Here is a 70804-nt window from a genome sequence, read left to right on the forward strand (position 1 = left end):
TGGGATGTGTAAATAAAACTTGATTTTTGAAAAATACAACTTGTGGTTTTAATGGCTTCCAAATTGCGATACAGTCTTGCTGGAGCTGATTGTATGTTTTTCTTGAAAATTGTTTCAAGTGGCTTGTGGTCTGATTCCACTGTCAGTTCTTTGCCATAAACATATTCATGAAACTTCTTACAACCAAAAAGTATAGCGAGTGCCTCTTTCTCAATTTGTGCGTAATTCTGCTCAGATTTAGTCAAAGCTCTTGCTCCGTAGGCTATTGGTTGACCTTCTTGAAGTAGTGCAGCTCCAAGATTTTTGGAACTTGCATCCACAGTTAAAGTTACGGGTTTGTTTACATCATACAGTCTAAGTACTGGGGGACTCTGAAGTACTTTTTTAATTTTATTAAGTGCTTGTTCATGGTGAATGTCCCATGTGAAACTTGCATCTTTGTGTAACAGATCTCGTAGTGGACTAGTAAGGTCTGACCATGTTGGGAATAAATTTGTTTAGATATGTGATCATCCCCAATAATCTTTGTAATTCTGTTTTATTTTTGGGTGTTTTCATTGCTTGTATGGCCTCGACTTTTTCTGGGTCAGCTTCAAGTCCATTGGCTGACACTATATGTCCCAAAAATTTTATTCTTTGTGCCTCCATAATGCACTTATTTTTGTTAAGTTTGAAACCTGATTTATTCAAAACATCGATGACTTCTCTGACAGTTTTGTGTAATTCATCCTTACTTTTGTCATAAATGAAGATATCGTCGATTGCTACTCTCACATTTTGAAACTTACAGAGCAAATTACTGAGTATTTCTTGGAAAATTTCAGGTGCTGATGAGACCCCGAAGGGAAGTCTTTTGAAAGAGTATCTTCCCCAAGGTGTAGCAAATGTAAGTATCTTTTGTGTCCTCTCTGTTAATCTAATCTGCCAGAACCCTTTGGTACAGTCAAGTAATGCAAAATACTTTGAGCCTTTTATGTCTGCTGATATTTCTTCTATCGTTGTGAGTGGGTAATGACGTCGGAGAATATTTTTATTCACATCAGAAGGGTCAATACATATTCTAATTTTGTCCTTCTGCCTTACCACTACCATTGGGCTCACTGCAGGAGTTGGCTCAGTCTCTGGTTTTATTACATCCATCTTTACCATTCTATCTAGTTCGTGCTTCACCTCTTTTCTTATTGCATGTGGTATTCTTCTAGATGGTTTTATTTCAAACTTTGGATTTTCGATTAAGTCTATATCATATTCGTAGTTCTTATAGCATCCTAGGCCGTTAAATATGTCTTTGGTGCTCTCTTTCAGTGACTTTACTCGAGCAATGAGTCTTAATTTCTTGCAGGTTTCGAGTCCCAGAATCGGTGTAACCCTCTCCTCAACTACTTTGAATGTTATATTGGTTTCTTCATTTTTTATTTTGCATAGTAGCTCTGCTTCACCTAAAACAGCCATTTTGTCATTTGTATAACTTATCAAATTTTTTGTCTTACTTGCTTTTAAACTTGCTTCAGTTTTTTCCATTAGGTGCTTGGGCAATAGGTACATTGCATTCTGCTCCGGTGTCTAATTTTGCAGTGAATTTTACATTACCAACTTGTATACTTTCAGACCAGTCTTTTTTTTCTCCGCTACATAACACTGATATGAATACTTCGTCTTCTGAATTTGAGCTTTCTTCTGTTGCTGCTGTATTCACTCTGTTTTTATTCTTTTTATCATCATATTTCTTTTTTGATTTGCACATATTTGCGAAGTGACCATTTTTCTTGCACTTATTAGGGGAGAGGGGGGCAGCTTTGGACAGGGGCAGCTTAGAACAAATGAATTTAAAAATCACTGGTTTAGGCTACAATGGTATAAATCATAATTTATATTGCCAGCACTGATGCGCATAGCCGTCACATCTAATTTTTAATATCTAACTGTAGGTTAACCGGCAAAAGTGTTTTTTTGTTTTTGACTGCCAATTTCGCACTTTTTTATTTTGGTTCTAAGGTTTTTGTGGACGTAGTTTTATAAAATAGTGAGTGGTTTGTTTACTATATGGAAGTTTAAATAGTTTCAATGAAGATTTGATAAGAAATTGCGATATAAAAGTATGTTCCGTTATTAAATTTATGTTTTTTTCTGGAAATATACCCATGGGGCAGCTTTGAACGAAATGGTTGGGGCACCTTTGAACTTTATAAATTTTCTTTTTTAAGTGGTATTATGAAACCTTAAGTTTTCTAATACTTCGTAGAAGGTTTTTACATAAAAAATAAGCAGATTGCTTTACTGTGACAGATAAAATTTCAAGCTGGGTGAAGTCCGGGCAAAAGCTAGTTTTAGTAGTTGATTAATATTTTTTAAATTATGCAGTTTTGTCTTTGATGTGTCATTAAACAGAAAGTTTATTATTATTTAGTTAATTGATATATCTTATATTTACTTTTTTTTAATAATATCCCTAAGTTTTGTGTTACTTTGTACAGAGTGATGTAAAATAAAATAAACATGTTAAATTGATCCCAAATGACACTGATCATTTAAAATTTTGTTTATTAATTATTTTAAAAATACACATTCATAAATATTCAGTTTTATTTCATTGAAAAAAATACTAATTCAAAACTGCCCCAGGCGTGTTCAAGGCTGCCCCGACTACGGGGCAGTTTTGAACGTTTACAGGTCTGTGAAAAAATCTAAATATCTTAATAAGCGTTCGTGAATAAGTAAGAAGAACATCATTATTTTGTTGTGTGATAACCATGACCTCTATCTAGGAAGAAAAAATTAATGAAATCGTTCAAGTTTGGAAGATATTTAATAAAGTATGAAAATTGTTCAAAGCTGCCCCCCTCTCCCCTACATGGTTTGTTAAAAGCTGGACATTCTCTGCGTTTATGGTTTGTACCACATCTTTTACAGTCAAAATTATTGTTTTGTTCTCTTTTGTAGTGTGTCTTATTTTTCACCACGGATACTTTATCTATTTTGTTTTTATTTTCGAACTCGTCCAATTGTTTTGAAGCTTGTTCACTGGTTTTGCAGATAGTTATCGCCTTTGTCAAGTCTAATTTGTCTTCTGTCAACAATTTCTCTCTTACTTGATTAGATCTGATTCCAAATACTATCTTGTCTTTCAACATTTCGTCGAGCAAATTGTCGAATTCACATTTTCTTGCTTGGGTCTTTATTCTGGTCAAAAACTCATTGAAATGTTCATCTTCGTTTTGTTCGATCTTGAAAAATATGTATCTCTCGAAAGATATGTTGCTTTTTGGCGCAAAATACTCAACAAACTTATTTATGATGGTTTGCAGGTTATTTTTGTCTGCGTCGCTGAGATTGAAACTGTTGTAAATTTCGATCGCGTCTGGACCTATTACAGCCATAAATGTTGCAGCTTGGACCTTGGCTGGCTTTTTCTCCAATTGAATAGCTGTGGAATACCATTCAAATTGCTGTAACCAGTTTTTCCAACATGTTGGTTTGTCCGAGTCAATTTGCAGGTTAGGTTAGGTTAGGTGGCTTTATTCCAGATACTGCGTCGTTCGTGGCCATTTTTCAACTTTATCACTTTATGTTGTTTAACTTGAATACTTTAGTTTTACTTCTGACACCATCGCAATTCGGAAGCCATTAAAACCACAAGTTGTATTTTTCAAAAATCAAGTTTTATTTACACATCCCAATGTGCCAGTTTGTATTGTCGGCCGTTTGGTGTAGTGGCGTCTTTCCGTTCTATACATAGCCAGAACGCAAGGGTGTGAAACTAATCGAGTATAGTTTGGAGATGACTTTTTTTACTAAGCTCCTCCAAACTATACACGACCAGTACGCATATGCTGCGTACTGCTCGCGTATACTTTGCAGTGACTTAGGTCAATTATCTTACTCCAAAATATACATCGCCAGTACGCATACGGACTAATCATGTATGCATTGTAATAAGTGCGTGATTACAATTTATACGCGAGTAGTTGCATGCTAGTCATTTTGTCTTATTGACCTCTTTTTCTATTACATATTATTAATTCATATCTGCGTGTCTACTTTAAACATTGAATCATCTTTCGACACGTAGTCTGCCATAGAAAAGATATTTGTTTTGGGACTGATATTTAATTTTCACCAATTCTCGAATAACTCTTAAATTAAGAATTATGTAGGTATGGAAATATGTCAAAATTATTTTGTTCTTGAGATAAAAGTTAATAAATAAAATAAATAATAAATAAATATCCTTAGACATTTTACACTGCGCTTCTAGTCCCAAACTAAGCAAAGCTTGTACATAATACTAAGTATTAAACATACATACTTAAATACTTTTTTTTTTTATAAATACCTACTTACTATACATAGAAAACACCCAGTCCAATACAAACAAATATGTTCATGCACACAAATGTTCAAGTACTGTGCGGGAATCGAACCCGCTACCTCCGGAATAGTAGTCCGTTTCGAACCACTACACCGCGTCTTTCCGTTCTATACATGGCCAGGCCAGATGAATGGCAAAAAAGATGGAATACGTCAGTCAAAGGGCGTCACTTAAATAAATTCTTCCCGAATGCCTTAACGCGATTTCTAACCATCGCCTAGATGGTTAGAAATCGACCATTGCTCGTCGCAGTTCCACACGGGGCATGGCAGCTTTAAACATAAACTTCACTAATTCAAACTAGTTCCGTCTCCTTTTTGCGAGTGTTCCACTAATGATGTCAGTCATGAGCAGTCTGCCCATCATATTATCTTGTGGGAGTGTGATCTTTGGAAATATGAACGTTATTTAATGCTTAATTCAATACAACATACATCTGTTTCCGCAATTTATTACACCGATCTTGTCGCGACAAGGAAAAATTTCCGTGCTTTTAAGCGATTTTGTAAAAATATTATTGGCAGGTAGTTGCTAATTGCTCATAAGATAGACCCCCATAATTGATATTTATTGTCCGTGGTGCGTAATCTTTTCTTATAGGTTTTAAACATTTGTTTGTCACCTGTCATCCGCTTTGCAATGGAGGGAAGTCGAACCTTAATTTCGAACTCCTATGTTCTTCTGAATAATTTCGTTGCGGGTCCAATTACAGTTTAACTTTCCCCCGGGACAAACTTGACCTTCATTGGTTGGGTTTTTGTGGCGGTCAAGCTGTAGATCCTGGCTACACAGGAGTTGCAGTGGTGGGAACGAGAGGTGGGAATAGTCCCGATTTTAGTTAAAACTGCTCGGCCCCATTGTATAATAAAGTGTAACCCATTGTTGTTTTTCCCGAAATTTTATCATGGAGCGTAATCCTACCTAGGTACTCCGAAACGTTTAGCAGCAACTGCAATCTTATCGGCATTTTAACAGCTTCTACAGCTTTTTCTAACTGCTCGGGAGAATAATTTTTTGTTGAACCAATCATCGACATTTATTATTCCCCAATAATCGACACTTGTCGATTACTGGTAGCTCGACTATGATTAGTTTACTTCAAATATCTTCTAAATGCGCAAAGTAATAAGAATTATATTCGGTTGTCAAATGAAAAATGTTTCAAAAAATTACTATCGACACGTGTCGATTTTTGGAAAAGTCAGTTTGTGAAAACCAGTGATCGACACCAACATTTTACTAATATCAAATTAACATTTAAAATTCGTTATAACAAAAATGGATTCTATAGTTCTTAAAGTAACCCGTGAAAAAGATAAAATTCAAATAAGTTTCAATACAGTAGTGTAATTAACAAAAAATGTACTCACTTCCTTAAGGATTTTACTAAGAAATGTTGTTATTTTCACCGGTACTCCAGCCGCAATCAGTTGTTATACCGCCATTTTCAAAATAAATTGGCGAATTTTGCTTAAGGCCGGGTATAAGGTGTACCAGAATCTCATGGCAAACAAAAATATTGGAAAAGTGTGTTTTTCATATGGCAATTGTCTATGGTTTAATTGTCACCTGTCAAAGAAAATTATGAAATCTGTCAGCCGCTGCAAAATTTTAGTAATCTCTTCTTGACTATTTGTTATTTTTGTGAAAAAGTCGAAAAAGTTCAAGCAAGGCATATTGTTTTCAATGTGAATTGTAAAATAAGGCATAATTCAAAGTCGATCTTTGATTCTAAAGCGCGTCGTCGAGTTGACAGTAAGTTGGACTGAAATGTTTTGATACATTTAGTTTATTACCCAACTGTGTCAGAAGGAGGGTTGTGTTTTTTTATATTATTCTTACTTAATAGCTGCTTTATCGGGGTTTTCAGGTATATCTCACAAATTGGTGCAGATGTTATGACCATGTAAAGAAAATTGAAAAAGATTTCATAAAGCAAGATTGAATAATGGAGAAGTTTCCAATTTTTTTCTTTGAAATAAACTTGAAATAAATATAAGTAGAACTAATAATAATTGTGAAATAATCATGAAAATATCTCTACAAATAAATAAGTTACAGGGCCCTAAAGTTGCGCATAACTATTCACGCCATTTTGATCGGTGTATTCACACAGTCATTCGGAGTACAAACAGTAAATCACCCCTGATCCAGCCAGTTCATTTTTTTTTAAATCTAGCAGTTTTTAATTTTTCAGCTAGGGTCACTCAAGATTATTTCTTAATAAAATGTAACCTTTTTTTTAAATAACCCAGACCTGGCCATATACAAAAAGAACGGCACCGCCTATGTTTCAGTTCCACGCGAAAATATGTAGGTAATTTAAATAATTAATTTCTCAGACATTTCTTTTCTCACAGACGATTTATTTAATTTCCAAGACATTTTCCTATGTTAAAAACCTGATGTATAACAACATTCTTCCACCACACATACCTACCTAAAATGTATATTCGTACTTCATGTTCATTAATATTAGTCATAAAAGTAAAAAATTAAACAGTATCAAGATCGTTTATTCCAATTTCCCCAGTATTGCTCTCAACAAAGTTTATTTTCCCTATTTGCCATGAGATTCTGGTACACCTATAGCAGAGAAAATGGCGAAAATGAGGTTTTCATTTTTCATTTTTGAGGTAGGTACTAAACAGTAAAATTAAAGGCTAAGATTTTTATTGGGCATAGTTGAGGATATTTTCTAGGGCTATTAACGGATGGAAACACGATTTGATGAAGTTGACTCGATAGAATATATTCCCAAAGTTACCTCTATTCGTTTTCTATTTATGGTTTTATTTTTAAAATAAGCGATTTGAGATTCTAAATCTTTTACTAAACTAAAGTTCAGAAATAACTTGAGGGCTTTTAACGGATGAAATTTTTATATTGCGTCTTGTTTAGTTACTATGTTAAAAAATGTGGAAAAAATCGTCCATGACGGCTTGGACAATCACAATCTCAATCAGTCGCGCGGTCGCGGTGGCGCTTACGGAGGACGGACGCGTGTCAGTTTTTTGGCCGGGACAGTTCGCGATTTGTCAATATTTTTGACAATGATGACTTTGATGAGTCACAGTATAATAATATCAGTGTTACTGGAGAAAGCTTAAATTTTTGATAATTAAGAATTATCAATTTTGTCTACCTACCTATTGAAATTTAAATCGTTCGCATCCTTTTAATCGAAGACTCTACTCATGATACATAGTACATTCCTCAAATATGAGACAAAACCAATGAGTTAAAATTACATTTTAATAGTACCTACATACAATCGTCTTACACTCTTTAGAAGAGCACACTGACACAAATAAATAATAAAAAATACTGTCTAAGGTCTGTAGCTAAAGGTCTAAGCTGTAAGATAGAAGAATCTTCTAGCCAAAAAGATGGCAGATTTTTTTTTTTTTTTTTTTTTTTTTTTATGCATAACAAGGCAGGTATTTGACCACAATCGCACCTGATGTTAAGTGGGACTGATGTTAGATGCAGCAGATGTTAACGGATTTAAAACTGGAGTTCATATGACTCCTTGTAGACTTGAGTCTCTAGAGCGTCCCTTCCTCCACCATGCGTAAGAATGTTTCAAAAATACTGTCTAAGGTCTGTAGCTAAAGGTCTAAGCTGCAAGATGGAAGAATCTTCTACCCAAAAAGATGGCAGATGCAGGAGATGTCAACGGATTTAAAACTGGAGTTCATATGACTCCTTGTAGACTTGAGTGTCTAGAGCGTCCCTTCCTCCACCATGCGTAAGAATTTTCAAAAAAATACTGTCTAAGGTCTGTAGCTAAAGGTCTACGCTGCAAGATGGAAGAATCTTCTACCCGAAAAGATGGCAGATGTAGCAGATGTCAACGGATTTAAAACTGGAGTTGATGTGTATCCTTGTAGTTTTGAGTCTCTAGAGCAGAGGTTCTTAACCTTTAAGTCATGAGGGACCATTTTAACAAATTTCTGTCTTGTCAGGGACCACCTCAAAATCGGTCAAAACTGAAGTATACGAGAGAAAGGAAACACGTCTATTGTGTGCACGGTTTATTTTAGACTGGCGTTACATTTCGGGTCTTACACTTTTTAACTGACAACTAGTTATCTTAAACTACCTACATACACTACAATCCTTCACCCTTATTTATCGTTAATTAACATTTTTTTTTTACGAACTAAATTTATAACTACATTTCTATGTACGTACGTACGCATAAGTTACCTTAATAATAATGATAAGTATACAAACAATAAAAACTACAATTTATATTTTGGAGGGTTGAGCCTACACTGTCGTATCGGTCGGGACTGGGGCGGCTCGGGCGCAGGCGGGCTGGGCGCGGACGCGGCGCCGCCGGCGCTCGGCTCGCGCTCGTTGCTGGGCGGTTGGGTGGTGCTGGTGGTTCCCGCTGGTTCTTGGCTTGGCGGGCGCGTCTCCTCTGGACCGGCTTCATTCATAGTGGTACTGGGGATAGATAGCCTGTTCTCATCCTGTTTATCTGACAGGGGTGAGTTAGGACAAATGAGTGAACTCCTTGACCTACGTTTGAGCTGATCAATATGTCTATGGTTCTCTCTCCCTAACCCATCTAGTACCTTATAGTCGGTACCTCCTATTTTCTGCGATACCTCCCCTGGTAACCATCGCGTCGTTCCTTGATAGTTCCTATACCATACTTCCTCCCCCGCGTGCAATTCTCGATTATCTCCTGGCTGTCCCCTACTCTCTGCCTGACGCGCCTGCACTATACTGACTCTGTTCTCGACGTTAGGTCTTAGGATATCTAATTTGGTCCGGAGTCGCCTACCTAACATGAGCGCCGCAGGACTTTCTCCTGTGGTGCAGTGTTCCGTGTTACGGTAGTGTAATAAGAAAGTATTCAAAAATAAGTGAACGTCGAGATTTAGTCTTATCGCCTTCTTAATAACTTTTTTAATCGTGCGAACCGCATTCTCGGCCGCACCGTTCGAAGCCGGGTGATAGGGGGCAGTAAAAAAATGAGCGATACCACAACCTCGCAAAAATTCTGAAAATTCTTTGCTTGTAAAAGGGGGCCCATTGTCCGAAACTAACTGCTTGGGAAGTCCCCATCGCGCGAATAACTCCGAAAGTTTATGAATAGTACTCGTAGCCGCAGTGCTCGGTACCTGGAACACTTCTAGCCATTTGGTTTTAGCATCTATAATTACTAGGTAGGTTTTATTAAAAATAGGTCCCAAAAAGTCTACGTGCAACCGCGACCACGGAGCGGCGGGCCAGGGCCAGGGGCTGGGCGCGTGGCGCGGCGGCGCGTCCGCCTCCGCCGCGCACGCCGGGCACGCACGGCACAGCGCCTCCACCGCCTCGTCGATCCCCGGCCACCAGACGTAACTTCGAGCTGTCGCTTTTGTTTTTACTATTCCCATGTGGGATTCGTGTAATTGTAATAATACTTTACTCCTACAATTTTCAGGTATGACTACCCTGTGACCCCACATTATACAACCTAATTCCTCATAAATCTCATTTCTGCGATTAAAATATGGTTGTAAGTTTTTAATCTCGGAATTACTAGGCCAGCCGTCTCTTATGTAACTGAGTACCCGACCTAACATAGCATCGCGCTGCGTTTGTTTTTTCAACTCATTATAATCTAGTAACATCTCATTTTGCGCAAAATGTAAATAAGTTTGTTCAGGTAATTCCAAGCAATCGCTCGTATTGGGTAATTTTAATGAAACGGGGAGCCGAGACAGGCCATCTGCTCCATTGTCTTTAGAGCTAACAAATTCTATGTCGTATGTATAAGCCGCTAATTTAATCGCCCAACGCTGTAACCGGCTTGCCGCCATTTGCGGTATGCCATTTTTAGGGCCGAATATACTGACCAAGGGTTTGTGATCGGTTCGTAAAACAAATCGTCTACCGTATAAATACTGATGCAACTTTCCTAAACAAAACACAATCGCAAGCGCCTCGCGATCTATTTGCGAATAATTTTTCTCTGCGTCAGTGAGCGCGCGGGACACATAGATAACGGGCCGCTCCCGCCCCGCGCCCGCGCCCCCCGCCCCGCCATCAGCTGTGCTCGCAGACCGCTGCGTCAGCACGCCGCCTATGCCGCGGGCGCTTGCATCGCATGTTAAATATAAAGGCTGTTCCGGGTCATAATGAGTTAAAACTTCAGCACTGCTTAAAATTGACTTAATATGTAAAAATGATATTTCTTGTTCTTTGTTCCATCTCCATGGCACATTTTTTTTTAGTAGTGTGTACAGAGGTGCTAGAATAAAGCTAAGATTTTTAACGAACTTCGCATAAAAATTAACTAAACCTAAAAAGGATCGTAATTCTGAAACATCTCGGGGACGAGGGATTTTTTTAATAGCTTCTACTTTTTCAGGATCTACTTTTATTCCCTCTTTTGAAATTAAGTATCCCAAGTATTTAACCTCATCTACCATGAATGAGCATTTACTTCTTTTTAACCTCATTCCATGACTATGTAACCTTTGAAGTACTTTACTCAGAGTAGCCAAATGTTCCCTGTCCCCTCCCCCTGTCGCAATTATTACGTCATCTAAAAATATTTCTACGTTCGGAATATCTCCTAGAAGGTTATACATAATGCGCTGAAAAATTCCCGGGCTTGAAGATAAGCCATAGACTAGCCTATTGTATTTGAATAGCCCCCTGTGTGTGTTGATTACAGTGAGTTCATTCGAGCTATCTAACTCAACCTGATTGTAGGCTTGGGAGAGGTCAATTTTGGAAAACATTTTCGCCCCTTTGAGACCAACCAGGAGGTCCTCGATACGCGGTAAGGGGAACCTATCAACCAACAAAACTGGATTTAATGTTATTTTGTAATCAGCACAAATTCGGAGTCCACCATCCGCCTTCCTCACCGGTACTAAAGGCGTCGCCCAGTCCGAGTGGTCCACGGGCTCGATGACGCCCGCCGCCAGCATCTGGTCCAGCTCGGCGTCCACGCGCGCCCGCAGCGCGTAGGGCAGCGCGCGCGGCCGGCAGAACACCGGCGCCGCGCCCGAGCGCACGCGCAGCGTCGCCTTGCACCCGGTGAACCGACCCAGTCCCTCCTCGAATAACTCCTTATACCTATCGAGTAACGATGACAAACTATTATTATTACTGTCTTTAATACAATTGTTATTCGAAACCTGATATTTATGAAACGGTGGAATGGAGATATTTAATTCGCTAAGCCAATATCGCCCTAATAGGGACGTCGTCCCTCCTTTTATTACAAATAATTCTAATCTTTTACAAACATTATTATATTTAACTTGCGGTTTGATAGTACCTAACGGTTTAATCTTACTGCCATCGTAGAACTTGAGTATGGTTTTACATGGTTCTATAGGATTAATCTTGAAATATTTATGGTATGTAATTTCACTTATACACGATATGGCTGATCCCGTATCGACTTCCATCACTATATTGTGTCCATCAATAAGTAAAGACAGGCTCACCGGTTTATATCCGTTCAAGTTCAGCTGGAATAATTCCTCTTCTGCTTGCGTCAGCCGCTCATCCGCGGCGTCCTCACCGGCAGAGTCCTCGGTGAATTCCGTTACGTGATGCATCCCTCGCTTGAAGTCGCCCTGGCTACCCCGCTCCGGGCACACCCGCCGCAAATGCCCGCGACGCCGACATCTACTGCAGATGAATTCCTTGTAACGGCAATTTTCGTGGCGATGGTCTTGTCCGCCGCATGCGCCGCACGCCGCATCCGACGGGCCTCCGCGTGCCGCCGGCCCCGGTGGTTGCGCGCGCCACCCCGCTCCGCGCCACGTGTCCGACGGGCCCCCGTGCGCCGGCGCTGCCGGTGGCGGTGCGCGCCACCCCGCTTTCCCGCCGCGCCCACGCGAGAATGACCTCATCGCGTGCACCTCGGCCGCCGTTGACATCCCTGCCGCCTTATTCCCAAATTCCACCACGGCTGCGTCTCTCTCCGCCGCTTCTAATGCCGATGCCAATTTTACCGCTCCTTGGTATTTTAAATCGTCCTCCGCGAACAGGCGTTGTCGAATAATGTCACTGCGTAATCCACATACGAACTGATCTCGTAAATTGTCCTCTAGGCTGGCCGAAAAATCGCAAAATCTTGATAACTTCTTCAGTTCTGATACGTACTGCGCAACGGATTCTTCATCTTTTTGCCTCCTTTGTCTAAAGCGATATCTTTCCGCCATGACAGATGGTTTCGGTTGTAAATGTTCACGCAATAATTTCACTATTTCTTCATATGTTTTCTGAGCCGGTTTTTCTGGGCTGGTTAGATTACTCAGGAGCTCATAGGTTTCGTCCCCCATGACCGCAATTAACGTTGGCCTCCACATGGTTTTGTCGACCTTGTTGACCTCTAAATACATCTCTAACCGCTCCACGTACAAAGTCCAATTACCACCGTCGACTTTAAATTCGCCGATTTTGCCGATTGACGCCATTCCGACAGAACAAAATCTTGCACCGACACCGATAATAATTATTAATATTTAAAATCCTCGTTCGCCACTGAAGTATACGAGAGAAAGGAAACACGTCTATTGTGTGCACGGTTTATTTTAGACTGGCGTTACATTTCGGGTCTTACACTTTTTAACTGACAACTAGTTATCTTAAACTACCTACATACACTACAAAAACCAGTTTGACTGCAAAAATCAGTTAAAAGTGGTTTTGACCAAGGTGTGCAAGTGCACATCGTGGACCACTTGGAATGCCTCCAGGGACCACCAGTGGTCCGCGTACACCGGTTAAGAACCACTGCTCTAGAGCGTCCCTTCCTCCACCATGCGTAAGAATGTTTCAAAAATACTGTCTAAGGTCTGTAGCTAAAGGTCTAAGCTGCAAGATAAAAGAATCTTCTAGCCAATAACTTTAAAACTATAATTTGAACGAATTTTGCTATTAGTGGACAAATTTCTGCTCACGATGGACTAATTATCCAAGCTCTAAATAATCGCTACTACGAGTAACTGATCATAAAATGTTTTTCCAATCGCTCAAGCTCCCGAGGATCTACCGATAGGTCGGGTGACGTAATCTTGAAATTCTTTTAGCCGGCGCGGAACTTCCGGAAGGTCGGGTGACGCCACGCCTCTTTGAACCGTGTTTACTTTGGCAGTTATATTCTATATTTATTCGATTCTAAAATATATTGCCAAAAATTATGAAAGTGGTTTTAATTTGTATCACTTGGATATGATTTGTATTAGAAAGTGCTGTGAGTGTGACGCTTGAACGGAAGGAAGTCAACCTAACCTAACCAACTGCGTATTTCTATACTGTGTAGCCGCGAGAGCTCTTTGGCGCGCTGTCTTCGGCGCGTCTTTCCGTTCTATACATGGCCAGAACGCACCCATAGGAAACTGCTCGTGTATATTTTGTAGTGCCTGTTTGTAAATCTGTGACTCCAAACTATACACGATTTTTGCGTACTGATCGTGTATAGTTTGGAGGAGCTTAGTAAAAAAAGTCATCTCCAAACTATACTCGATTAGTTTCTACTACACCACTTACACTTGACTAGAGTGTGTTTAGTTGATATTGATTTAGTAAAATTCAGTAAAATATGGAACTATATTTAAAATTACATTTATTCGATATTATTACATAAAATATTATCTAGAATAATATCTAGAAAACTGGACCGAAATTGAAAAATTTTACTCGACTTGGCGGTTGCACTACCGTGCCCCCAAATCTCATTTCTTTTTGTATTTTGTAGACAGCAGTTATGTATCTAGAAAACTGGACCGAAATTGAAAAATTTTACTCGACTTGGCGGTTGCACTACCGTGCCCCCAAATATTTTAGTTTTTCCTTGATTCATACACCAAACACTACTTATATTCCAAATTTGAAGCTTCTAGGTCTGCTAGAAGTGCCTTAGAATTTTGATGATCGGTTAGTGAGTCAGTGAGTGACAAAATTAAGTAACTTTGACCCGTTATAATTCTTAAACTACTGGTTCAAATTGAATGAAATTTTAAATATACCGTGTCTTTACAATGCCTGCATAGCTAATGAAAATTCAGCCTTCTAGTTTTATCCACAACGAAGTTACAGGCGGTCGAAAATGGCCTGAATTGCTTCGAGAAAAGGATGGTACGGCCGTGCCGCTTTATTGCTCGACTTGGTGGACAGATAAAATAAGATGAACCAAAAATATTAGGCATAAATTAATACATAATTATTTATAAAAGTATATAATTTATTTGCTTCATAATTAAATTAAAAACAATTCAGGCAGGATTTAAGGTTTTTTTGTCAACATCTTCATCTCCTTGTGGTATAAGTGCAAACATATAAACAGGATATATTCCACTAGGGAAATTAGTTTGTTTACATTGTTTGATTCTTTTAAGATTTGCACATTTAAATATTTTTAAATACTGCTTAAGTGAGCGTGTTATAGATGAATCTGCATCATCTTTTTCTACTTTTCCTGATGATGTGACATTTTCCTTTATTATTATAACACCATTATGTGCAAGAGAGTCTCTGTAATAATAAAAAAGTCAATATAAAAATATCAATTTAAAAAAGTACAGACCTACTTACATACCTACTACACAGAGTGACTGGAACTAGACCCGCCATAGCAAATTCCCATGTAGAGGAAGTCGTTTGTCATTGGACCTTCCTTTACCCAGCTAACGTTATAGTTTAAGAAATAGATAGAGAACTAAAATAGAGTGGAATAAATAATTATAAAAAATACATATTCACAACTGAACTAAAACTGAAAAAAAAAGAATAAACAACCTCCTCTACATGGGAATTGCTATGGAGGGTCTTTTTCCAGTCACTGTACCTATGTTATGGATAGTTTATCTGACATAACTCAGTTTTCACAATTTTAAATGAGAACAAGTATGCAAATAACATATTCATCTTATTAACTCTACATACATACAGTTACTGAACTTGAGCTTATTGTTTAAAAATTAAATATTAACCTGCATCGTATAAGATAAGTTGTTAAATCTTCATCAGTCAGATATCCTAGGACCCATTGGTTCCAAATGATATCATATTTCCGTTCTGGCCTGAATTCTTGTAATCCAACTCTATAGATAGTACCAATTTTGGATTTTTTATCGATACCTACAAATTCTTCAATATAATTTATAAACTTTTCATCAGGTTCGACAATATCAACTGACTGAAAATTAGGTATCAGTAAATGTTTTGTTATTCTGCCAATGCCCGCACCACAATCTACAGCCACATTTGTACCTGGTGCATTCTCAAATGACAACAATGAATTCAGAAACAATTGTGATCCATTTATATCCACGTCTGATATAAAACCAAAACCACCAAGCACACCATCCACGGTAGGGGGAATGTCAGCCCAATATTCCAAAGCTTTGTCGTAATTAATATCATATTTATTGCTACTCATTACTCAAAAATATTTGTTGATTTGATAATGTTACTCTTTTATTTATCTTCGTTTAATTTTGTAGGTAGTTTAATTTATGTTTAAGATGGTTTCGCAGAATGACGTCTCCGCGCCGCGGTCACAGATGAGACAGCCGCGGTCAAGCATGTTGTGACAGAAGTAGCTGTCAACTATACGTCAAAGTCCAGTCCAGTCACTTTTTTTTCAATCGTAGATTCATGGCTTGAATATCGTACATTAGCCCATAATTTAATTTGGGTATAGGTGTACCAGAATCTCATGGCAAACAAAAATATTGGAAAAGTGTGTTTTTCATATGGCCATTGTCTATGGCTTTATTGTTCACCTGTCAAAGTAAATCAAGAGATCTGTCAGCCGCTGCAGAAATTTTGTAATCTCTTCATGCCTATTTGTTATTTTTGTGAAAAAGACGAAAAAACTCAAGCAAGTCATATTGTTTTCAAAGTGTATTGTAAAATAAGGCATAATTCAAAGTCAATCTTTGATTTTAAAGCGCGACGTTGAGTTGACAGTAAGTTGGAGTGAAATGTTTTGATACTTACCTACATTTAGTTTATTACCTAACTGCGTCAGAAGGAGGGTTATGTTTATTTTTATATTATTCTTACCTAATAGCTGCTTTATCGGGGTTTTCAGGTGTATTTCATGCATTGGTGCAGAGGAATGGTGAAAATGATATGACCATGTAAAGAACATTGAAAAATATTTCATCAAGCAAGTTTGAGTAATTGAAATGCTGAAAAAGCGATTTATATTATATTAATACCTCTTTTAACTTGATCATCTATTTGAAGAACAAGAAATGCAAGTGGAGTTCTTAGAATCGTTTTCTAGTTCTGAATAAAGTGATAAGTTATAAGTATGATACTTAATAAAATTATTTACAGTAATATACGGTTTACTTATTTTTCAAGACATGTTCCTATGTTAAAAACCCGATGTATAACAACATTCTTCATACACATACCTAAAATGTATAGGTAGGCATTCGTACTTCATGTTCATTAATATTAGTCATAAATAAAAATTAAACAGTATCAAGACCGTTTAATCCAATTTCCCCAGTATTGCACTCAACAAAGTTTATTTTCCCCATTTGCCATGAGATTCTGGTACACCTATAGTATTTAAACGAGTGACTGTAAATTTATGTTGTAAGTGTCAAAAATAATTAATGTGGGCTAAAGAATTACTAAGTGAGCGACTGAGTGCGAGTGACGTAAAATCAAAAGAATAGCAACTTACAAAAAAAAATGAGTTCCTTAAAATACAAAATGAGAAGCTTCATAATATTTGAGCGACCTAATATTTGATTGAGTGTCAACGTTAGGTCCTGCATTTTTTTCAATATTTGGCAAATGCTTTTTTTATCTCTTTTTATCTTTTTTTATACTGAGCGGTATTTTTAACTTTAATGAAGTGTTTCGAATGCAAAAACTACTTTGAAAAATATATGAGCAGCGTATTATGAGCCCACATTTAAATAAAAAATGATCTTATGAAATAAATATTTGACGGAACACTATTCTAGTAGCGAAAAAAAATTAATAATTAAAATTTAAGGGTAGGTATAGCCTGACCAGGAACATAAAAACCCTGGCATAGAGGCGCGTCATTTGCATTTGATAGTGCAACACTGAGTACAGTCGTACCTGTGTTAAATTAATAGGCTAACTTTATGTATCAGGATTCAGGATTACGGGCTAATTTGATATTTTCATAAATTAACGAAAAAATATTATTATAGGTAACCTGGTTTAAATAAATTAAATGAAACCATCAATCGAGTTAGTAGGATTTATTTTATTATTCATCAATAATCAAATTCAGAACTTGAATATTTAACTGCAATGTCTGCTCATGAACGCTTCAAACTCGGTACTTCTTTCCCAATTCCATATAATTCAACACTTAGAAAGTGACAAAAAACTTTAAAATAGGTATTTGAAACAAACCACAGCTAATTTTCATAATGGACTGTACTATACGATAAACATGTCAGTCAATTTGACAACCTTGTCGGAAATATTATTCAATGAAAATATTGTCCGAACCCTTAGTATTTCTCTTCGATAAATACTTTAACACATTGTGAACCACTTTTCTTTCACGACTATAAAAAGATTTTAGCAATTTAATTTACAAAATCAATTGCGCACATTTAAAATAAAGTTTGTTTACACTTTGACAGCAATAGACTGACATGCAAAGTGACATGTCAATGAAGTTTTCAGTTACTGTTGCCATTAAAAGAAATTAGTACCATTAGTTTTCCGCAACATGGCGAGGGTTTTTATGTTCCTGGTCAGGCTATAATCAAATGAAACAATGTATTACGAAAAACGAAATAAATTTGTATTTTCTTAAATCGAATCAACAAAAAAAAAAAATAAGTCGGTTCTTTCAACCCAAAAAAAAGTAATCTTATTAATAAGGTTCATTGATTGGTACCTATACTCTGATTTTTAATTCGACGGAATTTTGACATTTCAGAAGTATTACCAACATTGAAACATTCCCACTAAGAATGGAGAGCATTTTCACAAATTAAAAAATAATCCTTTCTTAAATTTAAGGTTTCACTTGAAAAACTAAGGCTTAAAAATGTACTGATCATTTCAAAATGGTTATTTGAATTTTTATTATCATATTTTTGAAGTTACAAAAAAAATTGGGAAATTATTTTTCTATTACTGGACTCCCTGGGCAATAATTCATGGGTTACAAACCTTTTTTAAGAAAATCAAATTGTTAATAAAATATTAGCTTCATAAAATAACCAATTTAACAAGATGCCAATTTTATAATCTAAGTTGATTATGATGACGATAATGATGATTGATGTTCAATACATATTTTCGTTCATGATAATTATGTTGTTTTACTGTATTAAAAACACGTTTTTTTCTATTTAATCTCTAAAATGTACATAATAATTAGTGTACATTGAATTCACAAAACAAACAATAGTTTTCACCCGATTGGGTTAAAACTGGGTGATTTGGGTAAAAACCCGGTTTTTACCCATTACCACCCATTCTGGTGGGTGAAAACAAAAATAGCGTTTTTTTAAAGTGAGAAGTGGTATTTGTTGCTAAGGGGGCGTTCTAGTGTTACGTAATGCAATCTGGGGGGAGAGGAGGTCTTGAAAAACGTTACAATGCGTTACAGTGGCGGAAGGGCGGTTCCATTTCAAGTTTTTAAGCAGAAGTACTTTGTAGTTGCTGTTGTTATTTGTAACTTTTTACCGTAATGTCATCAAAGAGAGAGTTTGGCATCTTTGGCACCCCCCCCCCCCTCCATGTCCTTGCCATGATCACAAATTATTGTGTTCCTACTAAATTTCTTCTAAATCGGTTCAACGATTCTTGAAATAACACCATTTTATAAAATAATTGGTCACATCATCATAACGTGATCAATTTTACGATTTGGCCACGATATAAATGCATATTAGTGTTAAATTTGACTTATTACTTACTAGCTTTCCGCCCGCGGCTTCGCCCGCGTGGAATTTTGTCTGTCACAGAAAAACTTTATCGCGCGCGTCCCTTTTTCAAAAACCGGGATAAAAACTATCCTATGTTCTTTCCCGGGACTCAAACTATCTCTATGCCAAATTTCATCAAAATCGGTTGCGAGGTTTAAGCGGGAAAGCGTAACAGACAGACAGACAGACAGAGTTACTTTCGCATTTATAATATTATTAGTTGGGATTAATCAATAAACTTAAATGAGAAAAATTCAATAAAAATAAAGAAAAGATACCAATGAGGATCATTTCGATTTTTAGCTGTAAATGCAGATTTATAGGGCTAAGAAATCCTTAATACACAGTCCAAAAATTTTTGTTCTACGACAAAAATTGACGAAGTTATGGCCAAATTACTAAAAAAGTTCACTGACCGCCCGGCGCGGGGACGATGACGTCATTATATCCGATCCGAACGCTGCCGGCGTACTGCGTGGATAGAAAATATTTTTTTCTAGCCAAACTATCAGTTTTAGAGAAAAACTTGTAATGACATTTATTCATCAGAATAAAGTAAGCTATCGATAGGTAATTTTTAAAAATAGAAATTGTGAAAAATAACGCAAAAAATCCATACGCTCATACGATTCAATGGAACGCAGAGACGCGATTGGGATCTCCGCGGTGGTATATTTGGCGATTTATTCAAATAAAGTGTTCATAAGTGTTGTTAGAGTCATATCTTCTTCCAAGTAAAATATAAAAATATAAAATGTATAAGTATTAATTACTGCCTAGGCTACAAGACATTGCTATGAAGATCATTTCGATTAGACCTGTTATTTAGTTTTTCTGAGTTAAACCTACCTATCTATTCGCCGTTCCCATGGGCGGGCCAGCTGCTGCAGGAAAGGACTCTTATCTATTTAATCTTAGCCTAGAAGCTGGGTATGACTCCCCCGCCCCCCTCCTCTCCCCAGGTCATAAGCTGGGCATGACTTCCCCCTCGGCCAGAAGTTGGGTATGATTTACCACCCCCCCCCAGGCCCGAAACTGGGTATGACTTGACCCCCTCCCCCTCCCCCCAGGCCAGGCCAGAAGCTGGGTAAGGCTAGCCCCTCCCCCCAGCCCATAAGCATAAGCTGGGTATGACTCCCCCTCGGCCAGAAGCTGGGTATTACATACCCCCGCCAGGCCAGAAACTGGGTATGACTTGACCCCCCCCCCCTCCCCCCTCCCCCAGGCCAGAAGCTGGGTAAGGCTAGCCCCTCCCCCCAGCCCATAGAAACTGGTTATGACTTGACCCCCCTCCCCCAGGCCAGAAGCTGGGTAAGGCTAGCCCCTTCCCCCAGTCCATAAGCATAAGCTAAGTATGACTACCCCTCGGCCAGAAACTGGGTATGACTTGCCTCTCCCCCCCTCCCACCAAGGCCAGAAGCTGGGTAAGGCTTGCCCCTCCCCCCAGGCTATAAGCTGGGTATGACTTATCCCCCCCCCCCCCCCCAGGCCAGAAACTGGGTATTAGCATCATATTATGTATTATTATGTTCAATACAAACAATCATTAAGTTACACTCACCCCAACCGCGTCTCTGCATTGCATCGAATCCTATGAAAATGTGGTTTTTGGACATAGCGATACTTATTTTTCACAATTTTTATTTTAAAAAATTACTGGTCGATAGGTTACTTTATTTTGATGAATAAATGTTATTAAAAGTTTTTTTCTAAAACTGATAGTTTAGCTGGAAAAAAATATTTTCCATCCCAATAGTACGCCGGCTGCGCTCGATTCGGATATAGTGACGTCACGCGGCCCTGCGTACGTTGACTTTTAGCGGCAAAAACGGCCTATGTTTATTACTTAATATCTTCGTAAGTAATGGTCCGATTTGGATAATTCAAAAAGATATATCTTTCTTATGTCTTAAAGATTAACGTAGATACCAGTTTTATTGAATTTTCTACAACAGTACTGATCCTCATTGTAATAATTATAAAATTATTTGTTTTCACCCGGTGTAAACACCCACGGGTGGAATGAAACGGGTTTTTATTGGGTTTTTACCCTCATGTGGGTTTTTACCCGGGTGGAAACCCATCTCTAGCCACAGTGCGCCGCCAAGTTTGCTTGGGGCGACCACGCTTGCGTTTTCCTTGGGGGTTCCAATCCAGAGCCTGCTTGGGGATGTGATCGGGATCCCTTCGGAGAGTGTGGCCAATCCAGTTCCACTTGCGGCGCTTGATCTGCTAGTCGATCGGTTCGCACATAAGCTCAGCGAGAAATACTCGGTGCGCGTAATACACGACTACGGATTACGCAATAATAACCTCTATTACTTTGATGGTAGGGTCGGAAATCGTGTAATTTATAAAATACTAGGTGGATCAAGTATTTAAAAAATTGGAATAGGTGCCGCTTAGTACTGTAAAATACCTAGTGTGTGGATCTGTTCTAGTAAATACGTCTCATCTCTAGAATGTTTCAATGTTGGCAACACTTCTGAAATGTCAAAATTCCGTCGAATTAAAATCAGAGTATAGTTCCAAAATACTGAACTGTCCTATTCATGACAGTGACAGTGGGGCGCCACCGTCAATACCGAATCGCTGGTTCCGATTTTTGCCATGTTGGAAACCATATAGTTGAACGATGGTAGCGCCCTCCTGTCATTGAGTTTGGTGGGACAGTTCAGCGTGGGTCATCTATTTAGGTGTTGTTATTCAGGGGAAAAAATACATTTGTCCAACCTAACCAAGTGGGAATATGTTTCCCCGTATTTGATTTAGGGTTATAAATGCACAAAATTCACCCAAGATTCCAAGAACCTAACTCAATTTTTAATCATTAGTTAAGGGTTAAAGAGCACAGACAATTGGCGAAACTGTTCAATCTTGTGGCCGAAACGTATTGGTGTTTTTTTAAATCTGTCTCTATCTGTCAAGTGATGTCACAATCTGTATTTCTTTCTTTACGTCAAAGTTGTGGTGTCAAAAGATTGTTTTCACAATGGTACGAAATAATTTTATTAAAATCTCATAATATTTCTTGAATCTAATTACTAAATGTGTCGAGGAGAATGTGAATTAATCAAAAGTGTTAAACGTTCTGTTAAATGGCAATATTTTTAAGTTTTATTCTGATATTACAAAACACACAAATGTGTTGTTTGCGGTTAAAATTTTTCTATTCATAATTATTTGATAAATTAAAACATGACTGTAGGGCCTTCCCTCCTTCTTGAACATGATTTCTTTCATGTAATTTTAAGTATGGATTTGGATAAAAAGTATTTTTTTACTATGATTTCAGGGTAAGGTTAAGTGTTCAGAACTGCGGACGAAAGATAAGAAGGAGCTCTTCAAACAATTAGAAGAGCTCAAAACTGAGTTAACTAATCTCAGAGTGGCTAAGGTGACTGGAGGAGTGGCGTCGAAACTCTCCAAAATGTGAGTATGATGTACGATTAACTTTGATTTTAACTACCATGGAACTCACTCAGTTGACCAGGTTACACAGTGTTAGACAACTACTATTGACAAAGATCAAAATTAAATTCTTATTCATCAGATGATGCATTTATACTGTGTGGCCTGTATAAATAGCAATTCCGGATTGGGGTGAAACTACATTATAAATTATTGACTAAAACGTATTTTTGTTATTTATTTATTACTTAGTAGGGACTTCATGTACAGTAGTCAACTTTAACACATTGGCTGCTAGCGCAGTGCAGTTCATTATCTCTTAAATGTGTACCCAGCATGTTATTTAGTATGAGTGAAATATAAAATATGTACTGCGAAACAAGCATAAAAAAAAAACATTTTTACCAGTTTGAAGTACTTTTGTAAGATTTTTTTCTTAGAAAATAATAGTTCTTTGCTAGTAACATTTGGTCTTGATGGTGTAAGATTTATTTTTGAATATTTTTTCCATTGAGATAGGATTGAGTTTTGGACCATTAAATGTATGATAAAATAATTGAGAAAAATTATTTACTATGAAAACATTCTGATTTTTAGTTTAATAAATATTATAATTAACATGAATCTTTACTTTACTTCTTATAAATTCTAATCCATCATTATTTTATGTTATTAAACAAAGAAAAAAGTAGTACTTTTAAAAGAACTACTTAATCTATATGTTACGGTTAATGTGATAAATTGAAAATTATGAATAATCGCCGGTTATTATGAATAATTACCGGCAGTTGAGGTAAAAGTAATAAATGAATTACATTTATCAGTGATTATTTAATAATGTAACCTTAGTACTGGGTCATTCCATCGTTTCGGGTGTTACGTTCGTACACACATATTCAACAATTTAATGTATTTTAAAATAGTATTTTAATAATGTTAGTGCCTTAATCTGTCCATTTTTAGTTGTTTTATTTAAATAATAAAGTTTGTACAGCTTAGAATGTAGGATAACGAAAATATGAATCAAAAAGTGTGCGTTTCGGGCGTTACGAGATTTTGCCTCTATGTTCTCACTGTTGCTGCATTTACTCGAAATTTAGCGAATTTTCTTAAGGAATCATACCTAAAACTTACAGGACTTCTAAAGTATGAAATTTACAAACCATGTAACATACAATCACTGTTAAATAAAACGTTTTACTATTTTTTAAAATAGGTTAAGGTGCGGCGGGGGTGGCCCTTTGGGCCACCCCTAAGCCGCCTATTTAGTTTTATACACGCATAAATTACGTAACATATAGAATGATCTTTTAAGAGAAAACATTTTTTATTATTTTTCACCTAAAATAAGCTCCATGCACTATACATAATCATCACTGACCATATCCTAATCAAATAAATATTTTTTATTTCAGACGAGTAGTCAGAAAAGCAATTGCCCGTGTGTATATTGTTTATCATCAGAAAATGAAGGTTAACCTACGCAACCATTATAAAAACAAGAAGTACAAACCATTGGACTTAAGACCCAAGAAAACCCGCGCCATGCGCAAGGCTCTTACTAAACACGAAGCCAAAATAAAAACAAGGAAAGAAATAAGAAAGAAGTCGATCTTCCCACCCAGAGTGTATGCTGTGAAAGCCTGAATAAAAACTGATCAGTAATTTTGTTTTATTCCTTGTTTTGCCTGCATACTTACATTAGATGGATAAAGCCTGGTCCGTGAGCACGTACCACCCTTATCGCTCGCGCGTAATTATATTGCTGTCGCGACTGTGCGACGCGCGCCCGCAGTGTGTGCGAGCGCGACAGCAACATAATTACGTGCGAGCGATAAGGGTGGGTAGCTTGGGGTCATTGGACGGGATTCTACGTGCTCACGGACCAGGCTTTAGTCTTCATACAAAGGCATCGTCAAAAGTGAAGCATAAATCTTATGCCAAAACGTTGTTAAAAATTTAAGGCTATTTTCTCAATTCTGAGGTTTTTATCTACATTTATCGTAATAAATTGTTATTATTTCGCACACCTAGATCTAAACTGAGACAACTCAAAAATTGCCAATTTTGACTTATGCTTGTATTCAAACACTCGGTTATCATACGCATCTTTCCAACATAACAGGTTTAATAAAGCCTTGATCCATTTGCCGCTAGATGGCGATAACTTACTTTTGTTGAATCAACGCTTGTCAACCTCTTCCACCTAAACAAGCGTTTTGTCAGTTGACCTTCGCTAGTATCAGAGAGTGCACATATTAAAATAAACGAAAACGCGGATATTTAGATTTGTTACAGTTAAGCAGAAAATATATAATGAATTAATTTGAGTAGTAACAGTAGGTATTGATGAATTGTTCTGCAATAGTCAACCAGATCATTTTGACTTGTTCCAGTTTTGTTTGATAAAGTAACTTATATTTTGTTACTATTTTGAGTTGAGTTTGTTTTGATGAATCAAATTGTGAATTTCTAGTTGGCGTAGTTTTGTTGGAACAAAGAAGAACGGTCACGCTCCATACAAAAAAAACCCAGACCCGACAGAAACGAGACATACCTCAGATTTTTTGTCATGTCTTAGTTAGTTAAATTATATATTTTTTATATTCGAAATCTATGTATAACACCAAAATATTACCCTTTGTTTTTGTTCAGACGTTATACAAAAACTAATACAAAATGCCTATTTATCACCAAAATTGGTAAATGTATGTACCCAAATGTCTATTACAGCTGCTATGGAATATATCGTCAGTGGAAAGGAAAAAATGCTAAAGCGCCATTTTGGCCAAAATGAGTTATATATGTTACGGCTAAAGATAGGTATGAACATAAACTTAAGATTAGCCGGCTAAACTTAAGTTTATCTTCGACGAGGTGTTAATGTTAGTTTCTTCTTTCTTTAGCCAGCTAAACTTAAGTGTAACCGCAGACCCTTGGCTAAAAATGTAAAAGAAAATGGAAAAGGAAACAATGTAATAATGTTTACTATTTTGACACGAAAACTTTATTACAAAATAATCACTTTCATTACACATACTTTTATGTACCTATGTAGGTATTCAAAATTACAATTATTACAATAACAAAATATTAATTACTTAAAATAATATCTACCTAATCATTAAAATAAAATAATAAGGAACCATTTGGTTATTGCAGGATCTTCTGTAGGTATTTCAAATTACAAAATGCGCGTTGTCTCCCCACCGCCCCCTCAAGCCCTCCGCCGGCCTGGCGCGCCCATCGAATACATTTTTAGCCGTTTCGTTTTGGCTAATGTGCACATTAGCCGGCTAAAGATGTAATATCACGACGCAAACTAACATGTTATCGAACTTTAGCTGCTTCTCGAAGATAAACTTAAGTTTAGCCGGCTAATCTTAAGTTTATGTTCACACCTATCTTTAGCCGTAAAATATACATTGTTGGATAGGATTTTTTTTTCTGCGTCGATCTATCTAGGTTTCAACTCAATCCGATGACTTTTTTGGCGCTTTAGCACTCTGAAAATTTTAAGTATTTCTAAAATCACCGCCCTCGTCGCTGCTAAAACGACGTGTTTTCAGTGTTTTTGCAACAAGTGTCGCGTAAGGGTTTTTTTGCTGGCAAAATATTTTTGCTTTCACAACATTAAGTATTTTTTTGTTATTTAAGAACTCGAATGACTTGTTACTTTAGCAATTCGTGCTTTTTGAGTTTTATAGTTCATTGGTATATTAGTAGTTATTCATGGTTGTAGTTCAAAATGATTTGGCGTGTAAGCAAAAGTAAGTGAACAAGATTCGATTAATTTTGGCGCTTTAACAAAAAGTAGCCTTTTTTTAATAAGCTTTAAAGTATTTTAGCGAAAATGAGAGCATTAATCAAAGCAAAAACTATAGTAGTTAAGTATTATTAACAAAGACATCTCAAACACACTTGTGACTATAAGCACACACTACGCACTCGGGTCACTCACAAGTGCCTGCAAAGATGCAAGAATGTTGCAACTATCCAAATAAATAATTTGCTCCCTGGGCACACATTTATGCCGGTGGATTCAATGCACTCAGTCATTGAAAAAAAGTGTTCGTTCGTTTCAGCCCGAACGATATCCACTGCTGGATCCCCCAAGGCCAGGCCTCCCCCAAGGATTTTCACAAAACCGGGCCCGCGCTCGCATCCAGGCACCTCCTGCAACCACCACCTCCAGATCGTCGGTCCACCTAGTGGGAGGCCTGCCCACACCACGTCTTCCGGCTCGTGGTTGCTACTCTTTTTCCAGAAATTTTCTACCCCTGCAGCCATCAGCTCTGCAAGCTATGTGCCCCGCCCACTGCCACTAGATTTTAGCGATTCTGCGGGCTATGTCAGTCACTTTGGTTCCCCTGCATCCCCATTTCTGATTCGATCACGCAGGGAAACTCCGAGCATAGCACGCTCCATCGCTCTTTGGGCGACCTTGAGCCTTCTTATGAGGCCTATATAAGCGACCACGTCTCAGATCCACAAGCCAAGAAAAAAGGGTAACAAACACTATTGTATGGGCGCCGCGCCGTCTAATTGGCCTGCCTGCAGTATATGCTGCTCTATCAAGAAAAGTTCCCAAACTAATGGCAAGATAAGTCTTTCCCTGGCTTCTTGAGGATGAAGTGAGCCGTCTTCCATTGTTTGGGGAAATACGCTATAGATAGGCATTTGTTTGCAATTTCCATGAATATCTCCCTTTCGCTACGAATAGCTCTGGTACATAAATATCGGCGGGAAATCATCCGGTCCCGGGGCTTTCTTTAGATTTTGCACGTTAAGCACGGCCTCCACTCCTGCCTCGGTAAAAAGGGGATCGTTTGCTGTTTGCTCTTCTAAAGTTTCGCTCTCTATCAGTTGTCGGAGACGCGTGTGGTGTGGTTTATCTATTGTCACGGAATCATCTGGATCAGCCGATTATTCTGGGCACTCTGCCCAGTCTTGCCGTTAAAACCATTCAGGAGCATGTCCTCTTGTCTCTGGAGCTTTCCCGATGACTCCATAGATTCCATCCCACATGTTTTCTCTCTTGAGTGTCGAGCAGAACTCATTCCAACTCTTTGTTTGCGCCTCGCTGGTCTTCTGTGCGTACCTATTCTTGTTGCCGCACTTTCACCCAGACAGAGAGAATAGGTTATGGCGTTGTGGTCTGAAGTGACTAGCGTTCTGTCCACTTTCTCTTTAATCTTACCCAGTAGTGGCTTACTGCACGCTGACACATCCACTTTGCTTGTGCGCAATCTGCCCTGTCGATATTTTTTGAAAGAAGAAACTGTAAGCTTCACCTAAGCTTTCGGAAACGCTGCCCCACCATTGGTTCTAGGCGTTCACGTCTCCCCCTATAATGATGTTTTGGGTGTTTAGCTTTTTCATACCGCTTTGTGCGTTATATCTAAAGCCCAATTGGATTGTCTCCCTCATAATACACGGACACAATTCCTAGTTTTAGCCTGCCTGCCTCCAATGTTACCGCGGCCTCCGTCTCCGTGACCAGTTAGGGGTCGTGAATGACTCAATCGGTCACCGAAGACTGAGTGACTGGTTTCTGCCGATTGAGTGCTAAGGTTATGTCCTTGTCCTCGGCTGCTTGCAGCAGTTCGGCAGTGGCTTGCTTGGAGCGTTTCAGGTTAGCTCAGATGATGTTGAGCTTTCACAAATCAAATCAAATCTCCCAAAAGACCACGGACACGGTCTTTTAGGAGATTTGAACTCTGCATGTTTAGGATGTTCTTAGCAGTATGCTGTTCTGGAAAGCGCTAAGTAAGTAGTCCTACTTTTGTTTTTCTGGGCATTCATCACTTTATCACTGAATGCCATGTAGTGGTGGATGTTGGATGTGTCAGTTCTCGCCCTCGCATTTTTTCCACGATTGTGGTGTGCCTTATTTTCAGGCTGGACAGTTTAGCCATGAGTAAGTTCCTCTGCAGTTCCTCTTCTTCTTTGCATAGGGCTTTTGTATGTCCAAAACAGAGGCATTTGGCGCATTTCACTAGTGGGGTCTTCTACCGGTCTTATCTCCAGACCTATGTGGACTGCCCCCGCCTCGAACAAGCGTTTGTAGAGAATGGGCGACACTTCCATACATAGCATTGTAGAGTTTCTTATTTTGGGCCTTTAGATTGTCATCCTTTTCCACCTTTAGACCTTTGATTTTGAAGTCAAAAGTGGTTCTGACGGTCTTATGACATTGTCACCGGTTATGCTCGAGTCCGTCGATGAGACTATCAGTGTGTGGTTTGGCTTTTTTGGTGGGATGGATATGGTGGTGGCCGCGTAAGTCACCACCCACCATGTCCATCCCACCAAAGGTTCCCACCAGTGGTTAGTGGTGGTTATTAAAATTGTTAAGTGTCCCTACGTTTGTTCACTATAATTCAAAATATAGTAATTACCTACCACTCCCGTACCCGGTTAGAAGTAATGACAATCAAATTATGCATGATGTTAGGATAAATTAAGCATTTTTTGTCATAAAACATAATACCTATTCAATCTATAAGCATTACTTTTGCTTAAAACGTTTAATGTAGTAAGAGTTTAGTAACATTTGCTTATATTCGTTCTATAGGGTCTGCGTAAGTAAGCAAATATTCATGTAAGCTCCATGGATAATATCGCTTTTACGCATTTTTTCGCTGGCGCATGCGACTATCTTATTTTGTAGTTTAGTAATTTATCTTCGACTTACTTATTAAGCTGTATCTCACTAAGTATTTTTTCTCTTTTATCAAAAAGGTTGTTCAAACTATTTAGCACTTATTGGTTGCTGGATATTTGATTATAAATGGAGGTTAGCAGTTTTACCCTGACTAACATTTAATGAATTTTCATAACTCTTTTTCTAAAGCGACACCTATTTTACGATCTAAAAGAGCTACAAACCTGGTGTTTTCATTAAAATATAGGCAAAAAATCAAGAACACGATTGCATTTTAAAAGAACTGTTTAACATTAATATCAAAAGAGATACGAATTTTTTTCGTAAAAAAAAAACTTTGATCCTCATTTCCCACAAGTACGGTTTTGGCGCTTTAGTCTTTTTGTCCTTTCCACTGACGATATCTAGGTGACCTGGAGATACAGCCGGATTATACAGGGTGGTTATACATATGGAATGATAAGTGATCTCACTCGATTATTTCTAAACTATACAAGATATCGAAAAACTAATTACTGATTCTGAAAGTGCTTCACGAGCTCTTTCAGATGGTACCAATAATAGGTTACAGATTATGGAAGCTGGTAACATTGAATTTTTGGATTTTGTAACTTCTCGTTTCCACCCTGTATAATCCGGCTGTATTTCCAGGTCACCTAGATACATACCATAGCAGCTGTAATAGACATTTAAGTACATACATTTACACATTTTGGTGATATATAGGCATTTTGTATTAGTTTTTGTATAACGCCTGAACAAAAACAAAGGGCAATATTTTGGTGTTATACATAGATTTCGAATATAAAAAATATATAATTTAACTAATTGAGACATGACAAAAAAACTGAGGTATGTCTCGTTTCTGTCGGGCCTGGGTCACAGATGACCGTTCTTCTTTCAATTCAATGTTTTTCTATACATAACGCGTAGTTTTGCATGTTTCACCTAAAATCAGGTACAGTATGATAATCCCTGCTTCTAAATAAAGTTAGTTATATTCAAACTGTTCAACTGTTGTGTTTGAGAAGAGTGTTTTGAGTTAACTTACTATTGTTGGATAAGTAAAAATTACAGTGGATATTTTTTAATTTTCCGAATAAAATATGCTAGGTCGTTTTCTTTTAAATATTTTGAGAGAACATTGTAAAGATAGTTAAAATGGCAATGTACAGACGACGGCACTTCAAGTTAAACACTGTAGTAACTAATGTAGTTGTAATACAAGTGTATAGTCTGATATGCTGTTGTCTGCACAAGAGATAAAACCTTCTTTATAATGTAGAATAAAGGTCTATAATAAGTAAATAAATAATAAATAAACATATCAATCGACTGATGCCACAAAATACATATGCTGATGCTAAGAAAAAGTGGCTGAAGAAACTCAAACACTTTCATGTTCATCATGTCATGAAATCTTCATTTATATCTCTTATGCTGATCCAAATCGTGTTAAAAAAGAACTGTTTTCTCAAACAATTCCTAAATCGATGATTAAGGATATCGAAACATTCAATGAAAACCACTTTAATAGTGCAGGAAGAGGACTTAGCCACATCTTGAAATTTTGAAATACAGAGGACCAAAGAACGTGGAAGAGATGACATTTGAAAAGTTTTATGACACTAAAATCTTGCAAAAAATGTGGGCAACTAATTTGGCTTTAGACGAAAATCGGAATCAAGTTAAACGGTACGATATAAAAATTCTAAGAGTGGAAAAGGAGAACTCAAAATGTCCAGACAAAACTGATTCAAGTCTAAATGTACTTTATTATTTATACAGTCATTCCCCTAAAATGTAACAACTATAAAAACTGCGATTAAAGGTAAAATGGATAGATTTTTTGACCCAGTTTATACACAGGGTCATTTCACAGCCTATTAATAATCCAAAATAAAACTGAGTTTCATAACTTCCCTAACAAAAAATGTAGTAATACGTTTTTTTCGCCTCCTGAAAAATGCCCTTTTTTGAGTTGTCTCAGTTTAGATCTAGGTGTGCGATTTGTTAATTAATAAGACATTTAAATAAAACAAAAAAGTTTCAATTTTCAAATGGACCAGAATAGGCCTCGAAGCTCAAAGTTGCACAGCGTGCTATGTGGTGCTATGGACAATATGGACATAGCCCGACGGATTAGCAAGCTGAAGTGGCAATGGGCAGGAGGGCTCAGGGCACACACAGTTACGCAGAACTGACGGCCGATGGGGCAGCAAGGTTCTGGCTGGAGTGGAGGCCACGTATCGGATAACAGCGTGGGACGTCCACCCACACAAGGTGGACAGACGTGTGCGTCACACAGTAGTTTGATTTTAAAAATAGGTGGACATACGATCGAAAGTCATAATTTCATCGAAACAAAAATTGTTTTGGGTAGCATTTTGAATGCTGATCAACATTTGTTATTATGCATTTTTCGTAAAAACGAGCCTTTCATGCTTAAAAAAATATGACAAAAAAATTGTATGGAGAAAAAACGTTTTTATGTTTTTTTCTGGCCACTGTTGCAAACTGTAGCGGTCAAACCTTATGTAGTCGTAAGTACCTATGGTGCCTAATATTACTACATAAAAATTTTTTGCGGGCACGCGCGGCGAAGCTAGTAATGGACATGCAAAATTTTAAATATTTTTATTTATGGATTGTTGATTTTAATGCACTTAAAGTAATTATTAATAGAAAAATAGACTTAGTCTAACTAGGTACAGCCCCCTATTACCTCATTTCACACTAAAACCTTTCAAACTAGAACCTAAGTTTTTAGGTACTAGGTAGCCTAAGTCGATTATTGACATTATAATATTCACTACTGGTCTACTGGTTATGGTGTAAGGTGGATTAGGTAGATATGTACCCTTTTACTAAGGTATATACCTACTTCTTGGCACGTATAATACCGACAGACATGATTAAAAAAAGTCTTCAAGCAAGAACCCTTGACTTCAATGGTCATGAAAGATTTTTTTTACTTTCTAGAGTAGTCCTGCCCCCCTAGACAAAACGCACTTTTTGATCGAATCGAAAATCGAATCCGTCAAAACTCCATACAAAAAAGGGGCTTTTCGACCACTTTTCGACTGGTTTGCGATTATAATTTGCACTTTGTCTAGACCCTCTGAATAGATCCTTAAATCATTTTGACTGTCTTAATCGATTACAATAGGTAGCGGGATAGTTTCAATTTTGATATAACTGTAATTTCCAGTTTTCTGATAAGTTATATACCTACTTATACTTTCGCAAAAAGTGATTCTTTTTTTTGGCTCCTTTAAAGAGTTGTAAGTTCCTTTTCCTTCGTCTATTAAAAAAGATAACGTACATAACACCTTCATCAAGTAGCCTCAAACATATTAGGTTTGAAATATAACACCTTTATCCAAGCATCGAACAGAGAAAAATCTGAAATCCGACATTTATCACCTTCTTCCATTCATGTCTTCAATTATTATCTTCGTTCGAAAAACAATCAAAAAATATATTTTAACCTATTCACTTATCTTGAACAGAGTGTTCAAAATAATCTAAGTCACTCACATACTTTTTCCGAAAGAATCCAATAGGCAGTTAGCCAGTACACCAAAATGTTATCACATTATCTGCACCATGTATCAGCAGTATGTGTACGTTAGCTGGCATATAAAACTATAGGTAGAGGTGAACATAGTGGATCTGCAATAATGTGTGGCTATACGGCTCGGAAACGTGGCCTCTCAATTTAGGCCTTATAAATAAGCTCAAAATTGCACAGCGTGCTATGGAGAGGGCTATGCTCGGTGTTTCTTTACGAGATCGAATCAGAAATGAGGAGGAGATCCGTAAACGAACTAAAGTCGCTGACATAGCCCAACGGATTAGCAAGCTAAAGTGGCAATGGGCAGGGCACATAGTACGCAGAACTAACGGCCGATGGGTCAGCAAGGTTCTGGAGTGGAGGCCACGTACCGGAAAGCGCAGCGTAAGACGTCCACCCACATGGTGACTGACGACCTCATACAGCAGGAAGGCGCTGGATGCAGGTCGCCACCAACCGGCCATTGTGGAAATGATGATGGATGATGAATAATGTGTGGAACAGGGTTGCGGGAATTCCCATTTATGCTAGAATTATTCGACTAACTTTAATAGAGAGTGATAAAAATGTATTGTTTACTATAACCGTTCAACCCTTACTGAACCCACTACCTACTGTAATCGATTATGACAGTCAAAATGATATAAAGATCTATTCAGGGCTACTTTAGAAAGTAAAAATATATTTCATAACCATTGAAGTCAAGGGTTCTTGCTTGAAGACTTTTTTTAATCATGTCTGTCGGTATTATACGTGCCAAGAAATAGGTATATACCTTGGTAAAAGCACGGTAATATACAGGGTGTTAGGTAAATGGGTATATGAGCTGACACTAGCCCATGTTAACATGGTCATATAAATGGTATGGTGAAGTCAGAAATTTGATTTAATCATTTAATTTTTTTTAATTTTCATACAAAAAAAAATTATAAGTTCCGATTTGTATGAAAATTAAAATAATTAAAATGAAGATATCAATTTTCTGAGTTCACCATACCATTTATATGACCATGTTAACATAGGCTAGTGTCGGCTCATATACCCATTTACCTAACACCCTGTATAGATAGTATTACCGTGGTAAAAGGGTAGGTACATATCTACCTAATCCACCTTACACCATAACCAGTAGTGAATATTATAATGTCAATAATCGACTTAGGCTACCTAGTACCTAAAAACTTAGGTTCTAGTTTGAAAGGTTTTAGTGTGAAATGAGGTAATAGGGGGCTGTACCTAGTTAGACTAAGTCTATTTTCCTATTAATAATTACTTTAAGTGCATTAAAATCAATAATCAAATAAAAATATTTAAAATTTTGCATGTCCATTACTCGCTTCGCCGCGCGTGCCCACATAGAATTTTTATGTAGTAATATTAGGCACCATAGGTACTTACGACTACATAAGGTTTGACCGCTACAGTTTGCAACAGTGGCCAGAAATAAAATAAAAACGATTTTTCTCCATACAAATTTTTGTCATATTTTTTTTAAGCATGATAGGCTCGTTTTTACGAAAAATGCATAATAACAAATGTTGATCAGCATTCAAAATGCTATCCAAAACAATTTTTGTTTCGGTGAAATTATGATTTTCGATGGTATGTCCACCTATTTTTAAAATCAAACTACTGTGCGTCAGAATGGACGGTCACTACCCATATTTTACATCGAAACATATTGAAAGTTGCTACTAAGTAGTTGCTTCTAATCGTTAACCCTTAAATGCATAGTGTTGCCATATGTCTACGAAGTACTTTTTTAATTATAAAAAGTAACACATTTTATAAGCGTTTCTGAACGTATGCTAATATCATAGAAAACATCATAATAAAAATAAAAAAAACGCAAATGAAGGTAGATTTGAAAAAAAAATTAACCGATATTTGACGTAGCGATTGCGAAAGAGAAAAAATTGGTAGTGTTAAAATTTGTGGTATTTTAATTTCGGATTCAGTGAGAATTAATTGCTAAAACGATTGGAAAAAAATACATACGTGTTAGAAATAATGTAAGAATTCATTATTATAACTTATTTTTTTGGTAATCTATCCCGAATGTGCCTTCGACTTGATTTTTGTGTATGTAGCCAAATGTCTACACCATGCGTTTATGCCATAAAATTGTTCTATGGTTTATCGGAATTCTTGTTTAAATGAAAGCCCCATAAGTAAAAGTAATCAGTGACATTTATTTTTAACTTCTCAATTATAATCTAATTAAACCTACGCACAACACGTCCGCCATTGCGAGTACGAGGGGACCGGGAATGAGGGTGTCATTTTGACAGCTTCACAGATAAAGTATTTTATCGAATAAGACCGAATGAATGATTATATTCAACACCCCGGCTCAAGATCAAGTCTCAATTTTCTTGGCCAAATTGACTTGAACTTGCAGACAATAAATTTAATCTTTAAATAGCAACACTTGGCATGAGCTGTCACAATGACACTTGACATTTGACATTGACACTAAAATTTTAGGTTATACTATACTTATCTTACGTCTCGATACAAAACAAGTCTGAAATATTCAAAAAATCAATATTAATCAACACAACTCTGATGCTATAATGTGGTTAAAACATAATACAACTAAAATATTAATCGCAAACTAATACAATCCAAGAGATTTACAGAAATAGTTATGTTTAACCTGGCACAAAGACTTTGTAAGTATATCTGCTTTATTTTCATTAGTACACACATATTTCAATGTAATTAAGCCTTTTTTAACAATATCCTTAATAAAATGAACTTTGATATCGATATGTTTCGACCTTTTGCTATTTTCGTAACTTTCTATCATCTTAATTGTACTCTGATTATCTATATATAATGAGCAAATCAAATCTTTATCACAATGCAAATCTTTTAACACTTCTCTAATATATACTGTTTCACTTACAGATAACGATGCTGCGTAGTATTCAGATTCCGCTGTGGACAGTGAGACCGATGATTGCTTCTTGGAACTCCAACTGACCAAGTTGCCTTTGTGGAAGATTGCAACTCCACTCACACTTTTGCGGTCCATTTGCTCGGATCCCCAATCTGAATCTGAAAAAGCTATTAAATTATTATTTTCTTCTCTTTTATATATTAATCCCATATGTTTTGTTTGTTGCAGGTATCTGAGGATTCTCTTCGCAGCTGTCCATAAAGTTGGTGTTGGGCAGTGCAAGTATCTACTTAAAAACCCAGTGGCATAAGCGATGTCTGGCCTGCTGATAGTAGCCAAGTACATGAGTGAGCCTATGAGCTCTCTGTAAGGGATGTTTTCCATGATTTCTTCGTTTTCATTTATTTTTAGTCCGACTTCCATTGGTGTATTGCAACCCTTGCAATCTTGCATATGAAATTTTAATAAAATCTTTTCAATTATTTGTGTTTGTTTTATTTCTATTTTATCCAGTGTTTGTGTTATTTCCATTCCTAGAAATTTGCTTATATTTCCCATATCTTTAGCTTGAAATTCTTCTTTTAATTTATTTATTATTTTCTGTCCATCTCCAATTACTAGTATGTCATCCACAAATATAAGTATGTATACATTTCTTCCTGAGTACAGACAAAAGTCACTTTGAGATTGCTTTAGTCCATTTTCTGTCAAAAACTGATTTAACTTTTCATTCCAGCATCTGGGAGCTTCTTTTAATCCGTAAAGAGCTTTTCTGAGTTTTAGTACTTTTCCTTGTTTTTTATTTACACCTTCGGGATAATCTATATATCGCACCCTTAATAATGAATGGGCACAACTCCAAAATTCAGTTTTTTGGGAAAAGCCAAAAAACCAATCGGCGGATCGCGGTTTTTTACATAATTGGCTCTAAAATCTTTATTTTATCAGCTACAACTTTCAAATTAAGCATACTTCATCACTGGTATCTGTTATATAATTTGAGATAAGACATTTTTGAAAATATTGATTATGAGTATTTAAATGTTTAAAAAAATATTTCAAAGTTAGGCCTTTATTTTACTATATCTGTTGTTGTGATTTTGGGTATTACTTGTACTTGTGCCCATCTAATCCTTAGGCTGAATTGTTTTATATGGCATATTCCCTAATATTGCTCTCTAATATTTAAAAATAAGTGTATTATTCGATTTTTATATTGATTTACGCCCAATAACATTGGGGACAGTTATTGTGCGGTATAGTAGCTTATAGCCAATTCAGTATAAGAGTAGGGTGCTGAATACTAGAAAATTATTAGATATGTCGAATTAGATTAAAATAAAGACTATTAGCTATTTCTCTGAGAAAAACGACATGAAAATACTAATTTTATGCATTCAAAATATTTTTACTTAGATAGATAGGGACTCTTACCCTATAAAAAATATGCTTTTCATCAAATCAAGAAAAATCCTACAAAAACTTTTTCTGTAAGGTTTTCTGTTATGGATTTGTTCAGGATAATCACTTATTAAAGTCCAACAGCCAGTACCTTGGTATCTTTTTTCCACTATCCTGCTGTCCTGGTGGAAGGAACCGTTCTCCTTGTCCCTTACTATAATCACCCACATTATGAGGGAATCAGTTCAAATGGCTATTGTAAAAAATACAATTTAATACTCAAATTGGCGTGTGTAATTTTTGAAGAATTTTAGCAACCAATTTTGAACACAAGAATATCCATTCTGGTGTTCTAACATTCCCCAAAAAATATTTTACTACTAAAGCACCTTAGCCATGCTTCAGATTCAATTTGTGTTATATGGTTTACAAATACAGTCTTTTATAAGAGCACGGATTTGCAGTCCATCGAAGATAGCTGCTTTTAATTTTTCCGTACTCATCATCATTTTGCTTTTGATCATTTTAGTGATTAAAAAGCTCAATACATATCTTGGCCCTCCAAATAGAAGCCCTTTACGTCCTGCTTGACTTCAGTATTGCAAAGAGTCTAGGTACACAAGGTTTACGACGATATTGGACACCCAATATTTATTATTTTGTACAATTTTTATCCCAAAGTATGCTTGGTTTGTTATCACAAACTCCGTGATCTTTTTTCTTTGCTTTTGTGTACAATATTTGCCACATATTAATAAAAACTGTTAGTGGTGTTAACACAAGATTTCATTACGAACTCATATTTTTAAGACAAAAAGCACTTTAGAACTTAAATTGAGACAAACTGAAAATTTCAAGGTCTAATAGCTGATCAGTAAAATTGTAGTAACATAATACGTGAAAAGATAATTTTAAAATAAATTCGATGTATCCTCAGTCCTCAGAATCTGAGTGATTAACTAGCATCAATTTATGTGACCGTAATAAATTAATGAATAATATAATTAAAAATTATAACACTATCATATTAAAGTAATTCACCTTTTGGCTGACTAGTGCGTTTATTCATAAAACAAACAAAGAAAAAAGCCAACCCGAGCCCCGAGCGAACGTTAATAGCCTTAACACGTAGGTATGTCTCTTATTTTATTAATCATCAGTTTATTTGTCGGGAAGTATTTCATAACCACCGCTTTATTTCTTAGCATCGCGATAAAACATTCTATAAGTTCCTAATCAACCAATAGGTATGAAAATTAATACCAAGAAGCAAATTACTTTTATAGGAGAGTTGTAAATTTAACTACAAACACCCATCCATGGTCCGCCTAACTAAAGTTAAAGTTATATTTTATAATTTTCTATGATTAACGGGACTTTATCAATGTAATAAAAATGAAAATGTAACATATTATTAGAAATATATGGAATTAATTAGTCTTAGCTCACTAACACTTACTTAAAAGTTTGTCACACAAAGGCACAACTCCAAATTGGACCACAGTCGCGGGGGCCGGATTCGACAAATATCGGCATGTCTCTGATTCAGCCCTTCTAGCGGGAAGATAGACGAAAGTATGGAAGGGGCACAAAATGTAGAACTCTTTTATCTGATCATATTTTTCGATTTCTGTGAAAGCCATCTTGTAGAACTGACGAAAATGTGCCTCTCTAGTACAAAAAGTAAAAAACCAAAAATTTTGAGTTGTGCCCCTATATTATTAAGGGTGCGATATATATCTGTATTTAATTCTCCATTTAAAAACGCTGTTGGGATATCTAGTTGTTTGATACTTAGATTTTCTTGAACTGCTTTGTTTATAAATAATCTTATTGTTGTCATTCTTGCTACTGGTGCGTAAACATTCTGAGTGGTTTCTTCTTGAAAGCCTTTAGCCACTAATCTGGCTTTCTTAGTGTTGTCAGATTTTGTACGGAATACCCATTTTGTATCGATTATCTTGTGACCTTTGGGTAATTCACACTCTTCCCATGTGCTCAGCTTTTTATGTGCTTCTAGTTCCTTCTCTATAGCTTCTGACCATCCTTCTTTCTGTATTGCTTCTTTGTAGCTTATAGGATCTTCTGAGATTAATGCATACGCTATATTTGTCATGTCATAGTCATCATATTTCTTAGGAATCTTTACTTGTCTCTTTTCACGATGTAGTTCCTGGCTTTCTTCTGTGCCTTGTACTGGTTCTTCTGTCATATCCATGTTTGTCATATCCGTGTCTGTCATATCCGGTGTAATATTCTTAGAGTTTTCTTCTTCTTCACTTTCTTCTATGTGAATAGTATTATGATTCTTTTCTTCTTCATATCTGTAATCTGCCTCATCAAATCTTACATCTCTTGACTCTATTATCTCATTAGTCTTTGGATCCCATAGTCTATAGCCTGATCCACAGTATCCTATCATTCTCATAGGTTTTGCTCTTGGCTCTAATTTGCTAGGCCTTGGAAGTATTAGGCTCCAAGCCTTTGCTCCGAAAACTCTCACTTTATCCAGATTGTTTTTGCCATACCATATTTTTGCTGGTGTGTCACCTTTAAGTGCTTTCGTTGGTGACCTGTTTATTATATAGGCCGCACATCTGATTGCCTCACCCCAGAGATACTTTGGGAGGTTGGTTTCTAATAACATTGCTCTTACTTTGTTTAGTAAAGTTAAGTTCATTCTCTCACAGATAGAGTTCTGCTGTGGAGTGTATGCGCATGTAGTTTCTTGTATAATTCCATGCTCTTCATAGAATGAATGCAGTTCCTCATTTAAAAATTCTCCACCTTGGTCGGTTCTGATTCTTCTAACATTGTTTCCATTATTTTTCATAATCTTTATGTACCTCATAATATAATCCTTGGCTTCATTCTTTGATTGCAGAAGATGTACCTCCAAGAAATGTGAACAGTCATCTATGATGGTTAAGTAGTACCTTTCTCCTTCTAGTGTTACAGGTGTGACTGGCCCACCTATGTCACAGTATACCAATTGACCTATTTTGTGTGTTCTCGGTATAGGATTTTCTGTAAATGGGTTTCTGCCCGCTTTTGCCTCCATGCATACAGTACATTTTTCTTTGGATAAGGGCAAATCCAGGATTTTCATACTACTGTAATTTAAGTGGCCCATTCTTCTATGCCATAGAAGCTCTTGCTCTTCTTTTGTGATCAATCCGTGTGACGCATTTAGATTCAATTTCATTTTAAATAGTTTCCCATCACAGTTTCCTTTAATTTTAATATTACCTTTTCTCATCATGGCTTTTTCTTTGTTAAATATCACTTGAATTCCTTTCTCATTTAGTTTTAATACTGACAGCAGATTGTGTGTTAAGTTTTCTACAATGAAGAATGTTCACTAATTTTGTTTTTTAGCTTTCTGTATTCTCTGTTAAAAATAAAAAATACACGTGAAAGAATTATTTCGATACGTCAATTAGTTTCCAAGATATTGAATTTTAAAAGTGCGGGCGGCGGCCGGCCCGCCATTTTATGCGCGTGACGTCATATTACAGTGACTGGCTCATATTTGTATGGGTGGAATCTTGCAAGCTGAATTAAGACCCACTTCCAGGCAACCGATTAAGCTGAAATTTCGCAAACACATGTGATTTGGATGACCATGCAATATTATGATGACATGGAGCTGATCTGATGATGGAGCTGGAAGGTGGCCATAGGAACTCTATAATAAAACGACTTAAATCCATCGAGTTTGGGCTCGTTCGTTTTGTATCGATGAGTACTTTAATTATATATAGTAATCAGGGTCTAATGATGGAGCTGGAAGGTAATTCGCAATAAAACGACACAATCGCATCAAGTTTGGGTTTGGTTCAATTTTAATTTCTGTGATGGGTCTGGGTGTTAATATGTATAATAAGTTTGTATTTACAAAATAAATGTATTTAAGTATGTTTATATCCGTTTTCTAGTGAGCGGACACTGTGAATGTACGTCACGCGGGGTCACGTGACCGTCGGCGGGACTCGATATTTAAGCGAACTTTGAATGCCTATAAAATCATAACTACTGGGTATTTTTGAATGAAATAAAAACTAATGTATTTGTAAATGTAAAAGCCTAACTGTAACATAGGTTTCAAGTGATTTTGCATACCTAGTAACATTCTCAATTAAACAATCTTCTATAGTCACTCTGTATCCTTCTTCAGACATTCCAATTAAGTCTCCTTTGTATAAAGCTGTCATAATTCCTCCATTTGCTGCTCTTATATTTATTTGTGAAATCTTCTTTATGTTTGTCATGTATTTTTCATATTTTTTATTTATCAAATGGTAAGTAGATCCTGAGTCTATAACTAGTTGTATATCTTCATCATGTGACATTGTCTCAGCCGGTATAGTTTGTGTGGCTACAAATGATACATTCTTGTCTTTGGTGTTCTGTCTCTCTCCGATATTTGCCGAGGCTCCTCGGTTTCCTCTTCCTCTGCCTCTGTAGTTGCCTCGTCCTCTATAGTTATTGTAATTTCTCTTCGTGCAATTTCTAGCAATATGACCGAGTCCTCCGCAACTGTAGCATTTGAATGTGGTGCTCTGAAATACATATTCTCCTTTTGAATTATTTGTTGCTTTGTTATGAGCCTTCTCTTTCATTTCCACATCAAGTAATTTGCATTTTATAAATTCCACAGTGAGTTCGGTGTTAGACATTTCCAAAGCTGTTACTAAAGGTTGATATACTTTCTCAATACTAAGTAATAATTGACAGACTTTTTCTTTTTCATCTACTTTTGTACCGCTCGCTTCTATGTCTTGTATTATTTTCTCGAACTTATTTAGAAATTCTTGTACGTTTTCTTCTTTTCCTATTTTTAGGTTACTGAGCTGGCGTTTTAGGCATAAAGTGCTGAGAGTGCTCTTTCTTTGGAAGACAGATTTCAGCTTCACAATCATTTCAAATGCTGATTGGGCTCCTTTGACGTACTCCAAGTATTTATCAGGTATTCCTTGTATTATCAAGTTTCGTGCCTTCGCATCATTCTTGTTTGTTTTCTCTTCACTTTTGGTATAAATTGTTTCTTTTATTCCTTTTTCATCGAGTGCCATCTCAATCCTGAAAAGCCAGTTTTCAAAATTTCCACTATCCAATTGTGGCACATTGCTTGTTGTTGCAGACATTGTATATATTTTCTCTGAAATCAAGAGCCTACCCCGAGAGAATTTCTATAACACGTGTGGACCTTTTTTTATGACCACGTTTTTTGATTAGACTTTTTTTTTTTACTGCCTATTCTATCCTTTGTCCATCTGACTTACTTATGGGACTGGGCCCATAACCTATCGGAATTCTTGTTTAAATGAAAGCCCCATAAGTAAAAGTAATCAGTGACATTTATTTTTAACTTCTCAATTATAATCTAATTAAACCTACGCACAACACGTCCGCCATTGCGAGTACGAGGGGACCGGGAATGAGGGTGTCATTTTGACAGCTCCACAGATAAAGTATTTTATCGAATAAGACCGAATGAATGATTATATTCAACATGGTTTGCTTATTTGGCTTTTCTTTTCAGCATGTTTGGCTCGCTATCTGAAAAGGAAATTGAGGCAGCTCTTGCTGCTTTAAATGATGGTGCAGTCTCAGAAGATGATGAAAATTTAGATGATGATAATATCGATTTTTACTCAAACGTACGGGATTTATTGCATGATCTGGATGAGGAGTCCATAGATCATAATCTACCCTTGGAACATAACGAAGATCTGATCTAATATATGCTCCTCTTCATAGACTATGGGAGGGTTATGTTCCAGGGTCTTCGTTATGTTCCAAGTAGGGTTGCCAACATTTCATCAGCGAAATATAGTATTTTCCAAAATAAGGTGTAAAAAAATATAGTACATTTAAAAAAAATATAGTATTTTATGGGAAAAACAAAAAAATAGACAAATATACATTTTTTAATTATTTATTTTTATAAAAACTATGTTTTTTTGCAGTTCTTGCGCTGTGTAACAGTTTTTTGTTTAAAATAAAAGTGTCATAATATGCTTTGTCACATTCAATTTTTAAATTAATATAAATCAAAAGCTCATTTTTTATTAATGATACACTACTTCTGTTTTTTTCTTCTCGCCACTTCGAATTCATAACCGAAAATATCCTTTCTGTAAATGCCGAAGTGGCGGGAATAGAGAGCAGGAATGAAATTACTTCAAATAAATTTGGTAAGTCATTTTCAGTATTTTTTAAAATATGCTGCCATTTTTGGCCTGTACTTTTGTCAGTAAAGTCACTACAGTCTTTTAATTTAGCAAAGATTTCATTCAATATTTCAGAGTATAGGTCGTCCATTTTGATACTCAATTTTTCTTGTAAATTTAGAACTTCTAATATTGTCTCACAGTCATTAAAGGAAACCTCCTTTTTAAATTTAATTTATTAAGATTAATAATATATTATTAAGACAGTCTAAACATTTATCAAGAAATAGCAAAAAAATCTTTTGAATTCCATAACTTTCTGTGGGAGGGATTTTGCTTCCAATGATTGCAACATTTTTTTTGTTTTGTAACCAAAAAAAATATCTTTTTTACGTTGTTCTAGCGCCGATTTTAAAATTGACATAATATGTTGTGATAAGGATAGAGACATGCAATTTTTAGTTTTACAAAAGTAATAGGATAGAGAATAATACAAAGCAATAAAAACCACCTGTTATAGGGGCATTTTTTGGAGAAATTGATCAAATAACCAAAAAACACGAATTTAAAAGCAGAATTTTTTTCAAAAAGTATATTTTTTTATTATTTGTTGGCATTTTCTGGGTATTTTATGTATTTTATTAGTATCGCCTGTTATTTAGCATTATTATTGTTTTTATTTTATCAGGATATACATACCTCTTAGTTTAAAAGTTATTACGTTTTCTTTACGAGAAGTAATTGGAAGAAAAAAAATTCTATAAAAAATTAAAAAAAAATCTCAAAAATTTTTTGACCTCTTTTTTCTCGAAAAAAAAATAGGTCTAGTTTCACATATTTTCATATGTGCACTTTATCGTGACTCACACTGTATATTTTGGGGATCTTCAGTAATCCAGTCATACTCTCTTTCCCACTCCGGTTTATTTTATTTGGAGTCTATTTGTTATTTTTCGTTTTTTAATCGGCGTTAGCGGCGCAATAGAATTTGACACACTTTCGGTATCACTACCACTTTCCATACCTAATTTGTATAAGATTTCAACTTTTCAAAAGAAATAACAACATCTAGTTGAAAACGATTCTGCCGATAAATAAAGCAGACCAAAATATCGTTTGACGACGATAAAATTTACGTTGTCAATTTGACATTGACCAGTTCGTTACGTGCGATGGGGCGGAAAGGTTCTGGAATGGAGGCCGCGTACCGGAAAACGCAGCGTGGGACCACCACCACCCACCTACAAGGTGGACCGACGACATCGTAAAGGTAGCAGGGAAGCGCTGGACGCAGGCCGCTACCAATCGATCAACATGGAAAGCATTGGGGGAGGCCTATGTTCAGCAGTGGACGTCCTATGGCTGAAATGATGAAGTTCGTTACGCAAGCGTTCGGATACACGCTATCGCCTATCGGGTATGTTCACGGACCTCATCAAAGGAAATGGTACGTGCGCAATAGGTTATATGACTTAGCCATCTTAACAGTTAAAAGTTACTTTAAAGGCGCGTTCTTATTTTTTTTAAACGAAGGATTTGTTTGTTAGATTTGTCGGTGTTGAAAATATAGTATTTTTGCGTACTATATATTTTTTCAACAGTATATAGTACGCAGACCCGAAATATAGTACAATACTATATATTATAGTACGGTTGGCAACCCTAGTTCCAAGGGTAGATTATGATCTATGGACTCCTCATCCCGATCATGCAACAAATCCCGTACGTTTGGGTAATAATCGATGTTATCATCATATAAATTGTCATCATCTTCTGAGACTGCACCATCATTTAAAGCAGCTAGAGCTGCCTCAATTTCCTTTTCAGATAGCGAGCCAAACATGCTGAAAAGAAAAGCCAAATAAACAAACCATAGAACAATTTTACGGCATACAAACGCATGGTGTAGACATTTGGCTACATACTGTTAATTTTCAAAAATATACTTTTTTTTCGTACTAAGATTTTTTTTATTATTTTTCCCCTTATCTGTGACTAAAAATCTAATTGAAATATTTTTTTCATAACTAAATAAAAATTCATGCATTTAAGGGTTAAATAGTTGCTTGTGGTTGGATGAGTTTTTTGAAAAGATCACTCAGTCCACGCGCACTGACGCACATCATTTTCTCTAGGGTCCTAGGGAGGTAGGAAATCTCTAATCTAAGGTCGTCAGTCACTCCAGTTAGGTATAATTTAAATGAAATAAAAACAGTATTTAGGTAAAAAACCAGTCATTCTTTATTTGAATATATCTTTAAATGTTCCAAAATAATACTTTTTTGGTACCATATCATCTATGCATATCAAACATAAAATTGTACTTTCTCGTCTTAAATAAATCTATCTAGTTCAAAAAGTTCTCAAAGTTCTTCATGCTTTTGCTTTTTCCTTTGTGGATATGACCAGAATTCAGATGGTAGTCCCTTTACATCTCTCTCTCTTTTTACAAATGCAGTATATGATGACACACAATTTCCAATGAAGTAATTGGCTTGTGCTAAAATTGATAGATCTAAATGTGGGTTTGCAGGTTGTTGTCTGATGGCAGTTACACCTAAACGTTGAACAGCTGTGTTTATTTCATCTATCATATGATTTGAATCAGATGCTACAAACACATACTTGGTACCATTGAGCTTTTTCAATACTCTCTTTATTTGCCTGAAAATAAATATGCAAATTAAAAGTTTAAGACAACTATACACTAGATACAACACGGTGTTTTCAAAGGTTCTACATACTTTATAATATCTGTTCTATGTGGAAGGCACATGGACACAGTTAGTGGACCTCTTTCACTGCGGTATCCTACACATTGTGGAGCTGCAAACAGTGTGGGACTATCAGGAACATGTTGACAAGCTTTTACCCAGTCCTGTCCATTTCGTAAGTGAATTCCTAGAAATCCACCACCACTCATATTTCTCTTGATAAACTGTTTAGTTCTATAGACAATATCTTCACTCCATTTTAAATATTTTTGTAAAAATAAATTTTCTTCTTGAACAGGGAAACTTGCTGGAGCACCTGAAAACCAGATTTTAATACATTATAGTTTACTTAACTCTTCAAGCACATCTAAATTATTGATAACTGATTTCTGTTACTATTACAGTAACCTTATAAATTTACCTACCCGTAAAAGCCAAAACTGGCCAATTACCAGCTGGGTATTTTTGTTTCCATTTTTCCATCATTATTTGGTTATGGAAGTCATAATTCAAAGGACCATAAAATTCTGATCCTATGAAATCAATATTGAATTTATCCCAAAATGGTCCAAAGGGATTTCCTGATTTTGCATTGCAACTGTGTGCTTCTTCACCACTTCTTTGAGTATAACAAAATGATATTCTCTTGTCAGATGGCCATATTTCAGATGCGATTTCATCCATGAATAACTCCATTGTTATAACTCTGTGGTGCTCTTTTAATGCATCTACTCTAAAATATGTATCAAATGGAACCTGTATTGACTTAGGTTCACCATACCTATATTCTACCCATGGCGGTAGAATTAACGTTCTATTCAAACCTTTGCTAAAGGCCAATGCCCCTAGGAAATGATCCGCTTGGTTACCAAACCGACCTGCAAAAAATAGTATCATGATCTGTGAGCTTAATTGTAACACCTGTAACACATAAATTAATTTTCTGAAACCAGAAATGTAATCTTAAACCATTTCTTAAACGCTATTTTATTATGAATTTACACATAATTAAGTGAATGTTTTGTTATAAGACTGAACTTACCCATACACGGACAATAAACGAGGTATCCATTAACATCATATTCCACAGTACTTACGAATTTAAGTAGAGAGTTCATAAATAAAATTAAAAACATATTAATGAAGTTCATTATGCGAAACCGCAATTAAAATTATATCCACTAACCTAATTACCTAAACAAACAAACATCGCGGCAGCATCTTTTTTTTTTTTTTTTTTCTATATAGGTTTTACGGCTTTGGATATATATCCATACGGCCAATTCTTTCTTGTATTGCACAGTTTGGTAAAACATCTCAGTGTTTGTTTCTATGTTCTTCTGTGCGTTTGTGTCTATTTTGTTCTTTCTAAGTCTTCATTGTGGTCTTCATAGTTCTATTGATGTACTAGTAATGTACTGATAAATATGGAGATATGAATTTTCGTTCGCTAGTAAGGATGGCAAGAGGCGGGGAATATTTCCATCTTGGTATATCTTTAGTAAGCCACCCACTAGCAGTAGCCTCTCCATTTTAAAGGCTGGACATTGTAGAATCATATGGTCTAGGTCTGCAGCGTCTGTCTGACAATATTCGCATTTGTCTGTAGAGACCATTCTCATCCTTTTTAAGTGGGCTGGAAATTTTGCGTGTCCAAGCCTTAAACGATTTATTGTGGTTATGAATCTTCTTGAAGTAGGACTCTGCAGTTTGAAGTACCACGGTTTACTTGGAATTCCTTGCTGGATTTGCGAATACCATTTTCCTTTTGTTTGTTTTGTAATATTCCATACTTCCTCCCAATTCTTTCATCCTGGTTTTCAAAATCGAGTCATAATCGGTAATAGGTACTGGCGGAGCTGGATAAAGTGGATTGTTGTATGGATTTCGTATCTTCATAAGTTTGTCCACAGTTTCATTTCCAGTTATCCCAGAATGAGAGGGAACCCACATAAATTCAATATTCTTGTTATTCTGACTTTCCAATATTATTTGTCTAATTTTGGTTATGTAAATGTTCGTCTTATACGAGATGTGCGCATTTTCTAAACATTTAAGTACGCTCAATGAGTCAGTTATAATCAAAAAGGTGTTAGTATCCTCAATTCCTTGGATATATTGCAAAGCGGTGCTTATAGCAAAAGCTTCTGCTGTAAATATTGATGCATTTTGGTCTAAAGAAAAGCATCTGCCAAATCTTATGTCCGAGTCATAGTATGCAGCCTTTGTACTTTCTTCTGTCTTAGACCCATCCGTATATATTCTTCGATATCCTGACTTCTTTGTATTTACATATTCTAAAAACTCCGTATTATTTTTCACATTCGCTGAGCAAACTGCTGGTTTTACCGTCTGAACTTCTAAAGTGCCTAAGTCCCAATTCTCTTTATGGTCTATGCATTTACATACTTCCTTAAGTTCTACTAAATGTTGACCTTGCAAAGTTTTGTTTTTATGATAAAGATTTAAATAAAATTTATTAGCCAATACTTTCAAATAAAATTTCTCAGTCAAATATTTTAATCTTACAGATAGAGGTGGTATGCCAGCTTCTATTTCGAGATAATTTATTGGTGTCGAGCAAAAAGCACCTGTAATAATTCTTAAACCTCTATTCTGCATAACTTCAATTCTCCGATAAAGAAACTGACTGATATGTTTACCATATACTATTAAACCATAATCGTAGTGGCTTCTGACTATGGCCTTAAATATTAGATTAAGTAATTTGGGGTCCATGCCCCAACTCACACCAGCAAGACATCTCATAATATTTACAGTTTTTTGCATTTTACAAACTACGTTATTTACATGACGATTGAAATACATTTTGGAATCAAAAAACAAGCCTAAAAATTTCTTTTCTCCTACTAAACTAATATTTACATTGCAATATTTTACATTTAAATTTACAAAATCAGAATCATTTTTCCTACTGAACACCATCAATGAACTTTTTTGTGGATTAATATCTAACTTTAATCTTTCTTTATAATACAAAAACAGAAGATTCAACGATTCATTGAGAGTTGCTTCAGCTTCTGATATATTTCTATTTCTAGTATATAGTACAATATCATCTGCATATTGTAATATTGATAAATTATTTACAGAAACATATTTGTGAAATTCGGCTGTGTACAAGAGATACATTAAGGGGGAAATACTTGCACCCTGCATTACTCCTTTATACGCTCTTTGATGACCGTGAATGGTGTGGTTATGTTTAATATACACTAATCTAGAATTAAAAAAATTGAAAATCCACTGGCAAACTTTTCCGGGAATATTGTAACTGTGTAAAATTTCTACTAAGGTTGGCAAATTCACATTATCAAAAGCACCACTAACATCAAGGAAAACGCTTACTAAATAGCTATGTTCACAGAATGCGTCTTCTATGTCACCGCTAAATTTTAAAAGGCTATCAAGTGTGCTTCTGCCCTTACGGAAGCCAAATTGATCTGATGGGAGTATTAGTCTGGATTCTACATAAAATTCCAACCTGTTCTTCAACATATTTTCAAAGACTTTACCTACGCATGATGAAAGAGAAATTGGCCTATAAGATTCAGCCGAATTAGGATCTTTATCAGGCTTTAAAATCGGTACTATAGGTGTACCAGAATCTCATGGCAAACAAAAATATTGGAAAAGTGTGTTTTTCATATGGCCATTGTCTATGGTTCTATTGTCACCTGTCAAAGTAAATCAAGAGATCTGTCAGCCGCTGCAGAAATTTTGTAATCTCTTCATGCCTATTTGTTATTTTTGTGAAAAAATCGAAAAAGCTCAAGCAAATCATATTGTTTTCAATGTGTACTGTAAAATATGGCATAATTCAAAGTCAATCTTTGATTTTAAAGCGCGTCGTTGAGTTGACAGTCAGTTGGAGTGAAATGTTTTGATACATTTAGTTTATTACATAACTGCGTCAGAATGAGGGTTATGTTTATTTTTATTTTCTTACCTAATAGCTGCTTTATCGGGGTTTGCAGGTGTATTTCATACATTGGTGCAGAGGAATAGTGAAAAAGTTATGACTATGTAAAGAAAATTGAAAAAGATTTCATCAAGCAAGTTTGAGTAATTGAAATGCTGAAAGAGCGATTAATATTATACAGGATGGAATTTTGTAATGCCACCTGGAGGGAAAGTACTCTTATATTGTAGATAGAAAAATTTTCTCAAAGAAAACATTCCTTTATTTAAAAAAAAATAGAGCTGCATTCAAACATTTCCAAAAATTTGCTTGCCACGCCCGGGAATCGAACCAACAAATTCTGTTAAAAATTACATACTGTTTTTTTATTGATTTGATTGATTTTCATCGATCGTTAGGGTTAATAGTATAAGGATGAAATCTCTCTAACAAACTTGATAAATCAAATGAAACGAAAACCATGAAATCTTAAATTATTTTAATAATGTTACAGAAAATTGTATGCGGGTCCCTATGCACCTTTTGATTTTTTTTCAGAATTTTATCTTTGAAACTGCCTGATTTACCAAAAGCACTATGGATATTGAATCGTTATTCCCATTCATCATTTAAAATTTGTTGACCGGAATAATCGTGCCATATAAAATGTTAAAACTTTTATTTTAATCTTCTACAAGCAAACGGCTATTACTGTATCCTTCAGATCAGCGCCCGAGGCTGCAATACACTATTGCTGTTTGATTAATTGCACACTTTTTACCGGAATAAAACCACAATGGACTCTTACGGAACCGACTTTCAATGTATGAAGCGGCAATATTTCTACCTTTTTTAAAGTATATTCTAAGCACTATAACCTTATGCACATTAAATGTTACTCCAGAAAAAATAACGCATCGTTTGATATACAAACCGTTTTGATACGCCTCGTAGTTTAGAATTATTCAAAATTGACACTAAATCTCTTCTCCTGTAAAATTGTGTATTGTCGATTGTGGCTTTATTCCCGGCACCCATCGAGTTCTCTTTTTTTTAAATCCCAACTTCCCAACTAATATTATAAATGCGAAAGTAACTCTGTCTGTCTGTCTGTCTGTCTGTTACGCTTTCCCGCTTAAACCTCGCAACCGATTTTGATGAAATTTGGCATAGAGATAGTTTGAGTCCCGGGAAAGAACATAGAACAAGTTTTTATCCCGGTTTTTGAAACAGGGACGCGCGCGATAAAGTTTTTCTGTGACAGACAAAATTCCACGCGGGCAAAGCCGCGGGCGGAAAGCTAGTAAAGGAATATTTTCTTTCAGCAAAATTTTCTATCTACAGTATTAAGAGTACTTTCCCTCCAGGTGGCATTACAAAATTCCACCCTGTATAAATACCTCTTTAACTTGATCATCTATTGAAGAACAAGAATTGCAAGTGGAGTTCTTAGAATCGTTTTCTAGTTCTGAATGAAGTGAAAAGTTATAAGTATGATACATAATAAAATTATTTATAGTATAGCCTGACCAGGAACATAAAAACCCTCGCCATGTTGCGGAAAACTAATGGTACTAATTTCTTTTAATGGCAACAGTAACTGAAAACTTCATTATAATGTCACCTTGCATGTCAGTTTATTGCTGTCATAGTGTAAACAAACTTTATTTTAAATGTGCGCAATTGATTTTGTGAATAAATTGCTAAAATCTTTTTATAGTCGTGAAAGAAAAGTGGTTCACAATGTGTTAAAGTATTTGTCGAAGAGAAATACTAAGGGTTCGGACAATATTTTCATTGAATAATGTTTCTGACAAAGGTTGTCAAATTGACTGACATGTTTATCGTATAGTACAGTCAACTATGAAAATTAGCTGTGGTTTGTTTCAACTACCTATTTTAAAGTTTTTTGTCACTTTTTAAGTGTTGAATTTTATGGAATTGGGAAAGAAGTACCGAGTTTGAAGCGTTCTTAGCAGACATTGCAGTTGAATATTCAAGTTCTGAATTTTATTATTGATGAATAATAAAATAAATCCTACTAGCTCGATTGATGGTTTCATTTAATTTAATGACTACTAATAATTTAATAATAAAACTGCATGACGACTAAATGTTTGCATATCGCTATGTCGATGAAACATGTTGTTCTCGTAGCAAGATAATAACTGAAATGTACCATGTTTTATGCAAATAAATAATTTTGATTTGATTTGATTTGATTTATTTAAACCAGGTTACCTATAATAATATTTTTTCGTTAATTTATGAAAACATCAAATTAGCCCGTAATTCTGAATCCTGATACATAAAGTTAGCCTATTAATTTAACACAGGTACGACTGTACTCAGTGTTGCACTATCAAATGCAATTGACGCGCCTCTATGCCAGGGTTTTTATGTTCCTGGTCAGGCTATAATATATGGTTTACTTATTTTTCAAGACATGTTTCTATGTTAAAAACCCGATGTATAACAATATTCTTCATACACATATGTACCTAAAATGTATAGGTAGGCATTCGTACTTCATGTTCATTAATATTAGTCATAAATAAAAAATTAAACAGTATCAAGATCGTTTAATCCAATTTCCCCAGTATTGCACTCAACAAAGTTTATTTTCCCCATTTGCCATGAGATTCTGGTACACCTATACAGCTATACTTTTCCAAGAAGTTGGAATGATATTGTTCGTCCATAAATTATTAAATATAGTTAGTAACATTTGCTTAGCTCTTTTATGTAAACGTTTTAATAAAATATAAGGAAAATCGTCAAGCCCAGGTGTGGTATCTCTTCTACTATCTAAAGACAAGACAAATTCATCATTTTTTTTTTTTTTTTTTTTATGCATAACAAGGCAGGTATTTGACCACAATCGCACCTGATGTTAAGTGGGATGCGGTCTAGGATGGTACATATCTGCCCTGTAAGTGCCTATTCACTCTCGCCTTGAAAAGGCCCGGATTATAGTTTTCGGGAAAGACAGCAGCAGGCAACGAATTCCAGTCCCTAGCTGTATGGTGGTGTATCATAGGTGAATGGTAAGTTCAGATGAGTATTTAATACATTAGACTCAAAGATATCATTTAAATTCTCAGTGTCATCTGCTGGTTTATCCGATGTGACCTTTCCTAAAAAGTCAATTAATACATCATTTTCTATATTTTTGGTAGATGGACGTTTGTGATTAAACATTTTAATGAAATTCCAAATTTTGTTAATAGGTGTAGTGCGATCAAAGCCGGTGCAAAGATTTCTCCAACTGAGAGACTTTTCCTCTTTAATTATCAATTTTTTGGCAGCATCTAATTTTTTATATAACAAGTAATTATCCATTGAGGGATATCGTCGATACATACGAAGCGCGAATTTGCTTGCTTGTACTGCATCTGAACAACGCTCATTCCACCAAGGAACAGGCTTAAATGATTTGTGATTACTATTTGAAACTTTGTGAACTGGAACAAACTCTAGTTTTAAATTATTAAGTATCTCACAGAAGCTATCGTAGGCATTACTAGGATCTACTTCTGAAGTTATAATATTAAAAGCATTTTCAGATTTACAATAACAACCTGCCCAGTCGGCTTTACTATAAATAAATTTTTCCTGTCTATTTGGGTACTCATAAACATTTACATCGATTTCTAAGTTAATAACTGTTGGAAAATGATAACTGCCCAAGTTATCTTCATAGTATACTGACCATTCTGCTGATGAAAGTAAAGAAGGTGAAGCAAGTGAAATGTCAATAGCTGAGGCAGTAGTATTGGGCCGAGCTAGAGTAGTGACCTCGCCATTATTTAATATACATAAATTAAGCTCATCTAACATATCATATATTTGAATACCTCGAGGCTTATTATTTTGTGAACCAAATGCTGTGTGGTGAGCATTAAAATCACCAACGACTATTAGAGGAGAAGGTAATGAATGAACAATATCTTTTAATGTATTTATTGGAAATCGGCCTCTTCTAGGTGGACAATACGCCCCCATTAAATTTATAGAATTATTACCCGAAGTTTGGATACTAATGGCTAAATTCTGTATTTTATCATTACTGTTAGTGGAAATTACTGTACACTTAATAGAATTTTTACAAAGAATGGCAACACCGCCATAACCCGTGTCACTGTCTCTACGAAATATTTGATAACCTCTAAATCTAATTCTGTCAGAAGATTTCAGCCAAGTTTCATTTAAAACACAAATATCAACATCTAAATTAACTAAAAGTTGTGATAAAATAGGAATTTTTGGTTTTAAACTCTGTATGTTGTGCTGTAAAATAGTTAACTTTCTATCCATTCTGATTGACATTTTTAATAAACAATTCTTTAATAGTTGATGAATTGACTGGTATTACATTATCTTTTTTACAAAAACTCATCAGGGTGTCGATAATGGCTTTGAGTATAAACTCATTGTTTATTATGTCACACATAAGATCTTTATTTCCTTTAGTAATTTTCCTTTTGTACCCTTTGCACCACCGGCCTGCACCACTGGTGGTGCAAAGGGTATTTTTTAATCCCCTTTACACCACCAATAGTTCACTACCATTAACTGTAAAACGATTATCTATAATTATAATTTATATAATATTAATATTATAAAGAGGAAATATTTGATTGTTTGTTTGTACTGAATAGGCTCCGAAACTACTGGACAGATTTGACAACATACATATACTTCACTATTAAAATCCAAATAATTTTCTGAGTAACTGCAGTAACTGTAAGTAAGTATTAAATATTTTCAAGAGTTACTAAAAATTATGTATTAAAGTACCAGGGCAACATAATCATAAAGGAGCTATATCAAATTCTTCTTGGTTGTCCCGAGAAATAATCATGTATCTTAAAATAGCTCCTTTATGGTTATGTTGCCCTGGTACTAATTATTCGTTGTATGTATTCGTAGGCCCGGGGTATCGTGGGTCTGAAGTGAAATGTTTATAGGCACGTGTTAAGTTTTTCATATCATTTTATTCTTAAGTCATTCAAGTATTTGTGACTTGTAGTCATCATTTCATGTTAATGAGGTGATGATGGAAGGTAAACAACTCCTAAACGCTGTTCCATGCATACAGCCACGCCTCACACATCATGTTATTAGGCTAAACACAAATATAAAAAAACAAAACGCTTCAATTTCCCGCCAAGAATTCCCCTTGAAGTTTCAATGCGTTTATTGCACTGCAATAAATAAATTAAAACTTTTAGGTAGGTTTTGATTAATTTATAACATACAGTCTACTACTAGTTTTACAGTCGATGGTAGCACAGCACTATTTGTTGGTGGTGCAAGAGGGATTTAAAAATACCCTTTGCACCACCAGTGGTGCAGGCCGGTGGTGCAAAGGGTACAAAAGGGTAATTTTCTTGTTTTGTGATTGGTTTTGTGGTGAAGGTTGAGAAACTGTTGCTTTAGCATAAGATTTGTTGAGTGCAGGAAAAAAGGAACCTAAAGTTTGTTTATTCATTATTCGAGACTTGTTTTCTAAAATTTTTTGTTGTTTTACAGGACAAATCTTAGCTACAGCAACGTGTTCTCCTTTGCAATTGATACACAAAGGTTTGTTGACATTTGTACAGTCTTTATATGAGTGCGACTCAGAGCAAATAGAGCAAACAACATTGCGCTTACAGAATTTAGTTGTGTGACCGAAGCCAAGACACTTGAAACATTGTAACACAGGTTTAATATATTCTTCCACAGGGAGTATGCATAGACCATAACTTACTTGCTCAGGTAGAACATTACCAGCAAAGGTGACTGAGACGGTCTGCAAAGGGACGACACCTTCAGGGGTCCTCTTGGTGAATCTCCTCACAGCCAAGATCTCCTGCGAACTGATCAATTTGTCAAAAAGATGCCGGTTGCTCAATTCAGTTGGAATGAATTTGATTACTCCTGTTCGCTCTGAGTTGGAGGCAGGAATGAATGCCTTGATTTCGTGAGATGATAGAAAGGCCGAATTAGACAGTAAAGAGTTGGCGTTTTTCGGGTTATCGAAATATACAGCATACCGCAATGCATTGATTCGTTTGATTTCCTTAACACCTTTGTTGTATCTACTGAATATTGTGTTTAAGTAAATTGGATCTTTATTTCCAAATTTAATGTCATCATGAATGCTCTGAATAAAAACTGGATATACTGTCCCTGGAGAGTTTTCGGGATAACTCCGGATGTGATTCTTTTTGAAGTATGGTGCATATTTTCTGTCATCATCATCATCAGAAAGTTCACCAGTTGATGTCTTGTTTAACTTTCTTTTTTTCTGAGAATTAGCAGATCCACCACTATCAGAACCCATAGTTGCAGTTTTAACTGAAATTCCCTTAAGATAAACTCAATAAACTCAAATTAAAAATCGCAGCGAAAAAAATTGAACCTCCCGCCTCGAAAGTTCGCGCCTTTTTTTTCCGCGGCAGCATCGGCAGCATCCACAGATGAGACTTTTTTTTTTTTTTTTTTTTTCCGTTTTTGGCTTTATAGCCTGACCAGGAACATAAAAACCCTCGCCATGTTGCGGAAAACTAATGGTACTAATTTCTTTTAATGGCAACAGTAACTGAAAACTTCATTGACATGTCACCTTGCATGTCAGTCTATTGCTGTCAGAGTGTAAACAAACTTTATTTTAAATGTGCGCAATTGGTTTTATGAATTAAATTGCTAAAATATTTTTATAGTCGTGAAAGAAAAGTGGTTCACAATGTGTTAAAGTATTTGTCGAAGAGAAATACTAAGGGTTCGGACTATATTTTCATTGAATAATGTTTCCGACAAAGGTTGTCAAATTGACTGACATGTTTATCGTATAGTACAGTCCACTATGAAAATTAGCTGTGGTTTGTTTCAACTACCTATTTTAAAAATTTTGTCACTTTCTAAGTGTTGAATTTTATGGGATTGGGAAAGAAGTACCGAGTTTGAAGCGGTCATGAGCAGACATTGCAGTTGAATATTCAAGTTCTGAATTTGATTATTGATGAATAATAAAATAAATCTACTAGCTCGATTGATGGTTTCATTTAATTTATTTAAATCAGGTTACCTATAATAATATTTTTTCGTTAATTTATGAAAATATCAAATTAGCCCGTAATCCTGAATCCTGATACATAAAGTTAGCCTATTAATTTATAAATTTATCGGAGTTTCCCTGCGTGATCGAATCAGAAATGAGGAGATCCGCAGGAGAACCAAAGTAACCGACATAGCTCGCAGAATTGCTAAAATCAAGTGGCAGTGGGCGGGGCACATAGCTCGTAGAGACGATGGCCGTTGGGGCAGGAAAGTTCTCGAGTGGCGACCACGGGCTGGAAGACGTAGCGTGGGCAGGCCTCCTACTAGGTGGACCGACGATCTGGTAAAGGTCGCGGGAAGAGCCTGGATGCGGGCAGCGCAGGACCGTTCATTGTGGAAAACCTTGGGGGAGGCCTTTGTCCAGCAGTGGACGTCATTTGGCTGAAAAGAAGAAGAAGAAGAAGATTAATTTAACACAGGTACGACTGTACTCAGTGTTGCACTATCAAATGCAATTGACGCGCCTCTATGCCAGGGTTTTTATGTTCCTGGTCAGGCTATACACATGAAGCTAAAGATAAAAATGGAGGCCAAACTTGGAACAACAACTTGAGTCAAATACCTACTTATCTCTCTCTCGCTCTCTGTGGGCCGATCTCTCTTTTTAGTGTGGACTGTAGTATTGCTATAGGTGTACCAGAATCTCATGGCAAACAAAAATATTGGAAAAGTGTGTTTTTCATATGGCCATTGTCTATGGCTCTATTGTCACCTGTCAAAGTAAATCAAGAGATCTGTCAGCCGCTGCAGAAATTTTGTAATCTCTTCATGCCTATTTGTTATTTTTGTGAAAAAGTCGAAAAAGCTCACGCAAATCATATTGTTTTCAATGTGTATTGTAAAATAGGGCATAATTCAAACTCAATCTTTGATTTTAAAGCGCGTCGTTGAGTTGACAGTAAGTTGGAGTGAAATGTTTTGATACATTTAGTTTATTACCTAACTGCGTCAGAAGGAGGGTGGGTTATGTTTATTTTTAAATTATTCTTACCTAATAGCCGCTTTATCGGGGTTTTCAGGTGTATTTCATACATTGGTGCAGAGGAATAGTGAAAAAGTTATGACCATGTAAAGAAAATTGAAAAAGATTTCATCAAGCAAGTTTGAGTAATTGAAATGCTGAAAGAGCGATTTATATTATACAGGCTGGAATATTGTAATGCCACCTGGAGGGAAAGTACCTACCTACTCTTAATATTGTAGATATAATTTTTTTCTCAAAGTAAACATTCCTTTATTTTTGAAAAGAAATAGAACTGCATTCAAAGATTTCCAAAAATTTGCTTGCCACACCCGGGAATCGAACCAACTAAAATCTATAAAAAATTACATCCTGTATTTTTATTACATCGATCGTTAGGGTTAAGAATAAGGATGAAATCTCTCTAACAAACTTGATAAATCAAATGAAAGGAAAACCATGAAATCTTAAATTATTTTGATAGTGTTACAGAAAATTGTATGGTATAGTAGTGAATTTTCAAAAAAAAATTGAAATCTATGAATGCAGTTCTCTTTTTTTTTTTCAAAAATAAAGGAATGTTTTCTTTCAATAAAATTTTCTATCTACAGTATTAAGAGTACTTTCCCTCCAGGTGGCATTACAAAATTCCACCCTGTATAAATACCTCTTTAACTTGATCATCTATTGAAGAACAAGAAATGCAAGTGGAATTCTTAGAATCATTTTCTAGTTCTGAATGAAGTGATAAGTTATAATTAGTATGATACATAATAAAATTATTTACAATAATATACGGTTTACTTATTTTCAAGACATGTTTTTATGTTAAAAACCCGATTTATAACAACATTCTTCATACACATACCTAAAATGTATAGGTAGGAATTCGTACTTCATGTTCATTAATATTAAAGTCATAAATAAAAAATTAAAAAGTATCAAGATCGTTTAATCCAATTTCCCCAGTATTGCACTCAACAAAGTTTATTTTCCCCATTTGCCATGAGATTCTGGTACACCTATATCTCCTTATTGAAATCTCCTAGTAAATTCTTCGAAATAGCAAATTCACTAACCAAATCAGAAGTTAAACAAATAAATATTTGAACTACCTACCTAGTTAAATTAAAAATCACAAAATTGTCGGCCGTTTAGGCTATATGTGTTGGCGAATCAGGGAATTACAATCCCAATTCCTGGGAAATCGGTACCATGTGGCAACATCGCACTATGAACCAAAAGCCCAATCTAGCTGGACAAAAAGGGTCATCGCATATCTTTCATTCGTTTAGCAAAAACGATAGCAAGTAATAACCAGAGGTAACGATTCAGCCATTATTTTTAGCAACTATCCTCTGATAATTTAGTAATTTTAAGACGAACTTGAACAAGTGAGTATTTTACGATCAAATTATTCACTTTCTTGAGGTTGATATATCAGTGTCTCCTGATTAATTCTAATACAATTGTGAAAATTTTTGTTATGGATCGTGAAGTAGAAGGTACGTATTACATATTAAACAAAAAAAAATTTTCCTAAAGCCTATTAATTAATTAAGATACATGTAGAAATAAAATGAAAATTCGTAATTTTTCACGTTTTTCTGTATTTGCGAGACCAGGAACTACATGTCCCCTCATGTCCCCGGGCTGGATTTTTTATATGAAGTAGCCACATAATTATGTGAGCTTCAAAAAATAGTAGGTTGTAGACAGCACACTGAAGCACAACTTTGATTTTTTTGCAGAAAACGTAGTGGCGGTGACCAGAAGCGAGTTTTAATTCGTATGCCCTGACGTAGTATTTAAAAGTCACAAATAGAGATGAAACGGATATCCGGTAACTAACCGGTAAGCCGGATATCCGGCCTAAATTTACTATCCGGCCGGATACCGGATATTAAAAAACTACGACAATTTCCTATTAATAAAATGAAATACATAAATCTTTGAGGTAAATATCAATAAAATGGCTTATAATAATGACGATTTTTATTAAAAGTCCAAAAAGTTACAAAAAAGCCATAATTAAGGCTTTCAAAAAACTATTTTTTTTCTGAGCTGTTTACTCTAATGACAAATACATAAATATATTATATAGCCAAATATGCGATCTTTTTTTTACTGATGGTCTGACGACATATTGCAGTTCAGTCAGATTATGCAGCAAGTAAACTAATTTAATTTTCACTATTCAATCACACACTCACGATGGCAACCGAAATCGCCCGAATTGATCTGCCCCCTAGAAAAGTCTAACAACAAAATCTAACATTCTATTCGTCGGACGGATTCGATTTTCGAAAAGTGTGACTAGTCTAGTCTACTAATAGACCCACTGACCGCGTTCGAAGCACCTGTGCGGCGCTAAATACGTCACGACATGCAATGAGACAATGGGCCAACTATCCGGCCGCCGGATATCCGGCTATCCGGCCTAGCAGCTGGCCGGATATCCGGTATCCGGCCAAACAACTATCCGTTTCATCTCTAGTCACAAAACAACTGCAATGCGACTGGATGACGAACGTGTGGTATCGCGGTATCGTTTTGACAGTTAGTTCAAACGAAGTTGATGTGTAGGGTAATTGAACACTAAAGCATGGTCCAGGCGTTAATTTTATTGGATTCGTAGAAATTAGTGTACAAATCTGATGTTATTCTGGGTTCTTGTATGCACGCAGACAGACATCATAGTTATTGCTCTTCTAGTATTTTCCTCAATTTTTATCTTAATGAGTGTGTAGGTACTATCCGTTCGCTTTAAGTTTCCCGCTGGCGATATGACGTCACTCGAAGGGAATCGTCTATAACTATAACAAACTATATTTGGGTCATTCCACAAAAATATGTCAACTCTTAGTCCGCGCCACATTTCACATGAAATATTTGTTAATATTTTATTCCAAAATTGTTAAATAACAGCTCGCAATGTGCTTTATTCATCACCCATTTATATTTTTTGAAACTATTTTTAAAACATCTTAAATTCCTTTTCAATGACCCAAAACGTCATTCCCTAGGCATGTCCGTACTCCAAAAGTTTGTGTTTTGGGACCCACATTTATAAAAACATCAACTTTATCCTTTGTTTTAATTAACGAATAATCTATTTAAATGTATATTACACCAAATTCTATTAATATTTTGCGGTTTCAATAAACAATAATTTGATTTTCTTTAGTTGAAAAAGAGTCTACAGCTTTTAGCGTCATTCCCTCGCCACGCATTGATTTTATAATTTTGCGCTGTAATATGTATTTAGAGTGAATGACATTTAGTTGAGTTTAAAGTACGATACGAAGTTATCCTCAGACCATACTGGCTTTGCGGTAGCCGTTTTTTGAATTAGTGCAAACGTGCCAGTTATTGCGGAAACATGTGTTAATCCAGTCACTTCGTCAGTCCCTAGTTGAGTAGCTTTATTGATTACAATAAGAAATTGTATATAATTTCATTAGTATTTACGTGTGGTTTTTTGGCTATTTTCGGCACATCGTATTAAGCATCTTATAATATAAAGTTAATCTGCATTTGTGTTAAGTTTTACTCCAAATCGTCAGTCCCTAGAGCGTCAGGCCCTAGCTTTAAACTGCACTTGGGACTAAATTACTAGTTAGGGAATGATGTTTTTTATATGGTGATAATAACAAAACAACTACATTATGTATATTAACTTATCTATAAATGTTAAGGTTATAAGTTTTATACTTTATTAGAAGTCATATAGTAGTAATGTTGTATGAAAAAATTGAAAATTATAATTTCTCCTAAAATAAAGCATAAAGTGACTGGCCCTTTTAGACATAACATAATTAATTAATAAACTATAATTTACACTAATAAAGTATTCAAAAGCATCTTAAAAAAGTTACGGACAAAATGACGTCGAAAATATACAGATTTTTATGGAATGACCCATTTAGTTAAATTATTTTTTATTTATTATTAGGTATTGATAAAAATTGTGTATTTGCATAAAATAAGACACATTAATTGCGTTTAATTGCGGTTGGGAGAGGGGACGCGCGCATTCCACGGACCGGCAAACTTAGCGCGAACGGGTAGTAGGTTATATCACGTTATGCTGTGTATCTTAGATTCACAGAAAACAAACAGCGAATGGCGCGCAGCGCAGCGGAGAACATCGGAGAGTATTTACAAAGCCGCAGAGCCTCTGCGGCTTTTGTAAGAAATTGCGGTAGAGGAAATGGCATTACATGCCATGTTTTTTGGTCAAAACGCTTAAATAGAAGAAGTATACTTTGCGGCGCTCCCACGACAAAACTATTGATTTCACAAAAAGGTTAGTAGATATCAAATAGGAAATTTTCTCTAGTTTTAGTTTCCCTGAGCATGTTTTATCAAAAGACAATACCGGAAATTGGCGTCTTTTTTTTTTCGCGCGGCCATCGACCAAACCTTGTTTTTTGATGACAAAATAGTGTAATAAACCAAACTTACTATGACATGTATACCTCTAAACTCAGTCTGAACTGAGTTACGAGCATTAGAAGTTTGATGATTTTACATACTAGATTTGCTTTTGCGCGCAAGTTTTGTAAGAAATTGCAACAAAATAGTGACATTGTATGTGTAAACAAACAATACCATCCATTATAGGCTCCAGACATCAGTGTGGAGCAGAATCAGCGCAATAAAAAAATAGTGCAATATTTTGTTGCAATTTCTTACAAAACTTGCGCGCAAAAAGCAAATCTAGTATGTAAAATCATCAAACTTCTAAAGCTCGTAACTCAGTTCAGACTGAGTTGAGAGGTATACATGTCATAATAAGTTTGGTTTATTACACTATTTTGTAAACAAAAAACAAAGTTTGGTCGATGGCCGCGCGAAAAAAAAAAGACGCCACCTTCCATACAAAATCTGGCATTGCCATTTGGCATTGCCATTTATACGAAAGGAATTATTTGAAAATAATAAAAAAAACTGCTATTATAGGCAGCATTTTCCAATATAGTGATTGGACTATGGTCCCATTTGAATAATTTATATTTTTGTGTTAGATAGCCCATTTATCGAGGAAGGCTTTAGGCTATACAGTGTTGATTTCAATTCTCGCCATATTTATTTAGGTAATCTATTATTTAAGTCATAAAAAATACAAACGAAGCATTTATCCATAAAAAAAATAGAAACGAAAGTGGATTTTTTACCGAATATTTTCCGTGCGAAATAACTGTACTGTGGCTCGCAATACTGCAATAGTTTACACTGCGGCACCACCATCGAGCTACGCGGATCGCTCGCTTATCATGTCGGATAGCCTAATGAAGAAAGCCACGCGTAAGCCACGTAATGAAGCTAGTGTAAATAGGTATTTTTCTTTGATTAACTAAATTTAAAGTTCGTTTTAAATTTTTCTCGAAGTCAATTTTTTTAATGATTTGCGATCAGAATAAGCTACTTAATCAACTCCCTAAATATGGCGAGTATTGAAATCAACACCCTGTATAACATCACTCTAAAGCCAATAATAGGGGCGGAGCAGTAAAAAGAAATGTTGCAAGAACGGGAAATATTATTCGAACTATTTTTATGCTTAAGAAGTCGCGGGCACAGCTAGTCTTACTAATATTATAAATGCGAAAGTTTGGATGTCTGGATGTGTGTTACTCTTTCACGCAAAAACTACTGAACGGATTTTGATGAAATTTTACAGTATGTTTTTAACCGAGATTAACATAATAGGCTATAATTTATGACGATCTGTGACAAACTAAATTTCATGCGGGTGAAGCCGCGGGAAAAAGCTAGTTGCTAATAAAACAACGTCAGATTCTTCCATTTTCAAATAAAATTATGACACGTCAATACGGTAGGAATTATTTTCAAGACTGACTGGTGTGTGAGAGTTCTAGGCATGTTTTGGCCAAACAACAAACAGACGCCGTCTACCGCAGTCTCCCTCACGATCCGCGCCGCTGCGCGCCTTCTGATGTGCCTGCCTTAAACTTAAAATAACTTTAAACTAGTCCAGAAAAAAAATCTGATGCATTCTTCACATTACTGGAAGGTAAGTTGTTTATCATGTCCTGCTTTTTATTCTGTTTGTGGTTCACATCTATAAGAGTATCTATGGATTCAAAATATGAAATATTCCAGAACTTTACATCATTATCATGAGAACATGAGGCAATATATTGACCATCATGGCTTATATCAAGACATTCTACTGGTAGTCTATGTTGACCTACGATTCCTAGCTGACGCTGTGGGAACATATGAGCTGCTCTTAACATGCCATCCTCTCCTGACGTAACAACAATATTTTGAGTTATCGGCACCATACATTGTATAGCATGTTTTTGGCCAATAAACTCATCACTATGAAATCCAAATTCTTTCCAGTTAAATAAATACATCTTTCCTGTTGAAGCACCTACAAGTAGTTTTGTATCTGATCTAAAAAGCCCCATACAGGTTAGCTCTGAATCATATTCTTCAGATGTTGTGTAGATTTTACTGAAACAAAATTAAATTACGTTAAACACGAACAAACGTGCCGTGATATTTGTATTTAAAAATATTTTGAATAAAATATGTAGTAAGAATATTTTTAACATAGGTCCATACCTAGCTTTCAAATCAAGACAAGTCAAAACTCCATCGCCACCTGCACAAACTAAATATTTTTGTGCATCATTTGTAATCATATCCGAAACATGCTCATCACCAATTTTTATAGAAAATATTGGATCAGCTTTTCTCATATCCCACATTTTGACAGTACCACCATCATCACCTAAAGTGGAATAAGCAAAAGTTAGCTGTATATGTGTCGCAGTCGGATTTTATAATCCGCCGTTTTACATTACAGCTAGCCATTTTCAAAAACAGCGCTGTTATGTAATGTAATTAATTACGCCGACAAAACGGTAAAATAAAATTTTGAAAAAAAAATTTTTTAGGGCAGCTCCCAAAAGATAAAGTATTTTTTCGGCCGCAAGTGTTTCGCTTCAGTGGCCTTTCGCTCCAGCATACCACAATGAATGTTTTTCGCTAAAACGTACTTCGCTAAATCGACCTTCGCCACTACGTACGGGACCCGATTATGGGGGTATGGTCACCCTACAATCTAAATGCGATGCGGCTACACGTGGGCCGCCGTATTGAAGAATGTATCGTAATGACTAATCGTTGAACTGCCGTATTACAAAACAGCGCTGTTTTTTAAAATGGCTGGCCGTAATGTAAAACGGCGGATTATACAATCTGACTGCGACATAATTATGTATACTTCACATAAACAAAATATTGTTTTACACTTCTTCTCAAGTTTCATAGTCTTAAAAAAGATTTGATTTTATAAAATAACAAAATATATAAGCAATACCTTTCAAGTTATTAGATTAATAAAAAAAAATAGTTTACGAAAGTTATATTTATTTACTTACCTGTAACTATTTTTTCACCACCCAAACTAATCATTGAATACACTGGGTCATCATGAGCATTTTCATAACACCTCTTCATCTTTCCTGTTTCAACATCTGTAGCTACAATAGTTTTATCCTGTAAAAGATCAGAAAGTAACCTTTTATTAATCCTATGCATAAAATTATAGACAGACAGAATAAAGTTATTAATAAGAGTTATTTAAATGTGATTCAGCTAGGTTTTATTAAGTTTCTATTCCATAGTTAATAGTTTGGTCTATTGCCAACAATATGCCAGATTCTGAACAGTCTAAATGAGACCTAGAAAGTAGAAAACCAAAATTTATGGTTTATCTGACACATTTTATCAGTCACTCACTGATAAAATCAGTCACTCACTAACCAAAAACTACAAAATAATGTTTATGTAGACCAAGTTAATATAAACAATTGAAATACAAACCTTTGAAGTGGAATATAAAGTAAGGCCACTGTCATCAAATTCAATGTCTCTACACGCCTTCAGATGAACTTCATATGTCTCAACCAATTTAGTTTCTTCATTACTATATTCATACAATAAAACATCTCCAACAATATTTGCTAAAGCAATTAAATTTTTTACTGGATTGAAAGAGATATTCACTATGAAATCTTCACAGTTAATGGTTGGAGGGTGATCCCGAGCTTTATTTTTTTCAGCTTTAATTGCTTTGACTAACTCATCATCATCATCATCCTCATCATCTTCTTCTTTATTATTTTGATCCTCCTTCTCTATTGCTTGATCTGGCGAAGCACTCATATTATTGTCTTCATTTTCTAAAAATAAAACACTAGTAAAAAATCACATTGACAGAAAGAATAATTTCATAGAAAGAAAGATTTTTTTAATTGCAACTAAATTAAATAACATTATTACATTTCTAATAAGACACCCCGCAGACTATGAATGAAGAATCGGTCGATGTAATGCTTTACTGACCTAACTATCGGCCAAGAAAAAGTCGGTGGTCTGCGGCTGGGCTATATAGGTATGGAGGTGTGCACATTACACCGATTTGGTATCGGCTGATTCTTCATAAGAAACCCAACTACCTATAAAATGTAGTCTTTGCAGTGTCTAAAGATTTGTGTGTAAAGTTTAATTATTACACTCCAATGTGTATCTGTTTCGTTATAAAAATTGACTAGCAAGATAGAAGATTCTTCAATAGATAGATGCTTCAATAGAACTACCTGCTAAGAATCAATTTATTGCAGTATCTCATATTTACCAATGACATATCATCAAACATCTTAGATATTTACCACTGTCTGTTTCGGAGTTTTCAAATTCATCAATACTGATTTCACTGCTATCACTGTCATCGTCGGAAGAGTTTTTATCATAATCTCGGAAATCTTCCCCCATTTTAATGTTTTTTGATCTCACTTGTGTATTGTTATAATTAATAAATAAAAGACGTGTATGTTTTACGTGTTCGGCGGACACAGGATTCGTACATGTTTTTCTAAAAAATAACCTAAAATTGATTAAACGTCATTAATGTCTTCTTCTTCTTCTTTTTTGATGATGTTGGCAATGTTGCAAATTGTCTATGGTACTTTAAGAATGATACAAGTGACATCTTTGTGGAAAATATCTTGATCTTAAAATAACAGAAATGTAGCTCATTTATTAAGTTGAATAATGTTCGAGGAGTGTGCCTCTCCACACAACTCCTGGGAGGTTATTCTTCAATCAAAATAACGCCACTTCAATACTCACACACACTTTATTATTAAAATATTATCAAAATCTATTACATATTAAATATTAAAACATTTACAACTGAATCTATCGAAATTCAATAATACACTGATACAATGTCACATTTTCTCGCTTTTCTACACCTGTCATTATTTTCAAACTTCATTCTATTGCTGTTTACTTTTAAAATAAAACCTGCCAGCAACATGTCATCTCATGATAAAATTCTATATCCTAACATCCCCTCTGAATTTTATCTTTATATCATCATAACAACTACCTATCTACTCCTTAAAACCCAACTTAACTAACTTACCCAATACAACCATACAACCATGGACCTATAAAAAAAGGCGGACGGAACTCGCGCTACAACAAAACTGTGACGCAAAATTTTGGCGTTTGTCTATTGTGTGAGTGAATTTAGGGATGCCATGTTAGCCAAAACATTTTACCCATTTATCTTAAGAAAAACATAGATGGGCAGATATGTTACTTGGAAATGTAGACGGAATTATATCGTGCCATTTGAAAAGGATGAAAGATGAATACGTTGAGGTAGACGCGAAATTTTCAAATTTTCTTACTTTGTTTGCAAGTCAGTGTCAGGTACGATTCACGCAGTTACAAATTATCAATCTTGTGTACCTACGTAATCATAATCTTATGTATCATCAATATTAATTATTATCTCTGATAGATTGTAACATACAACCTGACACGGACTTGCAAAAATATAAGAAAATTTGAATTTCGCAGTTCCACGTCCTTGGGAAGGATCAAATCTGCCTACGAAAATATATCCCATTAAAACACAGTTATTATGATAAATTATTTTATTTCAATAGTATGCGTAATAAACTCATAAAAAGTCTTAAAATTATAGATTTCCCACTTTTCGGGTAATTTTCCCACGTAAATAACTGAGAACACTGGCCTTTGACGTATTATTTTGTCGGGTGATTGACGTTTCATTTTAATATTTTAATGTTTATAAAATCGGGGAAATAAGTGATTAGATTATTAGTTTACCTGTGAAATGTGATTCCTTGATTTTTGTTCGTTCGATCAGAACGGTTTTTACACAATTTCACCGCGCAAGACATGTCTTATTTGTGTTTTTTTTTCGCCGCGTAAATGTGTCAACTGTGTGAAGTTTGCACTCGAAGTGGTGTATCACAGTGTATCAGGGTATGAATGTGTGCGTGCCGGCCTGTACGTACCAGTGGGTAGACACTTCTCATACAAAAACTAGTCTCTATATGTAGCAATTGATATACAACCTTATCCCTTAAGCAATAAAGTGCATTTTGGATTGATTTTACTATAGCAGGGGAACCCGCGGATCAATACCACCATACTAAAAATAATTGTTAGTGTCCTTATGTTGGTAGTATTGTTAGTTTGACAAATGAAAAAAAATGTCTGTCAATTGAGTTTGAGTTTTTAACCGGCGAATTGATTCGTGTGAAGTTATTTTCTCAGATTTGGTGCAATATTACTGTAAATAAACTTTTCTGTCGTTTACGTTGAGTTGATTAAGTTCCTCCGTATCGGGCGTGATAAAGTTTGCTGTTCAGTGTTATGTTTTTTGTGAGATAGAGACTCTTTTAAATAAGCTGTGTTTCAACTTCTACAGAAGTTTAAACTCTTATTTACTTTTCTGTTTAATGGGTATGTTATCTACTTACTTGAAATATTACATCTATTACAAATCTATTTTTCATTAAAAACAACCCTATGTGATGAAAATGTAAATGTACTTTCAAAACTGGTAAATGCATGAACCAGGGCATTGACACTGGTTGGAGAGAAATTATAGGCTTTGTTTAATTAATACCTATTTCATTTTAGGCTTCTACTGATAATGGAGAGTAGAAACAACAAGAAGTGCGTTATTTGTAATAAGAGGCGAAGTCGTGGTGGATCACCCTTACTTTTGAGTAGGTTTCCTCTGGATTCTGACCGGTGAGTTTCTAATAACACTCATTTATTACAAGATAATTTTACTGATTGTGTAAACTTAAAGGCTGGGATTAATATTTTTAATCATACAGTAAATAACCATAACCAATTTTTAATTTCAGTATTTTGTTTCGTACTCTGCAAATGAATTGCATAACAATACTAAAAGAAATTAGTTGATGAATAAATTTCAGTTTGTTATTCTTTTTCTTTTCTAATAGGTATTTCTTATTTCAGTTGTCGAATGTGGGTTAAAAATGCTGGCTTAGAAGACTTAGCATATGTACCTATTGAAAAGTTACACCAACTGAAGTTTGTTTGTGGTGGGCACTTCACTCCTGAATCCTTCAATGCCAAAGGAACTCGGCTGAAGAACTCAGCTATTCCAACACTGGAATTGAGCAATCCCATCTTGCCAGATGAAGTTTTGACAGAGTTTCCTCTTCATGTAAAAGACTCCAATAAAGAAAACCTCAAGACAGGTATGATGATGACTTCAATTATTTTTTTTAAATTTAATTTACTATCTATCAATTTTTCTGAATTATTTAGATGTCTTAATTAATTTTCTTTGGTTTCCAAAACAAACCAACCGAATGCAATTTAACAAGGTTCTTTCTTTGTAACCACAAACATGTGTTGTATGCTTATCAATAAATAATATATAATTTCAATTATTAATTATATCTATACTTTGTTACAGTTCTTTATGATCATTCATATTGCATTCCAAAGAAGTCAAATCCAGTTGAACGAGGTATGTTTATCTAAAATTATACTAATAATATAAAAAGGAAATATTTAATTGTTTGTTTGTATTTGATCGGCTCCGTAACTCGAGCCAAGATAGCCTAAAGTGCGGGTTAGAACCCCACAGCTTGAATATTGTAGTAAACCCACTCGTAACACAATTTAGCTTAGAATGTGTGTTGAGTTAGAGGGACTTTAGTAATTTGTGTAATACAAATTCTTCAAAAAAAGTACCGGACCAATTTGAAAAATTTTAGGCAATCTACATTAATTAGCCAGGTCAGCTAGTTTAATAATATTTATAAGCTAGTAATTTTTAATGTGAGCAAGACATGTACTAGACTGATTGTACCCTAAAGTTGGGTAAGAACATGACATTTTATTACCCAATTCACATTTCATTATCTGCTTTCAGTTCCCCTTACAACTACAACCAAACAACTAAATTCAACATGTTTGGGAGCTGTGGATATACCAGATTCTGGTATTTCTGCGAAAACAACTTTTGAACCTCTTCCTTCTACTTCCAATGCACCAGAACATATGACCTATAAACCCATTACTCATGGTAAGTGTACAAACTAATTATTTACCTTCTAAAATATGCCTTCCCTCAAACTAAAGAATGCCACCCTGGATGCGTTCTGCAGTCTGCAGTCAGGTCAAAATGAACTTATATGTACAACATTCTAGGTTTCTGTACATTTTATATTAATGCGATTTGACCGTGCGGATACGAACAAAGAACGCAAAGCACACGTGACTGATTGCCTTATCACGACCACTTACAGATTGTCTTGAC

The 70804-nt window shown here is 35.6% G+C and overlaps 7 protein-coding genes and 6 long non-coding RNA genes across 15 annotated transcripts in view; 8 read left to right on the plus strand and 5 right to left on the minus strand.

Moving 5' to 3' along the window:
- Positions 1-462: 462 nt before the first annotated feature.
- On the minus strand, positions 463-5405 carry LOC135088165 (uncharacterized). Its single transcript, XM_063983053.1, has 4 exons — positions 5291-5405; positions 3090-3424; positions 1591-1810; positions 463-1439 (listed from the first exon to the last, which is right to left on the minus strand). Exons 1-4 carry the CDS (start codon positions 5403-5405, stop codon positions 463-465), a joined length of 1647 nt encoding a protein of 548 aa, XP_063839123.1.
- A 455-nt stretch (positions 5406-5860) lies between these two features.
- On the plus strand, positions 5861-6874 carry LOC135088330 (uncharacterized). Its single transcript, XR_010261017.1, has 2 exons — positions 5861-6124; positions 6240-6874. It is a non-coding gene; the product is annotated as an uncharacterized LOC135088330 (long non-coding RNA).
- Positions 6875-8616: 1742 nt separating this feature from the next.
- LOC135088166 (uncharacterized protein K02A2.6-like) lies at positions 8617-12813 on the minus strand. The gene has a single exon (XM_063983055.1). The coding sequence runs from the start codon at positions 12811-12813 to the stop codon at positions 8617-8619; it is 4197 nt and encodes a 1398-aa protein (XP_063839125.1).
- Positions 12814-14561: 1748 nt separating this feature from the next.
- LOC135088331 (N-terminal Xaa-Pro-Lys N-methyltransferase 1-A-like) lies at positions 14562-15885 on the minus strand. The gene is made up of 2 exons (XM_063983182.1): positions 15331-15885; positions 14562-14872 (listed from the first exon to the last, which is right to left on the minus strand). Exons 1-2 carry the CDS (start codon positions 15777-15779, stop codon positions 14614-14616), a joined length of 708 nt encoding a protein of 235 aa, XP_063839252.1. The 5' UTR covers positions 15780-15885; the 3' UTR covers positions 14562-14613.
- A 178-nt stretch (positions 15886-16063) lies between these two features.
- On the plus strand, positions 16064-16837 carry LOC135087943 (uncharacterized). The gene is made up of 2 exons (XR_010260932.1): positions 16064-16311; positions 16437-16837. It is a non-coding gene; the product is annotated as an uncharacterized LOC135087943 (long non-coding RNA).
- Positions 16838-22202: 5365 nt separating this feature from the next.
- On the plus strand, positions 22203-24366 carry LOC135087921 (large ribosomal subunit protein uL29). The gene is made up of 3 exons (XM_063982777.1): positions 22203-22285; positions 22586-22722; positions 24117-24366. The coding sequence occupies exons 1-3, from the start codon at positions 22283-22285 to the stop codon at positions 24346-24348; spliced, it is 372 nt and encodes a 123-aa protein (XP_063838847.1). The 5' UTR covers positions 22203-22282; the 3' UTR covers positions 24349-24366.
- A 10720-nt stretch (positions 24367-35086) lies between these two features.
- Positions 35087-36332, plus strand: LOC135087942 (uncharacterized). Its single transcript, XR_010260931.1, has 2 exons — positions 35087-35620; positions 35859-36332. It is a non-coding gene; the product is annotated as an uncharacterized LOC135087942 (long non-coding RNA).
- Positions 36333-45644: 9312 nt separating this feature from the next.
- LOC135088332 (GDP-fucose protein O-fucosyltransferase 1) lies at positions 45645-47357 on the minus strand. Its single transcript, XM_063983183.1, has 4 exons — positions 47184-47357; positions 46567-47019; positions 46172-46457; positions 45645-46091 (listed from the first exon to the last, which is right to left on the minus strand). Exons 1-4 carry the CDS (start codon positions 47290-47292, stop codon positions 45791-45793), a joined length of 1149 nt encoding a protein of 382 aa, XP_063839253.1. The 5' UTR covers positions 47293-47357; the 3' UTR covers positions 45645-45790.
- A 2495-nt stretch (positions 47358-49852) lies between these two features.
- Positions 49853-50247, plus strand: LOC135088333 (uncharacterized). The gene is made up of 2 exons (XR_010261018.1): positions 49853-50025; positions 50140-50247. It is a non-coding gene; the product is annotated as an uncharacterized LOC135088333 (long non-coding RNA).
- Positions 50248-54169: 3922 nt separating this feature from the next.
- Positions 54170-56113, plus strand: LOC135088334 (uncharacterized). 2 transcript variants are annotated; one of them, XR_010261020.1, is made up of 3 exons: positions 54170-54431; positions 55599-55649; positions 55794-56113. It is a non-coding gene; the product is annotated as an uncharacterized LOC135088334 (long non-coding RNA). The 2 variants fall into 2 exon arrangements; XR_010261019.1 differs by having other exon boundaries at positions 54173-54343.
- Positions 56114-57799: 1686 nt separating this feature from the next.
- LOC135088335 (uncharacterized) lies at positions 57800-58297 on the plus strand. The gene is made up of 2 exons (XR_010261021.1): positions 57800-58068; positions 58190-58297. It is a non-coding gene; the product is annotated as an uncharacterized LOC135088335 (long non-coding RNA).
- A 5572-nt stretch (positions 58298-63869) lies between these two features.
- On the minus strand, positions 63870-67097 carry LOC135087933 (WD repeat-containing protein 55 homolog). Of its 2 annotated transcripts, none has more exons than XM_063982792.1 (5): positions 66846-67097; positions 65998-66356; positions 65553-65670; positions 64732-64900; positions 63870-64620 (listed from the first exon to the last, which is right to left on the minus strand). In XM_063982792.1, exons 1-5 carry the CDS (start codon positions 66946-66948, stop codon positions 64122-64124), a joined length of 1248 nt encoding a protein of 415 aa, XP_063838862.1. In that variant the 5' UTR covers positions 66949-67097; the 3' UTR covers positions 63870-64121. The 2 variants fall into 2 exon arrangements, with proteins under 2 accessions (XP_063838862.1, XP_063838863.1); XM_063982793.1 differs by having other exon boundaries at positions 66812-66874.
- Positions 67098-68504: 1407 nt separating this feature from the next.
- The window catches only part of LOC135087937 (THAP domain-containing protein 5-like), a 4205-nt gene continuing 1905 nt past the window's right edge, over positions 68505-70804 (plus strand). The window contains exons 1-4 of the mRNA XM_063982798.1: positions 68505-69255; positions 69490-69734; positions 69956-70009; positions 70418-70570. Coding sequence (XP_063838868.1) covers positions 69155-69255; positions 69490-69734; positions 69956-70009; positions 70418-70570 — 553 coding nt within the window. The 5' untranslated portion in view covers positions 68505-69154. The remainder of the gene's footprint in view (positions 69256-69489; positions 69735-69955; positions 70010-70417; positions 70571-70804) is intronic.

Source organism: Ostrinia nubilalis, chromosome 3 (genome assembly GCF_963855985.1).
Source record: "Ostrinia nubilalis chromosome 3, ilOstNubi1.1, whole genome shotgun sequence".
In the NCBI taxonomy this organism is placed as follows: domain Eukaryota; kingdom Metazoa; phylum Arthropoda; class Insecta; order Lepidoptera; family Crambidae; genus Ostrinia; species Ostrinia nubilalis.

What these genes read in the sequence shown, in the direction of transcription:
- LOC135088165 (XM_063983053.1), bottom strand. Translation starts at nt 5,405, where the DNA reads ATGTCGATGATTGGTTCAACAAAAAATTATTCTCCCGAGCAGTTAGAA. An exon ending in AAACGTTTCGGAGTACCTAG is followed by an intron (nt 3,425 to 5,290) that starts GTAGGATTACGC and finishes GGTATTCCACAG; the next exon opens with CTATTCAATTGGAGAAAAAG. An exon ending in TTGGAATCAGATCTAATCAA is followed by an intron (nt 1,811 to 3,089) that starts GTAAGAGAGAAA and finishes ATTTGTTCTAAG; the next exon opens with CTGCCCCTGTCCAAAGCTGC.
- LOC135088166 (XM_063983055.1), bottom strand. Translation starts at nt 12,813, where the DNA reads ATGGCGTCAATCGGCAAAATCGGCGAATTTAAAGTCGACGGTGGTAAT.
- LOC135088331 (XM_063983182.1), bottom strand. Translation starts at nt 15,779, where the DNA reads ATGAGTAGCAATAAATATGATATTAATTACGACAAAGCTTTGGAATAT. An exon ending in ACTTATCTTATACGATGCAG is followed by an intron (nt 14,873 to 15,330) that starts GTTAATATTTAA and finishes TTATTATTACAG; the next exon opens with AGACTCTCTTGCACATAATG.
- LOC135087921 (XM_063982777.1), top strand. An exon ending in GCGTCGAAACTCTCCAAAAT is followed by an intron (nt 22,723 to 24,116) that starts GTGAGTATGATG and finishes TTTTTATTTCAG; the next exon opens with ACGAGTAGTCAGAAAAGCAA.
- LOC135088332 (XM_063983183.1), bottom strand. Translation starts at nt 47,292, where the DNA reads ATGAACTTCATTAATATGTTTTTAATTTTATTTATGAACTCTCTACTT. An exon ending in GCCAGTTTTGGCTTTTACGG is followed by an intron (nt 46,458 to 46,566) that starts GTAGGTAAATTT and finishes TCTGGTTTTCAG; the next exon opens with GTGCTCCAGCAAGTTTCCCT. An exon ending in CATAGAACAGATATTATAAA is followed by an intron (nt 46,092 to 46,171) that starts GTATGTAGAACC and finishes ATTTATTTTCAG; the next exon opens with GCAAATAAAGAGAGTATTGA.
- LOC135087933 (XM_063982792.1), bottom strand. Translation starts at nt 66,948, where the DNA reads ATGGGGGAAGATTTCCGAGATTATGATAAAAACTCTTCCGACGATGAC. An exon ending in AAACTCCGAAACAGACAGTG is followed by an intron (nt 66,357 to 66,845) that starts GTAAATATCTAA and finishes TTTTATTTTTAG; the next exon opens with AAAATGAAGACAATAATATG. An exon ending in TGTCTTGATTTGAAAGCTAG is followed by an intron (nt 64,621 to 64,731) that starts GTATGGACCTAT and finishes ATTTTGTTTCAG; the next exon opens with TAAAATCTACACAACATCTG.